The sequence below is a fragment of the Acomys minous genome (assembly GCF_964271855.1).
Source record: "Acomys minous genome assembly, chromosome: 9".
Classification (NCBI taxonomy): domain Eukaryota; kingdom Metazoa; phylum Chordata; class Mammalia; order Rodentia; family Muridae; genus Acomys; species Acomys minous.
The window spans coordinates 7,849,087-7,919,222 of record NC_140490.1 but is presented as its reverse complement, the minus strand read 5'-3'; the positions used below and the strand labels follow the sequence as shown (position 1 = coordinate 7,919,222).

At 47.9% G+C, this 70,136-nt stretch overlaps 2 protein-coding genes across 8 annotated transcripts; one reads left to right on the top strand and one right to left on the bottom strand.

Moving 5' to 3' along the window:
* Nucleotides 1–17,736: 17,736 nt before the first annotated feature.
* RPS24 (ribosomal protein S24) lies at nt 17,737–22,548 on the bottom strand. Of its 6 annotated transcripts, none has more exons than XM_084795398.1 (7): nt 22,414–22,548; nt 21,322–21,387; nt 21,016–21,225; nt 20,020–20,130; nt 19,417–19,437; nt 18,120–18,139; nt 17,737–17,814 (listed from the first exon to the last, which is right to left on the bottom strand). In XM_084795398.1, the coding sequence occupies exons 1-5, from the start codon at nt 22,414–22,416 to the stop codon at nt 19,429–19,431; spliced, it is 399 nt and encodes a 132-aa protein (XP_084651524.1). In that variant the 5' UTR covers nt 22,417–22,548; the 3' UTR covers nt 17,737–17,814; nt 18,120–18,139; nt 19,417–19,428. The 6 variants fall into 6 exon arrangements, with proteins under 6 accessions (XP_084651524.1, XP_084651526.1, XP_084651525.1 ...); XM_084795400.1 differs by having other exon boundaries at nt 19,417–19,434; XM_084795399.1 differs by lacking the exon at nt 18,120–18,139 and having other exon boundaries at nt 19,397–19,437.
* Nucleotides 22,549–22,964: 416 nt separating this feature from the next.
* POLR3A (RNA polymerase III subunit A) lies at nt 22,965–61,164 on the top strand. Of its 2 annotated transcripts, none has more exons than XM_084795396.1 (31): nt 22,965–23,856; nt 25,980–26,115; nt 26,563–26,700; nt 28,359–28,530; nt 28,769–28,923; nt 31,780–32,019; nt 32,127–32,289; nt 32,405–32,541; nt 35,162–35,265; nt 36,349–36,490; nt 38,093–38,233; nt 38,551–38,620; nt 39,380–39,507; nt 39,657–39,795; nt 40,834–40,998; nt 43,195–43,313; nt 45,225–45,237; nt 46,110–46,228; nt 46,796–46,933; nt 49,334–49,504; nt 50,767–50,880; nt 52,832–52,918; nt 53,156–53,238; nt 54,352–54,522; nt 55,496–55,589; nt 55,776–55,868; nt 57,088–57,252; nt 57,783–57,947; nt 58,136–58,267; nt 59,048–59,180; nt 60,687–61,164. In XM_084795396.1, the coding sequence occupies exons 1-31, from the start codon at nt 23,813–23,815 to the stop codon at nt 60,833–60,835; spliced, it is 4,020 nt and encodes a 1,339-aa protein (XP_084651522.1). In that variant the 5' UTR covers nt 22,965–23,812; the 3' UTR covers nt 60,836–61,164. The 2 variants fall into 2 exon arrangements, with proteins under 2 accessions (XP_084651522.1, XP_084651521.1); XM_084795395.1 differs by having other exon boundaries at nt 22,966–23,856; nt 43,195–43,367; nt 45,126–45,237.
* Nucleotides 61,165–70,136: the final 8,972 nt, after the last annotated feature.

Here is a 70,136-nt window from a genome sequence, read left to right as displayed (position 1 = left end):
AAAGGTAAGGAGAGGTCACAAGGTTGGCTATGAGCAGGTTGAAATTTGGTGTGATGTCCAAAGGTAGGTAGAGCCACACAGTGCTCAGGGCTGGTGAGGGGGATGTGAGAGTCTCCTACAGTGGGCTGATAACTGGAAACATGGGAGCAACATGAGCTTTTAGTTAGGAGGTGACTTGGCGATAGAAGGGGATAGAAAAATGCCCTTCATGATGTTCCTAAAATCATTCTAAGCTTAGACGTGACTTAACATGAGGATAAGAGGGTGGCAGTTGGGAAGTTTACTGTTGCCCAGGGGATGGACATAAGGCAAAAGCCAAGGCAAAGAGAAAACAAACAAAAAAGAGAGGCACTAGCAACAGATGTATCCCCATGGGTTTCAAGAAGAACCTGACCCAGACCCTCTAATATAGACCCTACCCCAAACCAATAAACCAACACCCCCCCACACACACACACACAGGGTGGAAGGGAAAGGTGGGGGCTCAAGAGAGTCACACTCTGAAAGAAGGTAGGGGTCGGGCATGGGGGGATGAGAAGGTAGTGTTTTCCTGCCTGGCTGGGTGCCTGCTAAGCTACATTCGGATAGTCTTGGGACAGAAAATGGAAGGGCTAGGAGGGAGAGAGGGAGTGATGGTGTCCCAGCCCTCTGGAGCACCATGCACTGTACTCCCACTCTCCTGGAGATCACCAAAGGTGGACGGCTTGATGGACGAGCTCATACCCCAAGGTAAGGCCTAGGACAAAATGTTCAGGGAGCCTCTGCATTCCTGGTCCCATGGCATTTCCTACATGGCCACCTGAAGGTACAGAAGTCAGGGAATGGAGCAGAACCCCAAAATAGTCCAGGAGAAATACTGGCCCACGCAGAAATGGCGCTAGAGATGTACAATATGGGAGGGGCTGGAGGTCTTCCCAGTGCTGTGTGCCAGCCTGAATTGAATTCAGTGTCTGGCAGCAGCCCCTCAGTCCACATGCAGACTACCACACAAGCTAAGAGAGAAAGCCATTGAGAAATCAGCATCAATAAAGTCTTCCTTGGCCTTCCTGGGGAATTACTTCTCCTGAAACCCCCAGGAAATCCAGTCTCTAACCCCAAAATAGCCCTAAGGCTCTAGATGGAAAGAGGATTAACAACATATAATGTCCCTGAGGCTCCTGCCCTCAGAGCCCAGGTGTGAACCTAAATGCGGCAAGGGGAAAGTTTAACCCTGTTTTGTTTTGGGTGGAGTGTGTATGCACACACGTGCATGCATACATGCATGCGTGTGTGTATGTATTTTTAACACAGGGTTCTATGTAGCCTAGGCTAGCTTGTAACTCACTCCATAACCAAAGATGACCTTCTTGAACATCTGATCCTTGGGCCTCTACCTCCCAAGTAATAGTATTATGGGGCTGTGCCAAACCAGGTTTATTGTGTGCTGGGGATTGAAGGCAGTTCTTTGTGTATGCTAGGCAAGCACTCTACCAGCTGAGCTATATCCCCAGCCTTAAGCCTGTAGTTTTGACCTCCACGGCTGTCAAGCTATGGACTTCACTCTAGCCAGTGTTAAAGGTAATTTGACAAGGTTCAGCAATAAGATGTGGCTGGGGAAAAATGAAACTGTTTCATTTCTCTACACCACCAAGTTGACACTCGTCAATAAGCCTGTTATTCAGAGGCCACTGTGGAGCCCAAAGGAAGGAACACCTCTCAGCTCCCCACCTCTGTTTCTCACACAAACAGAATTCAAGTCAAAAGCCCCTCAGTCTTAATTACCAAACAAAAACGACAACAAAAAACTCGCCAGCCCCTCTCACTGTGTCTTTATACTGTCATCTGCTCTGGCATTTTAATATCCAGCTTCCCGTTGGAAGACAGATGCCAGGATGTTCACACCCGCTCTAATGGCTTAATACCCTGGGTACTGGAGAGGGGAGGGGGCTTCGGAGAAGGGGGGAGGATGAAAGCCGCCACCACATTGAGCACAACTTTGGAGCAAATGGGTTTGAATATTCATTAAACAACATTTAATTTAAACACCCAAACTCTGGAAGCAGCAACATATGGCCTGTTTTATTTTACATAAACTGAATAGGAGGTGGGGCCATTAGTTTCTGCAGACATAATGTTCATTACCAATGAAGAATGCTTTTCTTTGAGGGCATCTCAGCATTGTACTGGGCCCATCGGCCTGCTGCCCCTAAAGGGTCAGACAAGCCTCCATTGAGGGCTCCCTGGTGGCCCACTCTTGGGGAGTGCTATGTCAGATAAACCCCTGTCCTCCTGAGGACAGGGATTAAGGCTTTGTGATCTCCTCAGTTCATGTTTTGGAGAGTAGCTCGAATGGTATTTTGGTCTCCTGGACTGAGCCCCCTTGGTACCTAGCGACAGTGTCTGGGTAGCGTAGGTCTCCACGTCATCTGCCATCCAGGGGCCTGAGACCTGACCCTGTTTACATGTGTACAGAAAGTTCTGGGTTGAGCCAGGTATGTATGTCCCCATGTTGTGTGTGTCAACACATATCCCTGCAGCAGCTCCCTGGGTGGGCATGCATATCAGTTGTGGATTCACTTCAGGGGGTGGTACATGGACCCTTGTGCTAGATACAAATATGTAAATGTATCTTTCAGTGCGCCTGTGACTGTGTGTATGAAAAGCAGATGTAAGAAGAGGATTTTGCAACTGTGTGTGTGTGTGTGTGTGTGTGTGTTGCAAAAAGATTCTGATATGTAGGAATAGAGGTACACACAGATACCTAGTTTCATGGATACCTGTATGTGACTGCTCTTCAACTGCCAGACACTAAGGGATTCTTAACTTGGGGTTCACAGGTAACCACCTCATGGGGTGCATGAATAGGATGTCAGAGTGTCCAGGAATGTGAATATATTAATGAAAAAGCAGTTGGGGCCACATGGGGTGGGGAAGATGGCTCAGGCAGTAAAGTGTCTGCTATACAAGCATGAGGACATGAGTTCAAATCCCCAGCTGCAGGTAGTGGTGCATCTCTACATCCCCAGCCCTCGTGGGAGCGGGCAAGACAGCTGGATCCTTGAAGTGCATGGGGCTGCCAGCATGGCCACGTCAATGAGCTCCGGGCACAGAGCAATGAAGGAAGTCAACTGAGGTAGACCTCATGCTCCAGGTGCATGTATACACAAGTGTGAAGGGGAAGTTTGGGTTTCTTTAACAACTCAGTTATGTTATGTAAATACATTTTTGTTTTAATCCCAAGTGTGGGATATGGGACTTCCTTAGTTTATCCACAGCTGATACAATTATGGGACTCATGGGACTCAGAGAGGGGCGTGGTCTTTGTCAGCTGCAGTTAGTTGACTTCTGAGGACTTGGAGAGGGTATAGATACAAGAGCCAATAATCAAGAGCCCAGAGGAAAAAATGAGGACTTCAAGGAGATGGATGGAGGAGGAAGAAGGCTGCTGGTTCTTCCTGCTTCTGCATTTGCTCTTTGCTGTTGCTGGACGGCTAGATATCCTGACGACTGAGTTTGGGATTTTCCCAAGGAACCCAACCACCCTACCCAGCAGGGAGTAGCTAAGAGACCTACCTTCCCTTTTCTTTCTAACCTTCTTTCTCTTCTACCTAGGGTTGGGGGATTGGAAGAGAGGTAGAGGTATAAGGAACCCCAAATAAACTAGAGTTTACAAAATAGCACCTACACAAGTCCAGGAATATGTACACACACACACACACACACACACACACACACACACACACACACACACACACGTGGGGGGGATTATGCATTTGTCCCAGCTTTGGAGATGTATGCATTCCTGTAATTTCAACTCTTGAGAGGTGGAAACAGGAAGATCAGGATTTCAAAGCCTGAAAAAGTCAAGGCCAGCCTGGGCTACATGAACTCCAACCTCAAAAACCACAAAATGTTTTCAAAAGAAAGAAGCATCTATGGGCTCTCGTCTCGAATGGATAGGCATATTGCTGTATGTCCTTGAGCAAACACGGTTTTCTTTGTAAATACATGTTTCTGTTTCCGTTTTTGTTGTTGTTTTGACACATGATTTTGAAACGTTGCCCCCAATGGCTTCAAATTCATAATCCTCCTGCCCCAGCCTCCCAAATGCTAGGTGTATAGCTGCCTGCCGCCATGCTCACCTTGTTTATACATTTATAAACATGTGAGAAAGGAGTGCACAGGCCACGCCCACTGATAGACGAAGAGAAATGAAGGACCCCACGTGTGGTGGGGCATCAAGGCACATGGCTACCTCAGGTACTGGCTCACTACATCTAAGCATGTGTGTGCAGGGACCTGTGACAGAAGAGGCAGCTGTGGTCCTGGCTAAGGGAGACCCTCCCAGATTGCTCATGCCTACAGTGGAAACAGAAGGCAAAGAAAAACTAGCTCTTCCCTGCTCCAAATGTCACCTTCATCCTGGGGAGGGGGGGGGGCGGCTCCTTTGTAAGATACTGACTACTGTGACAATGTGGGGTGACAGATTTTTCCTATGGCCAAACCTACACTGGTGCCTTTCAGGAAGAAATTGTGTAGAGTGTTTCTTGGCCCCTATCCTCCAGACTAACATGGAGCAAGAGCTTGGACAGAAAGAACCTTGAAGGCTTTTCAAGCCAAAGCTATGTCAGGCTCTGCCCCAGCTCTCATCACTGCTTGGTGTCCAAATACTAATACAGTCTGAGCACTTCCCTTGACAATACTGGGAGTATCCAGGGACAAGGCCCTTCCCTTTGTAGAGATGGGCCATGTGTCTGGACTCTTTCGCCCTGATACCGCAAAACTCTGACTGTTATACTCACTCTTGGTCACAGAAAAGTGATGGCTGTGACACGAAAGCACATCTTTTGGGCCTCATGTACACAAGCTTATCCATGATCTGCCCAAGAAAGTGCTTTGTTATTATTTGTACTCAAGTTGTCTGTGTGTCTGTCTCCAGCTGCTTACCTGTGCTATTTGTACATATGTTTTTCCTCTCCTGCCTTCTGACAATGCACAGGGTTAGACAGATGGCTCAGTGGTTAAAAGCGCTTGCTGGTCTTGCAGAGGACCGAGGTTCCATTCATAGTACCCATCTTGTGGGTTCAAAACCAGCTGTAACTCCAGTTCCAGAGGATCAGGTCTGGTGCCCTCTTCTTGCCTCTGCCCGTACCTGCACACACCTGGTACATATGAGAATCATTCAATGTACACACACACACACACACACACACACACACACACACACACACCACAATATAGTATAATTTGTGTTAAAATTTGTGTACCGGAGGGGTCAGGCCACAGGCCTCAATATGGCTTCTGTGGAGAGAGAGGGGTCTTGCCATCTGGTGCTGAGACTTCTAGTTGGTTTTCCTGATGGCATGCAGGTGACATCGCTTTCACCAGGATGGAGCATGCCTTAGGATTCCATTGAGTGCAAAAGCTAGTGGGGAGGGCGATGACAGCTAGTGGTGTAGTTCAGTTGGCAAAACATTTGCCTACTAGGTCACTGGAGTCAATGTCCAGCACTGTATGGTGGCACTTGCCTATAATCCTAGAACTCAACAGATACAGGCAGGAGGATTTAAGAGTTCAAAGCCACCTGGCATGGTAGAACATATTTTTAATCCCTGTGCTCAGGAGGAAGAGGCAGGGACCAGCAAGCAAATCTCTATGAGTTTAATAGCAGGTTCAGGCCAGCAGGCTACAAAAAACAACAACCATAACAAAAAGTTCAGGGTCATCCTCTGGTGTAAACGAAGTTGAAGTCAGCCTGAGCTACATGGAACCCTGTGTCAGAGAAAAGGTAACTGAAGGGACCAAGGTGTTGGAAGCACCGTAACGCTGCGTGAAAATGACACGGGTAAGAAGATGTGCCAGTGGCTTAGGCCAAAATTGAGTGAAGAAGAGACAAATGGTTTGTCAATGAACAAGCTGTGGAACATAAGAGGAAGGGTTCGGGCTGCAGAGAAGTGAGCCTCCCAATGCAGTCAGGTGAAGGGTCAAGTTGCCTTCCACAGAGCAGGAAGCAGATGAAGACAGAACCCCGGGGGCTCCACATCTGACTAAGGCCTTTATATATGATGCACACATGACAGCTCACACCCCTGCCTCACATGCCCACCCCTCTATGGACAGCCCACCCTGTAAAGACCTGCACAGAGCCTGCAGCCCAGCCTGCCCCGCCCACATCCCCAGGCTCTGGCCCGCACCTTCTCTAGGCCCAGCATATCTTGTGTAGCTCCAGATTTGGACATATGCTTCTCAGTCTTCCTGAAGAGAGCTGTATCACGTCAGCAGCTCCCAAACCCTTCACCTTCAGAGGGACAACGGAAAGAGCTGTGCAGTACCAGGTACTTTTAAAAACATCTTCCTGCTGTCTCTGGTTGCAGTCTGCTGTCCTGGATTTCTGAAGCTCAGCTAAGAGGTTCCCCACTGCCAGCTGCAATGGATGTCCACCCCAGTCTGAATTCCAAATGCCCAGGCTTGAAGTGACAAAGCCTGGGAGGATTGCAGAAGTCAGGTGCCCTGCAAGTCTGAGTGGAGGAAGTACTGACAGCATGATCTGGAGTAGACATGAACCCCAAAGTCACTCTGTTTGTCTAGCAAGGCTGTTGAGATGGCTAATATGGATTGTCAACTTGTCAGTATCTCAAATCACCTAATAATCAAACTTCTGGCCAGGCGTAGTGGCGTACACCTTTAATCCCGGCACTTGGGAGGCAGAGGCAGGTGGATCGCTGTGAGTTGGAAGCTGGCCTGGTCTACGAAGTGCATCTAGGATGGCCAATGCTACACAGAAAGCCCCTGTCTCAAAAAAAAGAAAAGAAAAAAACCCACAAAGAATCAAACTTCTGGGCACGTCTACGAGGATGTTTCTAGATTGACTTCATCAAACTCAGAAGACTCACCCTAATATCTGGGCTGACTATTCCATGGGCTGGGGTCCCAGGATCAATAAAAAGGAGAAAATAGGCTGAGCACCAGCATTCTTCTCTCTCTGCTTCCTGACTGGAGGCAATGTGGCCATTCCTTTCACCCTTGCCACTGTGACGGACTGCATCCCCTCAACCTGTAAGCCAAAATAAACACTTCTTCCCTTATGCGGCTTTTGTCAAATATTTAATCACAGTGAAGAGAAAAGGAACTGATACTTCTAACTCTTTCCTACCTGACCTTCTTTCCTTCCATTTCTGCTTAACTTCCTCAGCTACTTCCTGTAGTTCCTTCTAGAGGAGTCTACCACTGCTTCTGGAAATAATCTGGCTGCCTAGCTCACCGTCCCCCAACATAGCTCTGCATCCAGAAGCCCTCCAGTCATGGGCTGAGAGTCCTAAGGCATGCTCCAGCCTGGTGAACGTGATGTCACCTGCATGCCATCAGGAAAACCAACTAGAAGTCTCAGCACCAGATGGCAAGACCCCTCTCTCTCCACAGAAACCATATTGAGGCCTGTGGCCTGACTCCTCTGGTATGTTTGACCTACAGACTTTGCTGCTCTACCTTGAGGCTCAGGCCTCATCTTACAGTGGTCTCACATTCACCCTCCCCTACCATAATAGCTCATACCTAGGAGCTTGTGCACAGTGGGAAGGTCTTAAAATCTTTTGGGGAACTAAACTACCAACACATTGCCTGAGACATGAGCAGCATCTTGAGAGATGTTCAGTTTACCCTAAGGCAGCCTGTTCCTGTCCCCTAAGGCAGGGGACAATGATGCAGGTCAAGCTGTGGTCCCTAGCTTGCTCCCATGGCAGCCATCTTCTCTCACCTTCAGGATGTGTAGAAGCCAGAGAGAGATCCCTTCCCATCTCTCTGCTCACTCACCTTCCGCCCAGGGACGTTATGAGAATTAATGGGATAACAGATGAAGCGCCTCCAAGGAAACAGGCTACATAAATCCAGAGTGTTATTATTAAATTCCAAATTTAGCCCTCGGGATCAGTGAGACATGACAAATCTGGGCTCGGAGCAATCTCAGCTGCATGGACAGGAAGTCCCTATAAAATCAGAAGCCATGACGTGCAGGCTTTGGGGGCTAAAAGAAACCCTAAGTCCCTCCCCACCTCAACTCTACGCTTCACGGAAGGTTGGGAGAGGCTCAAAGGGACTCCTGCTGCCACTGAAGCAGCCACCTCTGCTTATTCCCCAGCGGGGATAAGAAGTTCACTGTACTCAAGAAGCTCCCATCTTCTCCCATTACCCCTGAGTTTTAGAAACTTGCTCCTGGGTTGGGAGCATGTTTGCCTATGATGCCCCAAACCCCTGGGGGGGGGGCCTGAGGTACGAGGATCAGAAGTTCAAGATTTGGTTGGAGAGATGGCTCAGCAGTTAAGAGCACTGGCTGTTCTTACAGAGGTTCAATTCCCAGCAACCACATGGTAGCTCACAATCATCTATAATGGGATCTGGTGCCCTCTTCTGTCACGCAGGCAAACATGAAAATAGAGCACTCATGTACATAAATAAATAAACCTAAAAGAGTTCAAGATGACCGTCTGCACTAGATAGCAAGTTTTAGGCCAGCCTGGGTCACATAAGACCCCTTCTCAAAAAAGAAAAACAAACAAACAAACAAGCAAGCAAGCAAACAACCCTCTATTGTCCAGCCACACCCATGCCTTCCATGCCCAGAACTAATTTCAGGCTTTTCTCATAGGACAGCCATGACCAGTAGGACAACTGCCTTTTCACTTTTCCAAGAAAACAGCCCCTCGCATCCTAACAGGCCACACACAACCACACAGAAGGCAAGCCCACCTTGACACTCTATTGTGCATAGGTGCTCCACCTCATGGTTTCCAAACCTCACCCAACTCCCAGGAAAACCCTTAAGACGTGGCAAAGTCACAGAGCCCTGCCCCCACTCCAGGAGGCCAGCATTTGGCCATTCAGCTTACACGAAGCCACAGCAGGAACTCTACATCATCTGTGTTTAGATTTGGTGCCTCCCTCCGGCACTGGATGGCTCTAGATAGTCACACCTCTAAACATCCCCAGGATGACATCTAAGTAACTGGGACTTCTCGGAGCAGAGAATCACAGTCCATAGAGGACTCCAGCCATGGGAGGGGGGGGCGGGGGAGACACACCAACAGCCCAAATGAGTGACTCTCAGACAGTGTCTTAAAGCCTCAAATTTAGTGTGATCTTCCCTCAGCTGGAAACACTAATTAAGTTCGGTGTACCACTCTCAGGAGGCTGAGGCAGTGAGATTGAGAATTTGGGGCTAGTCTGGGCTATACAGTAGCCTGAGATCAAGCCAGTCAACTTAGCAAGACAGTTTCAAAACAGACAGACAAACACATGATGGGGGCGGGGGGCAGTGGTTTCCCATCTTGCTAGGATTTTAGCTCACAAAAAAAGGAATGTATAAAGCCAGTGTGGTGGCAGACACCTGTAATCCCAGCACTAGAAAGGTTAAGGCAGGAAGATCTCGAGTCCATGGCCAGTTGAGGCTACTGTAGAGATCTGAATAAGAATGTCTCGATGAGCTCATAGTTTTGGATATTTGGTCCCCAGGTAGTAGAACTGCTTGGGAAGGATTGGGTAGATGTGTCACTGGGAGTAGGCGCTGAGGTTTCCAAAGCCCACAGCAGGCGCATTATCTCTTCCTGCCTGCTACCTCTGGGTCAGGATTTCATGCTCTCTCGGCTGTTGCTCCTGCACCATGACTGTTTCCCGCCATGATAAACATGGACTAACCTCTAAAACTGTCAGCAAACTCTAATTAAATGCTTTTTTAAAAATTTATTTATTTATTTATTTTATCAGTTGCCTTGGTCATGGTTGTCTTTTCATAGTAATAGAACAGTAACTAAGATAGCTACTTGTTTAAGGCCAACTTGAATCATACAATGAGACCTTATTTAAAACAAAACAAAGCAGAGCTGGAGATGTAGCTCACTTGGTAGAGCGCTTGCCTAGCACACATGAAGGCCGGGGTTTGCTCTCCAGCATCACATAAAACTAGGCATGGTGGTAGAGGGTGACAGTCTCAGCACTTGGGAAGCAGAGGCAGGAGGCCTGGAAGTTCAGTTAGAAGGCAGCCTGGGTAACATCATGAGATTCTGCCTCAAGAACACTGAAACCATGATTAGCTTACTCCTCCACACCCTGTTTGGCAGCTAAGATCAATACTATCAAGTGTTGGAGAAGATGTAGAGAAATTGGAGCATAAAGCTTGCTCATGTTCTGGAATGATTTTCTTGCACTAATTCCATCCCAGAGAAGCCTCCCTCATGGCCTACTTTCAGATTCTGCTAAATACCTGCTAGCTTTTCTTTCTTTTACCACCCAGCTCTTTCCTTTCCTTTCTTTTCTTTTTCTTTTCTTTTCTTTTTTTCAAGACAGTGTTTCTCTCCATAGCCTTGGCTATCCTGGACTCAATTTGTAGACCAGTCTGGCCTTGAACTCACAGAGATCCTCTTGCCTCTGCCTCCCCAAGTGCTGGGATTACAGGCATGTACCACTGTGCCTGGGACCAGTCAGTTTTCTACAAAATTCCCCTTGTGCTCCAGAGGCCTCTGGTCAAAGGAACCCTAAAAAGCACCCACTGTTTTCCTCCTGCCGCAGCAAAAACTGGTACTGGTCACCAAGCCATTCTCTACTGATGGTTTAGGCTCCACTGGCCTATGTGAGAAGGTGTGGCCTCTCCCAAACTCGCTAGGGTTGTGGGAGACTGAGCCTTCACTGAGTCAGCCAGAGTGAAGATTTCCTCAGACCTCTTATGCTGAACACTTCTTTGTTTCATTCGTAGCCCACCTATGATTAGAACACCCCACAGAACAGCACCCCACCTGCATAAGATAGAAAAGCTGAGAAACTATCTAGGCCGTTGCTGACACTAGGGGACTGCTGTGTCCACCAAGGCCTGTGCATATGAACGCCAAGTGTCCTGCCCACTCAAGGCTCTTTATGATGAATCGAAGTTACTTGCAGCCAAGGCCTCCTCCCAGTCCACTGATGACATGTCAAGCCTCAGCCTCCCAGGGGTCACGTCTGTGCTAGTGTGTAGCATGACACAGGACAATGAGCCGGACAGCATGGAAAAGCTTCCACAGAGCTTCATGAACTCAAACATGTAAGAGGCTGAGGTGTAGCTCAGGGAAAGCATTCTCCCTCCCTGCTTGCTCCATCCCCAGCACCACAAGCAGGTGTGTGTGTGTGTGTGTGTGTGTGTGTGTGTGTGTGTAGGGGAAGTGTCTATGCCTCTGTGTGTATAAAGGCATCTGAGGAGCTGGAGAGATGGCTCAGAGGTTAAGAGCACTGAGTATTCTTCCAAAGGTCCTGAGTTCAATTCTCAGCACCCACATGGTGGCTCACAACTGTCCACAATGAGATCTGGTGCCCTTCTACCTGCAGGTGTATACACAGGCAGAGCACTGTATAAATAATAAATTAATTAATTTTTTAAAAAGGCACCTGAGCTTCTTCAAACGGCACATGCTGTTAGGAGGGGCATGAACTGTGGGGGAAACACCCGAACCCCAGTTCCCTCCTCACCATTAACAGATTCAAGGACCTCAGCAAGCCTCTGACACTCTCTGCACTTCTGTGGAGGGTTCCAGATCCGCCAAAGAACTTCCTCCTGCTCCTTGGAGGAAGCAGACAGACAGGAAAGCCATCTCTCTTAACTTGTGCCATATACTGTGAAGGCTTGCACTTCAGCCGCCTTGCTGGTGGTATGGGCAAACTCTTTGCATATTGTCAGACATGGTGGGAACCAGTGGAAGGCTGGAATCTCCCTTGGAGCTGGGTACTTCTACAGGCTCAGAAAGGCAATGCCAGAGGCCCACTGCCCAGCTCATAACTCAACTGGGTGAGCGGCTACCCACTGTAAACAGAAGGCACCAATCCCTGTCTGAAGGAGGGAAGCACTGAAGTTACTCTGAGGCAAATGCATTTTCTGAAGAAATAAATACACAGTGCAGCCGAGAGGAGACCATGATGTAAATCTCTCCTTCTTCCAAACAACGCAGAATAGAAATCTATATAGAGGCAAATCCTGAGTGTCTAAGGACCTGAAAAAAAAAAAAATCCAATTTAGTAGGTTCCACCTTACTGCCTTGCAAGTCCCTGGAAAGGCTTACTTAAATGGACACCGGAGATGGATGTCATGTCAGAGCTTCTGCAGCCCCCCTGCGTCACTGTCTTTCAAAGCACAAGCTGGGCTCCTCCTCAGCCACCTGGGGCAGGATTTGTATATATTTATTTACATCTGTGCATTTAGACTTATTTTTGAGAGCAGAGGATCTACATCTCAGAAGCTTCTACTGTAGGAGGGAAGGGCATGTTTGAACGGTGGTTCTTGCGCATGTCGGTGGACTAGGAGACAGAGGAAGGTGTTCTGTTGGCAATCTCCTTTCTCCCCTCGGACAGGATTTTAGACGCTGAGAGAAAGAGCTGCTGAGCGCCACCTAATCAAAGCCATTCCCCGAACCTAGCCAGAAAACAGAGGTGAGGGGAAAATGCCCTGATCACGAAGCAAAGACTTGGAGATAGGTCCAAACAAGACAGCAGTATGGCACTGTAGCATGCTCAATGCTGAGCCATAATCAGCGACTTGGGGCTCTAGTGCTCTGCCCTCCAAAGAAACTAAGCTGCCTGACTGGGCAGCTACAAAGGGGGAATGCTGTTTGCAGACGATCTGCAGAGACCTTGCCCCACGGATGGGTAGACATCGCCATGCACATGTGAACAGCAGCAAGCTCTCCAGGTTCCGTTTCCCTACGAGGCCTGAATCCTGTAAACAAGATTACCACCCCGGCAGACCTTCCCGGAAGAAGAAAGGCTGACCCCTCCGTTAATCTGGCAGCAGGCTTTCTTCAGACTTCCCCGAGAGCAGCAGCCTTGACAAACAAAGCGGGCGGTTCCAAACCTGTGCCCACAGTGCCCCCTCGTGGAAGTCGGCCGGAGGGACCACTTTTACTCCACCGAGAAAGGTTTAGGATTGGGGCTATCAAAAGCATTCTTCGCTGGAACCTACAGCTGTCCTTCCGTACTGTCTAATTCCCCAGTATCCGTAACTTTACTCCGCACCAGACGCTCTTGCCAGGCTTGTTAAAATCCAGGTTACTGTGCCCCGCTCCCTCATTCCGGAAGAGTTGGCTAGGTAGGGCCCTGAAATTTGCAATTCTAACAAGTTCTCAGGTGGTGCTGAGCTTTAGAGTGAATGTGCTCAGACTTTCCATAGCTGCTCCCCAGGCTCATCAGATGGTGCAACCTGTAAACCTCAAGCTCATCTGCAAAATAGGGGAAATAGTGCCTCTCTCCTGGACTCTGCTCACAGTATATTCTCAGTGTGTGTGTGTGTATGTGTGTGTGTGTGTGTGTGTGTGTGTGTGTTGTATGTGAGTGTGTGTGTGTGTGTCACATGCACATGTACACGAGTTCATGTGCTCAACTCTGCATGTACATGTGGAGGCCAGAGGTAGACCTCAGATCTGCTCTTTTAATTTCCACCTTACTTTTTGAGACAGGGTCTCTTGTTAAACCTAGACCTCTTCTTTTAGGCTAGGCTAGCAAAACCCCCAGGAATCTGTCTGTGGCTTCCCTGGCACTAGCCTTACAGGCACCCACTTCAGCCAGCCACCCCCCCCCCTTTTTTTCAAGACAGGGTTTCTCTGTGTAGTCTTGGCTGTCCTGTACTCACTTTGTAGACCAGGCTGGCCTGGAACTCACAGCGATCCACCTGCCTCTGCCTCCCCATGCTTGGCTCTCAGGCCAGCTTTTTATGTAGGTTCTAAGGCTCTGAGCTAGGGCCTCAGGTGTGCACAGCAAGCACTTACCCACTGAGCCGTCCCCCTAGCTCTGCGCTCGTAATTTTTATTAGCAGTAGTCATAGCATTATCATTTATTTGCAAGCTCCTTTTGGACATTGTCTGTCACGTGATAGTCACAACGGACCTTTATGAACTTTCAGCCAAACCTCAAAGCTATTAAATTTTCAGATGAGTGGCCCCGCCCCTCCAAGCTGCAAAGTGAACACTGGGGTGAACAGCTGGGTACTTTTTTCTTTCTTTCTTTTTTTTTTTTTTTCGAGACATGGTTTCTCTGTATAGCCTTGGCTATCCTGGACTCCATTTGTAGACCAAACTGGCTTTGAACTCCCAGAGCTCCACCTGCCTCTGCCTCTCGGATTGTTGGGATTACAGATGTGCACCACTATGCCTGGCCCAGCTGACTACTTTTAGCAAACCCAGGAGACTCAAGCCATCCCTTGTACCTGATACAGAGGGAGGGGGTGGCAGCTCAGATGGTAAGCACCCCTGCCTGGAGGCTGAGAAGCAGGGCCAGTCTGGGTTCCTGACCTGGATCCCTTTCCCACTACTCTGCTCAGACGCTAGCTCGTCTGCCCTCTCCTGCCATCCTAATCTTTCCACCATGCCTGATGAGCAGTCAAATGGTTCAAGTATTTTGTGTGGGAAAACTCAGCATGTGACAAGGACACTTAATCTACTGTTCAACTCTAATTCTCCACATTTTCTTTTACCCAACCAAAATACTGGATGAGAAAAGTCCTCAGCCTGGCACACAAGGGCTTCCTTGGGTTGCTCCCTGCTGACCTCTCCAAGCCCCTTTCACTAGAAGCAGTTAGAGTTGTACCCTAACTCACTTCCAGCCTGAAGACGGCGGAGAGACAGGGCCTCTGTCTGTCTGGCATAGGGGGAAGTCTGAAGGGCAAATGAATAGCTGTGTAGTTTCCAGACTCAGGAGCGCTTGCCCTCATCAACAATGATAACCCAGAGTCAAGCTGTCTTAGCTGCCCTGAGGTCTGTTTGGAATGGAATTTCCCCTCTAAGAACGGCAAGAGTAAAGGGCAACTCTGTCTGGAGCCACCAGTCACTAGGGGACTTCCATCTCACCTCTTTGCCCTGCCCCACTGCAGAATGGCCGCCCCCTGGTGCACCTGCACAGTCCCATTTTCCATGGCCTCGAGTCAGGCTCAGCTCTCGCGCATTCAAACCAGATCATGTCACCTGCTCTGATGTTACCTCCCTAGAAACCTTCTAGGATCCAACTTCTTACAGCAGTTCTGGCTGTGGACCGCCATTATGTTCCATCCAAGCACTGCTAGCCACTCCACAAGACCCTATTGGCTTATCTTTCCTCCCCAGGCCCCAGATCAGGGACTGGTGGTGCATAGCAACTTGGTAAATGGCAAAGTGATCAGCTACTTATGGGGTCACATGACTGCTGGCAAATCCCACCCTCCACACACACATTTGGTAGCCAAGAACTATTAATTGTCTACACCCTCTCCAGCCTGGAAGAGACACCTACCTTTTGAGGTTAATTGCAGATAACTGTCCACATAATGGACGGCTTATGATACCTACCCACCTCAGCTCCATCAGAGTTTGGTGTAGGATGCTCTCTTCAGGGCAAATCAAGTAACTTTCCAAGGAAGGGAAGCAGTGAAGGATGATTGAAAGCTGCCTGGTTGTTACATAGCTACAAAAGCGAGGGTGCTGGAGCAAACCAAAAGCAGCACCCCAACAACGGAGACACACTTGCAGAGCCATCTCCAGCCTTCCTCTGTCCCCATGATGGTTCCTAGGCGGGAAGCTCACGCATCACTCAAGTAGGTACAATGAGTCCTGTCCTCCTTAGTTTTCAGTTAGTGCCAAACTGGAGTGCTGTACTCTCTTGATTTCTGTAGCAAAATCAACTTTACACTCTTATGCAGGCTTACCCGAAGCCTGCAGAGCAGTGTCAATCTAGTTACTATCAGGGCTGTGATATTCCCAAGTTCAACAGCACAAATGCAACCTAGTTTCCTCCAGTCCTCACTTCCTGTCAGTTGCTCAGGCCCTTCTTCAGCCTCCATTTTGTCATCCTGAGCCTCAAAATAATTTATGAATCAGAGTGGCAGAACAGGACCCTTCAAAGTCCTCAGTCTGACATTAATCTTAACACCCAAACATCCAGAGGCATTGAGAGTAGCAAAGGGGACAGACTATAGGGGACAAGCTGATGAGGGTGCTGCCAGAAAACGCTCAACCAAGGTGCCTATAGCCATCAGATAGGAAGGTAGGCCACACTGGCTTCTGCTGTTTCAAATATACCATCCGTATCAAGGAAAGCACATGCAGCCTGTTTAAACTGGTTGTTTCTCTGGAAAACCTGGCCCACCTTTGGGAGGGCATGCAGCATGCCTGTACAGCTGACCCTGCCCACGTTAGCCAAAGGTCCATGCAACATCCTGCAATCCTTGTACCCTTCCCACTTGCTCCAGCTAGCTAGTTATCAGCTTGACACCTGATTTTTAAGAAAACCAGTTTGGCTAGGCAGTGATGCTTTAATCCTAGCACTCAGGCTGAGGTAAGATCTGCATTGTCCATATACATACCTTCCTGCTCCCCAGGCTCTACACTGCCACCTACCTCTGGACCAACCTGCCTAGCATCAGCCAATCCTGTACCTAGAAGTTGTTCCTCCACTTCCATCCTCTAGCTCAGCAATAAACACTGTTCCAGACTTTTTTCTTAAGGCAGGGTTTCTCTGTAGCTCCGGCTGTCCTGGAGTTCACTCTCTAGACCAGAGATCCAGCTACCTCTAGGGTAAAGGGAACATACCACCACTGCTGGGCTCTATTCCAGCCTTTGCTTAGTTACCTGGGGCACTTTCATCCTACGCCACTGATAACCTGCTCAGCCCATGGCCGTTTTATCCCAGCAAGGCTTGGCATGCAAGTCTGCAGCTACTGCAGTCACATCTTTGTTCCCCAAGTTGATGCTCTTCCATGTTTCCCAATGCTGTCCAAATTTGACCAGGCTGACCTACTCACCAGGCTTTTAGATGTTCATTTTTTCAAGGTTTCCCGGCATCCACATGGCACCTCATAGCTATAATCCCCGTTCGAGAAGACCCATCCAATATCACACCAAGGCAAAAACACCCAATGAGCATAGAATGGTCAAATTGATGTGCCTGCAGAGGCCAGCAGAGGGCACCAGGCCCCTGGAACTAGAGCTACAAATGACTGAGCCATAAAGCACTGAAAATTTGAAACTAGGTCCTCTGCAAAGGACAGAACCATCTTTCCAGCCCCAAGATGTCTTTAGTTTTCCATCAAGTGTTCACTGCACAGACCCACACCAATCAATATAAATGTAACTTTTATGGAGAAAAACGTGACCTAGAATCCATGGGCTGGGTGGGCTTCACTAGAAAAGCATTCAACCAGCGCTAGCTGGTTCCACAAAGTAAAACAAATACAGCACCCATAAGCTGTAATGCCTTTCAGGCTGACTCCTACCCAAATTACCCAACTAGACCCACAATTCAAGCCCTTGATTTCGATCCCTCCCAATACCGGGCAAAGGAAAATGTCTGTTGCTGGACTGGTGGCTACTGGCCAGTGCTAGAACCTGTGCTGGCAAGCCTGGAGACCTCGGTTCACACCACCAGCCCCAATTTCCATTAGGCTAGGCAATAGGGCCTAGTTAAGGTTGGTTGCCTTACAGTCTCAAATGAGCATACCAGCAGATGGTCATATAAAGCTAGGCATGAGGGCAGGGAGACATGCCTTTAACCTCAGGACCTCGGAAGGCAGATCTCTGTTCAGGCCAACCTGGCCTACACAAGGAATTTCAGACCAGCCAAGGAAAATACTAATATGGCCCACACCACGCTGGTCCTTTAATTCTTCCCATGTAGTTGTTCTTCACTCCCCACCCTCTGCCAGGAAGGATGTGTAAGAGCCTTTCACCTAAAGCACAGTGGACTCAACCACCTAATACCCAAGAAATAGCAGGCCCCACACACACATAAGCTTTTTAGTTTATTTATCCTCTTAGAAATGTGCACATTACAGCTGATCAAGTCACCGCAGATCTAGTCCTTTGGCTGGGAAATAAGAAAAAGAAATTCAGTCAGTAACAACTTTCAAAAGGTTTTTTTTAAAAGTTCAAAGACAACTCTAAAAATAACTCATGCAGAACACATATTAATAACCTAAAACAAAGAAAATGATGCAAACATCCAGAAATTAAAATTCACGTTAGAAACGAAACAAAAACAAGTCAATGTCTCTGAATTTTAGACAGTCGCTGTTAGTACTGTTACAAACTTGCAAATAAATGTTCACACACTTGCTCAAACTATGACAGTAACAAGGAATCTACTCATCTACATAATAGCTTGAATTATACCTGTGTCCAATCTCCACTCACTGAATCAGTGGCAGGAATGGGGGAATGGGAAGGAGGAAAACAGACAGTCCATTAGTAGTCCTTTTCAAACACCAAATTATCTGCACTGAAGTACATGCAATCAGACACCTCAGGTGACTGTTCTCTGTGGTTGTACATGGGACACTCTTTGCACACCACCCAATCCTGAAAGTACCCTGCCTGATCACCACAGCTCCAATGTTAATGAGGTGGCACAGAACCACATCAATGCCAGAGTGGTACAGAGCCCACATTGCCACTACTAACTACTAGCAATGGTTGGAGGACAGATCCCGAGGCTAGGCCCTTTGGCTCTGGCTAGCCTACTGCCAAGCAGAGGACCCAGACTTGGGAATCTTTAGACTCCAATGGGAGGGAGAGCCAAATGATTAGGCAAGCCTTTTGAAAAATGTTCCATTTAGTATTTTAAATATACTAATCATGGATATAAGATATACAAATTAATAACAAAAATTCAGCTGACAATTACTTTGTAAATACGTGACTACCGATGCCTCGGTGTAAGCTCCACTAAATAAATACAAAGAAACACCGGGTTCCAAAAGCAAGCAAAAACAGTTGGGAGGACATTACTATTTTAAACCCACTTTTAAGTTGGCTTTTCAAGATGGTGCTAGTAAGACCACAAGTGAAACCAAAACAGGATGGGACAGAACAGGCCCACAGAAACCTCCCAGAGGGACTGAAGCTGGCAAAGAAGCTGTGTCAAAAGCCTTCAGGTCTGACTCAAAGGACAAATTTCCAACACCTATGCAGTGTCTATGGGCAGTGCTCTTTGGTTCCCCTGTGTTGACAGTCACTTTGTATGGTCTCACATGGTGCACAGGGGGTAGCAAACACCTTTCTCAATCTACTGCACATCCACTGTGATTAAAATGCATGTGATTAGGAACAGGGGACCAGTTAAGAATGAAAACGCTAAGAGCAAGCAGATGCGCCTCCCAAGACAATGTTGGTCTTGTAGCACCTGAGAAGATGGGTCACTGAAGCCATTTCCTGGTCATTCTCAAACTACAAGTTAAAGGACACAAGGCACCTACCTTCCTTTAGTGAGCCTCCCCCGCCCCCACATGTAACATGCATTTGAGTCTCTAAAGCGTAGGCCTTTCCTTCTGGTAGTTAAAAAAAACTACTTAAAACAAGGCACTGGCATTTTAATAGCCATATGAAAACTGTTGTCCAAAAGCCAACATGCAAAGCATTAGAGCCAGCTCAGTGAAGGTGGCACACCCCACACCGTGCCCAATCTCAGTACCTGCTAGAGATTTCATTTCTGCTGAACAAGAAATCCAAGACAGTGGAAGAGGGGAAAAAATTCACAGAACACTTGATTATTCAGCAACCCAACACCGCAATTCTCTTCTACTATTCACGGTTAGCGAGCAAAGCTGGTACAGAGCTACCACTCAAATCACTGTGACCTCAGCTAACTGGAGAGGAAAGCAGCTCAACATTGGGAAAGCACAGGCCACACTGATCCAGCTGCTTCAAAAACCAGCATCCATGTTAAAAATGTAAACTAAATCCTAGGGAACAGGATCTACTTCCCCTTGCGGGGTCTGTGCCAATTAGCGCGAGAAGGTAATTCCTAGAACAATCTGGGCTCGACAGCGCCCTCTAGATGCGGAATCAATGTGGCCCTGTGTTGGAGTGTGCTAGTCTATGAGCAGAAGAGGTGAGCCAGTCTACTCTACAACAGACTACACTACTGCGCTGCTCAAAACGTTACCTTCTGCAATCCAGAAGAGGGAAAAGAAAAAACACCAACAAAGATTATTTAGGAAAGAAATCCTCTCTTCAGACAATAAATATTAAGCTCATAATCAGTAATGTTTCTTTCGGTACCCCCGAGCCGTACCTTTTTGCCAGCACCAACATTGGCCTTTGCAGTCCCCCTGACCTTCTTCATTCTGTTCTTCCGTTCCTTTCGCTGTTTCCGGGAGGTCTTTTTCTTCTCATAAAGGCCGTGCTACAAGAGAAGAGGATCCCCAGTGAGCCCATTCCTCACCACCCTGATGGGGAAGCTGAGGTCAGCAGAAACAAACCAACACAACTCAGCTGCCACGATACTATCTTGCCTCCCAATTCCTTCTCTTTTTTTTTTCTTGGTTTTGTGAGACAGGGTTTATCTGTGTAGCCTTGACTGAACTCAAGAGACACACCTGCCTCTGCCTCCCGAGTGCTGGGATTACAGGTGTGTCTTCTCTAGTGAGCTAAGAGGCCTGCCCCTCCCACTCTGGAGATCCCAATCCACTAACCTCCTCAAGGGTCTCAGCCAATGCTTCAGCAACCCAGAGCATCACTTAAGTCTATCCAGCCAGGAGTAGCGGCACATACCTCTAACAGAGAAACCAGCCAGGACCACCCTGCTCAGCAACGAAGTATCAAGTTACCGGCTTTTGGACTAAATGGAATTCAGTCCTCAGTTTTATAAAGGTACAATCTGTGCACCGCCGCTTGCCCATTAAATAACCACCAACTTTTTCTAAGCCTATAGGGCAGCATGCCTCAAACAGAAAAAGCCAGCTCAGGGCAGGTAACTACAGGGAGATGGGCTAGTGGGCAGGAGCTAAGCACAGGACTGGAAAAGCATCCAGACACTAGACCAAATCCCAAAAATAACCAGGAACTCCTCGCATTCATCCAGCAACCCTCAACTAACCCTTTTAAAATTCCCACTGCATTTGCTGGTCCTTCGCAAACTGCATGGTTGCTCATCCTATCTGCTCGTAACACTGATACTGTAAACAACGGTCTCCTAACTTGCCTTCCCGCCTCAGCCCAGGTTGGAATTACAGGCAAGCACCCAGACAACACATCTTCAACAGCTGCTGCCCACACACAAGACACCTACCCTCGCGAGTCTGTGCTTAGGCTCATTCTTCTTTGCGTAATCTAGAGAATCATAGATCATGCCAAAGCCCGTCGTCTTCCCACCGCCAAAGTGGGTTCGGAATCCAAACACAAAGATGACATCTGGTGTGGTTTTGTACATTTTGGCCAGCTTTTCCCGAATTTCTGTCTTTGGTACTGTTGCCTTCCCAGGGTGAAGGACATCAATGACCTAGAAAAGAGGTGTAAAGTTTAATATTCTGTCAATTAACTACACATCAAAGGAAGACATGCAACAGACCAAACTTTGGGGTGCCCACCCTTTTACCATCTGTTTCCTCTGAAGCAGACGGTTTGTCATGAATTTCCTGGTCCGGATCGTCACTGTGTCGTTCTGTGGATTAACACACAAGATAGTAAGATGACATTGGCTAACCTTTCCTCGCCTTTACTATACTAATTCAGCAATTACTAGTAATTCGGCCTACTACGAGACACAGGAGTTGGGGACGAGCTGTTTAAAAAAAAAAAAAAAAGTCCAAAATGCAGGGGGCAACATCAGCCACCCCATAAACTAACCATAAGGCCGCACTCATGGTCTCCCATCTGTCATCAGAACCTCACTTTTAAATTGTCACTTGGCTTTAACCTCAGAACTACTGGCCTCTTAGCATCGCCCCCCCTCAGACCACCCCCTAGTTGCTGCAACTCAGGAGCCTCCAGCGGTGGCGGCGAACTCAGCGGTCCCCACAACAGCATCTTCGAATCCCGGTGACAACCCAGGCATGACTTTGCCAACTTTTTCCCTCTGTAGGGTATGAACTGCCACGCTAGCTGGCATTCAGTGAGCGTATAACCAGCCCACAGTGCTACCACAGACCAAGCTCAATCAGAAGCTAAGCTAGCAAATACTAGCTTTTCGATCTCGGCTTGAGCCTGGGTCAGGTCGCCTCGATACTACCAAACCCCTGAGTTAAAAAAGAAAATCAGCCTGCAAGTGGCGCTGAGCACAGTACAATGCTGCTGAGGAGAAGGGGCAAAGGCACCTTTGGGTGATTGGTCTTCCTTACATGCATTTTAATGTTCCCAGACACACCCAAATTCAACTCGGCCGTTCAGTTTGCTGGCTTACTCGAAGGTTCCATTGGCCCAGGAGCCCAGGAGCCGGAGGCGCCTTCCTCACCTCGGCCGGCCAGCCTCACCCCTGCCCCGCACGCCCAGCAGGGGCTTCCATGGCCCCGGGCCCCTGCAGCCCGACGCCCGGCGTGTTGGGCACCCCCAGCCTGACAGCCGTGACCCGGCTCTACGGGCCACTGGCCTCCGTGAAGCAGGCCGGAGCTGCGGCTCCAGTGGCAGGCCTCAGCGAGCAGGGATGGCGCCGATTCCCGACGGATAGCGCCGAGAGACCGGGGAGACTCACCATGATGGCTACGGTGCCTGAGCTGCCGAGGCGGAAAAGAGGACCGAGCTCTGCCGACCAATCATATCAACACGCACAGAAGGACCCCGACGCGGAGGCGTGGCCAAAGTCTCGGGGCAGACCACGTCAATGCCTGACTGAAAGTGCCTAAAGCCACGCCTCGCTGGCACTTAGCCACACCCCCAGGAGGCGTGGACTAGTCAACTAGAAGGTGGATTAGCTCAAACTGATGTGTGGTTACACAGCCTCTGTTCCTCTCCGAGTTACTGGTTTTCCCTGGGGAGAATTGTTGTTTTCTGAGACAGGATCTCACGATGTAACTGGCTGTTCTGGAACTATCGCAGGCTAACCTCTAACTCAAGAGTGCTGGGATTAAGTGGGGCCAGGAGACTGAGGCAGACGGATCTGTGCGTTCAAGGGCAGCCTGATCTACAGAGCGAGTTCCAGGACAGCCAGAGGGCAGACGGATCTCTGCGTTCAAGGGCAGCCTGATCTACAGAGCAAGTTCGAGGACATCATCCATGGCTACAGAGAGACACCTTCCCCCACTCCACCTCCCACAACACACACACAGAGACTCCATAGAGAGCAGCAGGGTTCGCTGATTTCTTGCTGCATCTGCTTATAAAACACACAGTTAAAAATTAGTCCTATATATGCCAGACATGGTGGAATGTAAGCTAAGCGCTGAGAATATGGAGGCAGAGGATGACAAGTTCGAGACCAGCAGGCACTATATAGTGAGCTCCTTTCTCAGGAAACTCACACACACACACACACACACACACACACACACACACACACACACATACCCTGCGCTTGTCTTTATTACATTTTCTCCTCAAATAACTTTATAGACTGGAGTGCAATTATTGTCTTCAGATACTTATTTCTTCTTTTGATTACCCACAAGGTCCTCTTCTGTTCCTTTGACAGGTGGATTTAAGCTTTTAATGTCTCTTAAACAATTAGATGCTCTTTGTCCACAAAGTATTGATTTTAATTTTGCCCCCACTTGATGTAACTTTGGCCTTGGAAAGTGCAGTACTTCGCTGCTTTTTCTTTCTTCTTCTTTTTTTTTTTAACTTGATTTTTGTTTTGTTTTGTTTTCTGAGAAACCCAACGGCAAAGACATTTTTTGATCAGCGCGGCCTAGAGGAATTTTCATGCAGGAGGCGCTAGGTGGCGGTGCAGAGGTAGGGCTCAAAGCAGCGTACGCGAAGCCTCTCTTGATAAACTCCCGTGGCGGAAGAGGAAATGGCGCGTGCGGTGCTCTACGGTGGCCGAGGAGGCTGCTGCTTCTCCCTTAACACTTACTCGTGAAGGACCCCCTGGAAGGGGCAGCGACAGTGCTTTCTGTAGTTGGAGCCCCGAGAAGGGCACCAGGGCAGTCGGCACCATGGTGAAGGAACAGTTCCGCGAGACGGATGTGGCTAAGAAAATGTAAGATGCGGCCAAGAGTGGGAGGCTAGGGGCGGAGGTCCCGGGTCCCAGAAGGTCCCAAGTGAGGGACAGTTGTTAAGAGAGCGAAGAAAGAAAATCCAGGATGGGTTTTCAGATCCTGGGGGAGTGGGGTCGGGGGAGGTGTTCCTGGACTACGGCGGAGAAAGTGGGATGGATTGAACAGTGTCGGGACCGGTATCCTGGGCCAAGATGCCCCCTCCCGAGGCCATGAGCTGACTCCTCGGCGAACCTTTTTCCCTGGCACGAGGAGACAGTGTATGCTGACCCAAGGTTGCCAGCTACAAAATGATTTCACAGGCAGCAAGGTGGCAGCCCCTCCGCTTCAAAACGTCATTATTAAGCCGTTTTCCTTTTTTTTTTTTAAAAAAAGACGTATCTTTCCCCCCCCCCCCCCCAACGTACATTACTCAGGCCGGTGCTGTGCACTGACGCTTCCGCATGAACGCATCCTTTGCTGCTTTGTCTTGCAAGTAGTGTCAGACTTTTGAAGTGTTTGACCAGGACAACATTTGAGTCAGATTGATTACTCCTTCTGGGAGATCGTGACAGGGATGCAGACTGGGAAGTAAGACTACATGAACTGAGGGGTATCTGAGGGTGGCAGTGGGGACATTGGAGAGAAGCGAATTCAAGGAGGCTCAGGTTATAAAGCGGAGAAGAGAACTGGCATTGACGTAATTGTGTGCCTGGTTACCATTCACTGCAACAAGACTTACCTGGGTGACCGCCCCCCCCCCCAGCTGTTCTCAGTCTCCACCCATCCCAGTCCTGCACACCTACCTTACTCACATAAAATACTTTCTCTCACAGCAGTCCACAGAGGCTGTAAGAATTGCAGACGGGGGCCAAGTGAGATGGCACAGCCTATAATCACAACCCTCAGGCCAAGGCAGGAGGAGGGCGGGAGGTTGGGGCTCTCCCAAGCTGCGTAGCTGTGCCTTTCATTTCAAAACAAAACTAGACCCGGGTACTTGGCTCTTCCAGCAGCTCTCCATTACAGGGACACTCGATTCCCTCCCGATTCCCAAGCCTTGGCCCCACGGGCCTTCCTAGACTCATTGTGTGTGTGCTCCACTGTGTCACTTGCGTGTCATTCTTTGATGGTGCCCAGTACGTGTGGGCAGGGGAAGCCTTCCATTTCAAGTGTTTATTCTCCTTAATTGCGTTATGAGTGGGTTCCTTCTTGCTTGGAATTCAGCTGGAAAGTCAGCTTTGCAGAGAGGCTTTCTGATTTCTGACCAGACAAACATCATCACTCCGTGGGACATTGGTTCCAACCCCCACTACCACCCCCACCACTCCAAACAGATAGTAAACTATGAAGATGCTAAGTCCTTTATACAGAGTGGCACTGTATGTCTAGATAGACTATTTGGCCATGTAAGTTGTTATTTTACTGTGTGTGTCTGTGTGTTTTAAAGAAAACAAAAGGGAGAGAGCCTGTACATGTCAATATAGACATAATTTCTCAGATACAGTGAGCTGGAAATGCCTATGCCCAGTTAACTAGAAGCAGCTAACCTAAAGAGATTTGGGAGACATCATCTACACAAAGGACATACTTGGGAGAATTGTGTGATAAAAAGAAAGTGAGGAGGGTTGTAACCTAGGGTGGGGGTGGGGATGGGCTCTGATATTTAAATGATAGCAGCGGGAGAAGAAACTTCAAAAGACCCTAAAGGAATAAGTAAGTAAATAAATGACAGTAAAGAAAGAATATGCCAAGAGAAGAGGAAACCCAGTGTGCCGGGCACCCTGAGAGCACAGAGAAGGAAGCAGTTCCAGGTTGGACAGGAATTGGGGTGAGCCTCCAGTGCCTACAGAACAGTAGAACAAGAAAGTGATGTTCATCCCTAGGCTACTCACCAAGTTCATGACCTTGGAGAGCAGTACGTGTCATGAGGAAAATAGAAACTTTCCCATAGGATAAAAGGATGTTTTGAAGGAAGACTTTGAGATGTTAAAATACATTTGGGTGGACTGAGCTTGTCCAGAGAATCAGAAGGGCAGGTTGGTTGTGATGGGTTTTGATGGTTTTGTATGTGTGTGCCTGGCCCCGTGGGCTTTGATAATTCTTCTTTCCCTGTTTGTTTCTGTTGCAGAAGCCATATCTGTTTTGGAATGAAGTCCCCCGAGGAGATGCGCCAGCAGGCACACATCCAGGTTGTCAGTAAGAACCTGTACAGCCAAGACAACAACCATGCCCCCTTGTTGTATGGAGTGCTTGATCATCGGATGGTAAGGCCGGGTCCCTCCCAGTGTCTGAAGTTGATATACTAAGTCAGGTGGTTTGGCATATAGGAAGGAGCCAGGGTTTCTCCCTCTCTCCCTCACCAACATGACTGATAAGGAGTTTTCCATATCAGTCTGATGCTGTAGCTTCCCAGCTAGTTGTGAGGTAGGAAAATTGGGCCCTATTTCTCTTTTCTTTTCTTCTTCTTCTTCTTTTTTTTTAAGATTTATTTATTATGTATACAACATTCTGCCTGCATGCGTGCCTGCACACCAGAAGAGGGCACCAGGTCCCATTATAGATGGTTGTGAGCCACCAAGTGGTTGCTGGGAATTGAACTCAGGACCTCTAGAGGAGCAGCCAGTACTCTTAACCTGTGAGCCGTCTCTCCAGCCCAGTTGAGCCCCTTTCTTGTGCTCTCCACTTAGGGTTGGGTGTACTTTCCTCCACAGGGCACGAGTGAAAAGGACCGTCCTTGTGAAACCTGTGGGAAGAACTTGGCGGACTGTCTAGGCCACTATGGGTACATTGATCTGGAGTTGCCATGCTTTCACGTGGGGTACTTCAGAGCTGTCATTGGCATCTTACAGGTAAGCCAGGGAGATACTCAACGGGGCTTGGGGACGTTGGAGTGAACTCAGGGACTGAGCGAGGAGGGCTATATCCACGAGAAGTTCTTATACTAAATCCATAGCATTATAATCTCACATTATGTTAAATTCCTTACAGATTCTATAATGTTTTCCTTCCCTTGAGAAAGTAATAGCTGGCAGAGGAGGTGGGTCAGTGGGTAAAGGCGCCAGATGCCAAGTCTGACCACCTGAGTTCAGTTACCAGGTCCCAAGTTGTCGAAGGAGAGAACTTCTGTCCTCTGGTCTTCTCACGAAAATAAATACATGTTGGGGGCTGGAGAGATGGCTCAGAGGTTAAGAATACGGGCTACTCTTGCAAAGGTCCTGAGTTCAATTCCCAGCAACCACATGGTGGCTCACAACCATCTATAATGAGATCTGGTGGTGCCCTCTTCTGGCCTGCAGGTGTACGTGCATGCAGAACACTGTCAACATAATAAATAAATAAATAAATACATGTTAAAAAAATCCTCCAACAAATTAAAGTGGTATTATTTATTGCAAACAGTGCTAAGCCAGGCTTAACACACACTGTATTCTTAGCATCAAGAAGCAGAAAAGGAGACTCCCAGACCCAAGGCCAGCCTGGCTGTCCAGTGAAACCTTGTCATAAGGCCTTAAAAATCCAGATTCCAGCCAGGCGTGGTGGTGCACACCTTTAATCCCAGCACTCTGAGGCAGAGGCAGGCGGATCACTGTGAGTTCGAGTCCAGCCTGGTCTGCAAAGAAGTTCTATTACAGCCAGGCCTACACAGAGAAACCCTGTCTGGAAAAATAAAAACAAACAAATCCAGATTCCACCTGTTAAAAGCTCTGTAGGAGTGGCGACGTGCATCTGTAATCACAGGGCTGGAGAGGCAGAGGGGGGGAAGATTGCACGTTTGAAGCTGGCCTGAGACATGTAGTGAGTTCAAGGTCAGCCTGAATTAGATAAGAAGACCCTGTCGCAAAAAGGAAGGGCAAGCCGGGCGTGGTGGCACACGCCTTTAATCCCAGCACTCAGGAGGCAGAGACAGGCAGATCTCTGTGAATTCAAGGCCAGCCTGGTCTACAAAGTGAGTCCAGGACAGCCAAGGCTATACACAGAAACCCTGTCTCAAAAAACAAAAACAAAACACAACACAACAACAACAAAAGGGCTATACGTATAGTTCATTGATAAGCACTTGCATAGCATGCATAAGGCCCTAGGTTCAATTCCGAGCACTGCACAAAAGTAATAACAGTTCAAACAATACAGAGAGCACAAAGAAAAACACAGCAACAAAATCTTGCTGTCTGGTCCTGAGTGCTGCCAACGTTTTGGGAACACTATGGCTGCCTCTGTGCAGATCTTGGTTCATGATAGTGCTCTCCGTGTACACAGCAAAGCCGTGGCATTTAGTAGTTTTATTACATTTATTTATTTTGTTTGTAGGGGGCCTCTCAGTAGGGGTCAAAGGAGTCAGTTTTCTCCCTCCACCTTGAGGTTCCCTGGGGTAGGAGTCAGGTCAGCAGGCTTGGCAGCAGGCCTTTCCCAGTGATCTGCCTCAGTAGCTCCAGAAGTGCCATTTTGAAGGGGAGGCATTTTTTTCAGCCTCTTATCTTTTGTCTCCATTCTGCTTAACCTTTAAAAGATGATCTGCAAAACCTGCTGCCACATTATGCTGTCCCAGGAAGAGAAGCAGCAGTTTCTAGATTTCCTGAAGAGGCCTGGCCTGACCTACCTGCAGAAGCGAGGCCTGAAGAAGAAAATCTCAGATAAGTGCCGGAAAAAAAGCACTTGTCACTACTGCGGTGCCTTCAACGGTGAGGGGAATGCCCAGAGCCTCGGGGGTGGCCCCTCTGCCTACTCCTTTGTTTCATGAGTTGGTGCTGTGTGATGTTTTCCTGTGAATTAGGCTTCGGGGTCCAGCCACAAGCTGGTGTGCTACTAGGAAACGTTCCTCTCCCCCCTTGATTGAGGTACAGTTTCATTAGACTGTTACCTATAGCCAGCAGAGCTGAGAACCTTTTTTATCCTTGGTAAATGAGTTCACTCTTGTAGGTACCGTGAAGAAATGTGGCTTACTGAAGATAATTCATGAAAAATACAAGAGCAACAAAAAAGTTGTGGACCCCATTGTATCAAACTTCCTGCAGTCCTTTGAGACAGCCATTGAGCATAACAAAGAGGTTGAGCCGCTGCTGGGAAGGGCACAGGTGAGCTCTCAAACATCATATGGGGCACACATCAGCACACACGTACGTTTGTGCACTTTCCTTCCGTCCTGCACTCTCCATCCCCCCGTACATCCACGTTCTTTCTGTTGTTGTTCTGTTTTTCGAGACAGGGTTTCTCATTAACAGCCCTGGTGCTTTGCAGACCAGGCTGGCCTTGAACTCACAGAGATCCTCTTGAGTGCTGGGATTAAAGGCATGTGCTGCCATGCCCGGCTCTACATTCTTTTCTCTATGATTTTTTGAGACAGCGTTTCTCTGTGTAGCCTTGGCTGTTCTAGGCTCACTTTGTAGACCAGGCTGGCCTCAAACTCACAGCGATCTGTCTGCCTCTGCCTCCCAAGTGCTGGGATTAAAGGCGTGCGCCACCACGCCCGGCTCAGCTCTACATTCTTAAAAAAGAAACGATCCAGTAGTGTTGTCAGCTCTCCACAGTACCTCATGGGACTGTGATCAGTGTGTATCTGGCACTGAGTTTATTTGAATTGACTTTGTAACTCCATTGGTTGGTTTGTGATTTCTCATTAGTGTCTTCCTTTCCTCATTGGGGGGGTGAGGTGGACAGGTTCTCAGAGTGTAGCCCAGGATCCTCCCTCCATTCCCATAATTCCTCAGTCTCCTAAGTGCTGGCATTACAGGCTTGTGCCACCACGCCCAGGCCATGGGTAGATCTGGTTAGTCCAACCCAGTCTATACTTTTGTGGGCAGCACCACATGGTTGTGTAGAAAAGGACCTGCAGCAGTGATTCTCAAGCAGTCAGGTCCTTCAGGAATTGGACAGAAATTATAGTCTGTCCCCAAAAGACTCATGAGTCCTCACAGTCACATCACACAGTACAGGCCCCGAGGCTGGTGAGACCCTCCATGGCGGGCAGCAGTCATGTGTCTCCCTCATCCTCTGCCCCTGCTGCTGTGTTTTCTCACCTGTCGTTCCTGGTCTTTGTGTCCTTGTGTAGGGCACAGTTGCCAGAAACCTCTGCCCAGTGACCCCAGGCAGGCCTGGGTGTCACTCTTGGAGAACTGTTCTTCCTAGTAAGTGGTTTCTAGACACTCCAGTGTCCTGTCTAGCTCTGACTAGTTCATAGCTGAGGTCTGGCCTTTGTCCTGTTCCTACCAGTTCTCAGCGGACTTCACGATTTCCCACCTTCTTTTCTCAGATGCTAGGGAGGTGTGCATAGCTGGAAGAGGGGAGCTAATGAAGGGCATTTCATGAGGGCCTCTGCTGATCTCCCTACTTATTGGTGTCATCCTGCTGCACCACAGCTGCCTTCCTTCCGTGCTTTGGGGTCCTAGTGGCAGTAGCTATTCAGATGTTTCTTTCTACCTTTGTTGCTCTCCTAGATCCCCAGAGAAAATGTTTGTTAATGTCAACTTAAGTATAGCATTTCATTATTGAAATGTAAGGTTCAATATCTTATTGAGGTTAATAAAATCTCCAGAAAATGTAACAAGTCGAAAACAAGACACATAATGACCTTTTTGTTTGTTTGTTTGTTTTTGTTTTTGTTTTTTCAAGACAGGGTTTCTCTGTGTAGCCTTGGCTGTCCTGGACTCACTTTGTAGACCAGGCTGGTCTCGAACTCACAGCAATCCACCTGCCTCTGCCTATAATGACCATTTATTGTTTCTTTTCTGTTTCAGTGGTTCTCAGGTTGTGGGTCTTGACCCCCAAGGGTTGAACAATCCTTTCACAGGTTGTTTATATAATGATTCAAAACAATAACAAGATTACAGTCATGAAGTAGCAATGAAAATAACTTTAGGATTGGGGGTCACTACAACATGAGGAACTGTGTTAAAGGATTGCAGCGTTAGGCAGGTTAAGAACCACTGCTCTATGTAGCCCTGGCTATCCTGGAGCCCACTATGTATAGCAGGTTGCCCTGCATCTGCCTTCCAAAGGTGGGGTTAAAGGGGTGTGACACCACACCTAGCTCCATTCTTCGGATTTTTTTTTTTTTAATCTCTGGTAAGTTTCCTAGTTCTTAATAAGTTAGTGAATCACAGTTTAACTTTTTTATTTTGCTTTCTTTTGTTTTGTTTTTCGAGACAGGGTTTCTCTGTGTAGCCTTAGCTGTCCTGGACTCACTTTGTAGACCAGGCTGGCCTTGAACTCACAGAGATCTTTGCCTCTGCCTCCCCAAGTGCTGGCATTACAGGCGTGCGCCACCACACCCAGCTATCACATCTTAACATTTTAAATGAAATATTTTGTTAATCATTAAGAATTTCATATACGCATATAATATATTTTCATCACATTCTCTCCCTACTCTTCCTCCTAAGTCCCCCACTTCCACTGCTTGTCCCTCCCCAGCTTCCTCTTCTCTCTCTTTTAAATAATCCACCAGGTCACGTTTTTTGCTACCCATATATGAAGGTGTGGGGTCATCCACTGGAACATGAGTGACCCACCAGGGGCTGTACTGTCAAAGATAATTGCCCTCCTTCCCCTAAAAGCCATCAGCTAGCAGTGGCCTCCCAGCTAAGGGCTGTCTTGTGAGCCCGTCCCCTCCTTCACAACATAGCAATTAGTGAACTTAATTCAAAGGTAATACAAGCTTATTAAGAAAAACTCGATTATAATAAAAAGACAAAAGATTCGGCCAGTGAGATGCTTGCAGAAGGAATTGAGTTGACCGTTCAGAGCCCTCAGGTGGGGAAGGACTGTGTGGTGGCACATGCTTGTAATCCCAGCTCTGGGGAACGGAGACAGGTGGAGCCCTGGGGCCAGCCTAGGCAGGTCCGCACCACATAGCAAACACAGGGAAGGGTGACCCTGCCAACCTGTAGGAAACTAACCTACTCTCCCCATCCCTTCCTCCCTGCTTCCCGTAGGAGAACTTGAATCCCTTGGTGGTTCTGAACTTGTTTAAGCGCATCCCAGCTGAAGATGTCCCTTTACTCCTGATGAACCCAGAAGCCGGAAAGCCCTCTGATTTGATTCTCACCCGACTTTTGGTGCCCCCCTTGTGTATCAGACCGTCTGTCGTGAGTGACTTGAAGTCTGGAACCAATGAAGATGATCTGACAATGAAACTGACAGAGATTATTTTTCTAAATGATGTTATTAAAAAGGTCAGTGTTTCCCATTAACGTTGTGTGCATTCTGTACAAAGTGTGTCTAGAGGTGGTTGCTCAGGAAAGTGCCAGAGCAGGTCAGTTTCTGATCTCTGTGCTTGTAGCACCGGATCTCGGGAGCCAAGACCCAGATGATCATGGAGGACTGGGACTTCCTGCAGCTCCAGTGTGCCCTCTACATCAACAGCGAGCTCTCCGGCATCCCCCTCAACATGGCGCCCAAGAAGTGGACACGAGGCTTTGTCCAGCGCCTGAAAGGGAAGCAGGGTAGGTTCTTGGTGAGATCTGCCATGGTTACCTATCGAGAGAGTATGTCTGTTCAGATAACCCCAAACAGCACAGGGTATATCATGGGACCCACGGTGTGTTTTGATTTATTCAGGTCGATTTAGAGGTAATCTGTCAGGGAAGAGGGTGGATTTCTCTGGTCGAACAGTCATCTCACCTGACCCCAACCTCCGGATCGATGAAGTAGCCGTGCCAGTTCATGTGGCCAAAATTCTAACTTTTCCTGAGAAGGTCAGTACTGCTCACTTCTCTTCTTTCAATCCAATGTTTTCATTTTGATAGTTCATGCTACACATAGAGGCAAATCTCCAGAAACCCTCACAGCTTTGTGGGGGGAAAAAAAATCTCATTTCACTCTGTTTATGGGTTTGTTTTTGTTTGTTTTTAAGTGTATGAGAGCTCTGTCTGTGTATACATCTAGACCAGAAAGTAGCATCAGATCCCACTATAAATGGTTGGGAGCCACCATGTGATTGTGGGAATCGAACTCAGGACCTCTGGCAGAGCAGCCAGTGCTCTTAACCCCTGAGCCATCTCTCCAGCCCACTCCACTTTATTGAACATACATAACCTTTGTGACCTCTACGCTGGTTCAGTTGTAGTTGTAGCTGCTGGTTGGTGGGCCTTTGTTTTTGTATGTTTGTTTGTTGCAGAGGTAGCTATCCAACCTGGGACCACCTGTGTCAGGCATGTGACCCTTCAACCATTGTCCAACCACAGAGCAAGAATGGAATCCTGCTGACTCTAATAAAATAGCTATATTCAATCATTGTTTTTAAGTGTTTTGTTTTGTTGTTGTTTTGTTTTTGGTTTGGTGTAGTATGTTTTTGTTTTTCTTTTTTTAAGACAGGGTCTCACTATGTAGCTCTGGCTGCCCTGGAACTCACTAGGTAAACCAGGCTGGCCTTGATTTCACCAGTCTCTGCCTCCTGAGTGCCAGGATTAAAAGTGTGCGCCACCACCACCTGGCTCAGCTTTTTAAGTTTTTTTGTTCGTTTGATTGGTTGGTTGTTCTAGTTTGTTTTTTGTTTTCGAGACAGGGTATCTCTGTGTAGCCTTGGCTGTGTCCTGCACTTGCTCGGTAGACCAGGCTGGCCTTAAACTCACAGTGATCCGCCTGTCTCTGCCTCCTCTGTGCTGTGATTACAGGTATGTGCCACCATCCCTGGCTAGCTTTTTAAGTTTTTAAAGAGATGTTCCATAAACCACTTAAGTTACTTTCTTTGTACTCTGATTTTACTTTTATCGAGTATATATGCATGAGTGTGAGTGCACATGCCCTATAGTGTGCATATGGAAGTCAAAGGTCAAATTTCAGGGGTAAGGTCTTTCCACAGTGAGTTCCAAGTGGTTGAGTTCAGGTCCTCAGATCTACTGGCAAGTGCCTTTACCAAACCACTGAGCCCTCTCACCAGCTCCCACCTAATTGCTGTCAGGTAGAGACACCTGCAAATGAAAAAGGAAAGCTTTTTTATAGCTGCAAAGCAAAAGAATCAGCCTTTCATTTTTATGCATTTTTCCCCCAGTGCTGATGTGGGAACTGGTGCCTCACAGGTGAGAGGCCAAGTGACCTGATCCGAAGCCCATTCAGTAGTTTTTTTAGGGGGATTGGTGGTTGAGACAGGGTTTCTCTGTGTAGCCTTGGCTGCCCTGGACTGGCTTTGTAGACCAGGCTGGTGTCGAACTCATGACAATCCACCTGCCTCTGCCTCCCAGAGTGCTGGGATTATAGGCCTGTGCCACCGCACCTGGCCATTCAGGAGTGTTGTAAAACGGAAGCCATACCCTCTATTTCAGGCGTCCTCCCCACACCAAACCCACTCAGTTCACTATCAGCTTGGTCTGTGCCACCTCACCATTCTGGTTTGCACATTTGGTGATGTGGGCATTTTGAGATGTATAACGGTTTTGGGAGTGTTGTCTTTAGAGTGACTTGTGTCATGCTTCGTGTTTATGAATGCATGCGTTCTACCTTCTGTGCTGCAACTTGGTTTTCCTACTGACAACTTTCAATACCTTTGTTGGTTGAATTCTCAAATTTTAAACTAGTTCACTGAAAACGTGTTTTTGTTTTTGTTTTAACAGTGCTATTAAAAAAATAGGCAGTGCTTTCTGTTTGCTTGTACATTTTTGTAGTCTAGCCATCCAAAGACTTCTGGTCACAAAATTGTCAAAATAATCAAACTAATCAGTTCTTCCTAGTTAGTTTTCTTGGGATGGGTTGTTAGTTTTTAAACTATAGAGTCACTGAGTCAAAGTGTCTGATCATTTGAAAGCTGTTGCTGCTCACCCATAAAGCCTACAGCAGTCTGCGTTCAGTTCTCTTTCCGAGTGCATGGAGACTGAGACCACTGTAGGGCCTGGTAACAAAAGCTTGCTGACCAGCTGCATGCCTGATGTTTATGGACAACCTGGACCACTGATACTTATGGCAAACCTGTTCCAGGCGCCCTCATTTGGGTGAAGAATGAGCCATGCTGCCCTATGAAAGCACTGACAAGGTCCTGAGCATGCCTGGAGCAGGCCGCTGCCCATGTTGCCGCCACCGCCATCATATCTTCTAAGTCTTAGAGCCTGGAAGACATTGGCAGATGAAGCTGCCACAGATTGGAGTCCAGTCCACTGTGGTACAGTGCAGTTCAGATGGGGACACTAGAGTCCAAGGACTTAGCCATGACTCCTGTCTGCCAGCTTGTTGTTCTTAAGACTTCAGTCAAGACTGGGCCACAGCTGCCCCACGGTAGCTCTCTTCCTCATAAAACCTATACAAGGAAGAGCTGAGTCCTGCTGGCTAGCTTCTAGAAAGGAAAAGCTGTCTTACTGTGTTTTTTTTTTTATCATGGTTCTATAGGTAAACAAAGCAAACATCAATTTTTTGAGGAAACTCGTTCGAAATGGTCCTGATGTTCACCCAGGAGCCAACTTCATCCAGCAGCGGCACATGCAGATGAAAAGGTAACGCTTTCCCAGTTGTGTGGAATGAACTTACCTTACAGTACACTCCCCAGCACCGTGGAGTGCGTTGCAGATACAGCGAGTGGCAGTTCAGAGTGTAAAACGTCCACGTTTGAGCTGAGTGAACCTGTGTCTGTCACTGTCTCCATTTGGCCACTGCATGTGCATGAAGCGTTGTTCTTTCACGTGCAGTATTATTAGACCGAGATGCACAGAGCACCTTGAGATAGAAACGGCTCATGTTTTATGTCCTGGGCTCTCGAGGAGCTCTTGTTGGTGCGTATTCCACCAGGTTAGGCTTGGAGTGCCAAGTGAGGTGGCCACAAGTGGCTTATATCTTGAGGGTTTTAAGAATCCTATTGAAAAAGGAATATTGCTGTATTTCTATGATTCTAAAGCAAAATACTTTCATATTTTAACATCCGTCTTGTTAGATCTGGGGTTGAAGCCAGAGCTTTGAGGATGCCAAGCAAACACCCTATGTACTGCTGAGCTCCACTTCCAGCTCCCAGCACCCTCTCTAAAACCAGGGTCCTGCAGGGCGAGGCAGGCCGACTCTTCAGTTCAGGGCTAGCCTGGTCTACAAAGCAAGTTTCAGGACATCCAAGGCTACACAGAGAAACCCTGTCTCAAAAAACAAAACAACAAAAAAAGGAGGGGCTCTCTCTGTATAGTCCATATTGGGGTGTAATCTCAGCTAGGATTTGAACCAAGGGCTTCATCCATGGTAGGTTAATGCCCTACCACTGAGCCATATTCTTGGCTGCTTTCCCATTTGTAAAATTAGGATATGTCTTGCAATCAACTTGGCATAGATGAGCAACTTTTTTTCTTGGTGACACATAGACTAGTGTTATGACTTGAAAATGGAGCCATGTATGGTGGCATAGTCTGTGGTCCCAGCTCGTGGAAGGTTAAGGTAGGAGGCTTACAAGTTCCAGGTCAGCCTGGGCTACATGGGAAAGATCTTGTCTCAAATACATCAGCTTCAGTGTTGTATGCAGACTTTGGTTCCTGCTCTGAAGTGGGAGAACTGTGGTGAGAGACCTTGGTTCAGAGGTCATGTATATTCTGCACGCTCAGGTTCCTTAAGTACGGAAACCGGGAAAAGATGGCTCAGGAGCTCAAGTTTGGTGACATTGTAGAGAGACACCTGATAGACGGAGACGTGGTGCTGTTCAACCGGCAACCATCACTGCACAAGCTGAGCATCATGGCGCATCTGGTGAGTGTGCGTTACTACTATTTCCTGCTGAGTGGGAGCTTACAGGATATACTCAGAGCTAAGTTCTGAAAGGTAAAGTTAAAATTGCTGGAAATTGTAAAGTTTTATAACTTTCAACTTTCCCTTTCAAGTTGAAAGAAAACTTGTTTTAACCTTTAAAATTGTGTGTGTCTGTCTGTCTGTCTGTCTGTCTGTCAGTGTTCATGCTATGATGCATGAGTTTAGAAATTTAGTCTTTTCTTCTGTGTGCTTTCTAGAAATCGAACTCAGGTTGTCAAGAATAAAACCTTTAATTTTGACTTCATTTTACTTTATTTTTTAGATTTTAATTTATGTATGTGTATGTGTGGGTGGGTGGGTGTGTCTGTGTGTATGTCACATGTGTGTAGGTACCCATAGAGACCCAAAGAGGACCTGGGATCCCCTGGACTGGTCTGAGAGGACCAGAATGGGTGCTGAGAAGTGGACTTGAGTGTGCTGGAGTAGCAAGCGCTTGTAACCTCAGAGCCATCTGCAGCCCGCTTCCCTTCAGAGTTCTTAAGATGGGAGGCATCAGAGTCACACCCAGCACCCTGTGGCCCAGATCTAATTGAGTGCTGGTGTGAAATGGCTGGAATGGTTTCATTTGGCAAAGGAAAATATGTATGTTGTGCACATAGCTTTGTATAGAATAGGCAGAAAATGATTTGGTTTTGCTTCTGCTTTGTTAACTTAGCAGCTAAAATGCCTAAAAGGCTTGCATCAGTGGGTCTCTTGAAGTGCTGAGTGCTTAGGCTCACCATAGAGGCAGGCATGGCTTTGAAGAGCTGTGTGCTACGGACTTCGCTGCTGCCACTGCCCTCCATCCCTGTAAGCTCGAAACAGGCCTGAAGGTCTCACCAGATTCAGATTCAGCTTTTTGGCAGAACTTGTGTATAGATGGTGTTAGTTATTGCACTTGGCTTCTTTGGGGAGGTTCGTGTGATCTGGCCACCCAATTCTTACTGACGCTAAGAAAAAGATTTAAAAACTCGAGGCTGCAAAGGGAACCCAAATTCAAATTCCTTCTGTTCTCAATGCCTTATCCAGACTTTTTCATGAAAGTATTTCCTTTGCTGTTAGAGCAGTGGCTCACCCTGAGTACAGTTCACAAAGGAGGCAGCATGCATGGCTAGTTCGCTCCCTTTATTCTTAGTTTGGGGAGTTGAGACTCAGTTCTTCCAAGTTATTTACTTGATAGGCTTAGGTTTCTTGGTTTTTTGCTTCTACCTGCTATAAACTTAGTATAAAACTTTATGAATATTTGGGGAGTGTGGACTGTACATATTCTCTTCTGTGTTGGTATTACCCAATAATATGTTAAATTTGGCTTGGTCTACTAGAGCTTGTTGACTAAATCTGCAAGTGATTTATGTTTACCTCAACAGAATAAATAGATGTTTATTCCTTAAAATGCCCAGTTTTCTAAGCAGCATTGTCAGTCCTTTTCCCCTACCCCCCAACCTCCCACCCCCCACCCCTAGCCCCTCACCCCCTCACCCCATGGCTTGAAGCAGGGAAGCTGTTGGGTGCATGCCTAAGTCCTTTTCACATTTTCACACTGTTTTGTACGGTTTTCTACAGGCCAGGGTCAAGCCCCACCGGACCTTCCGATTCAATGAGTGCGTCTGCACTCCCTACAATGCCGACTTCGATGGGGATGAAATGAACCTGCATCTTCCCCAGACAGAGGAAGCCAAAGCAGAAGCCCTTGTTCTCATGGGGGTAGGTGGTGGGGCACTGCCCGTGAGCAGGGCCCCACATGAAACAGCACTGCAGATCAGTGCCCGGCTCAGTGCTGTGCACCTTTAATCCCAGCACTGGAGAGGTAGAGGCAGGCCAGTGCCTAGGTTATGTAGTGAGTTCCAGGCCAGCCTGGGCTACAGAGTGAGCCCCTACTAGATAGTTTCCTTTTCCCTTGGTAGACAAGGGAGCTCCGAGGTAGTAAGAATGCTGGGGTGGAGCCCTCTCTGTTCAGCAGTCACGGGATGTGGGCTGCAGTGTCCACCCAAGTGGCTGACTTGTGCTTCTTCCTCCTTCAGACCAAAGCAAACCTTGTAACCCCAAGAAATGGGGAGCCACTCATTGCTGCCATTCAGGACTTTTTAACAGGTAAGTTTGTGACGTCACCTTGAAAGGAGACCTAGTTTTCAGCCACGGTGATTCGGACATGGCCTGAACTAAGCGCTGTTCATTGTCTGTCCTTGGAGTGTTGTGCTTTTGGTTTGAGGCAGGGTCCCTGTGTGGCTCAGGCTGGCCTGCTGCTCAGAATCCTGTCCCGCACTCCCAGGTGCCAGGGTTATAGGTGTGCTCCACTGTGCTTTGCCCTGTATTTAGGCTTGTTACTTGCCCTTGAGCTTGCTGGAGGTTTTTGTTTTTGTTGTTTTGTTTTTACTGAGAGTTGAATCTGTGTGCTCACCGAGCTCCACAGACTTGACATTTATTTCTCTGTTGTTTCTTTTGTGGTGGAGGCTGAGGGCGGGAGTGCTTCATGTAGGCTGAGTCCAGAGGATTCTATGGCGCTTCATATAGGCTGAGTTGGGAGAGCAGTTTGGAGTGGCTTCATGTCACGTTGTGTTGGGGAGTGTTCAGTAGGGCTTCATTTGGTCTCACCCTGAGCTTAGGATGCAGCCAAGGCTGGTGTTCCTGAAACTGGGGGTTTTCTAGGCCTAGTGTCTGGCCTAGACGCTGCCACAGCTCTGAAATGAAGCAGTGGCCGAAACAAAGCCACTTTACTAACTTTGGAGTGGAGTTGGGGGTCACAGTCTGTTTTATTCTTTTCTGGGGAACAGTGTGACATGATTTGAAGGTTAAAGTGCATGCAGTGCTCAGCGTGGTTCCTTTTCTTTGTATGCTGCTTCTTTACCTTAGGCGCCTACCTCCTCACACTCAAGGACACTTTCTTTGATCGAGCCAAGGCTTGCCAAATCATCGCTTCAATACTGGTTGGCAAAGATGAAAAGATTAAAGTGCGCCTCCCACCCCCTACAATACTAAAGGTGTGCTGGGGTCCGTGTGGGCTGCTGGTGGAGTGGAGGGGACCGTGCTGGTGCTGGGCTTGCCTGTAGTCACTGTACCTTCTTGCCTTCCTGACGTGGGCTGTGTTGAGAGCAGACTTAGCCCTCATCTGCTGCCTCTTTTCCTCCAGCCTGTGACTTTGTGGACAGGAAAACAGATCTTCAGTGTCATCCTCAGACCTAGTGATGACAATCCAGTGAGGGCCAACCTTCGAACCAAGGGCAAGCAGTACTGTGGCAAAGGGGAAGACCTCTGCATTAACGATTCCTGTGAGTGGAAGGGAAGGGGCGGGATGGGAAGAGCAAGCAGGTGGTGAAGAGCAACTCCATTGTTTCTGCAAAGGCTCAGGAGGAGATGGGTTTCTTTAGGAAAGTCTCCGTCTCTGGTTCTCTGATGGCGGAGATCATTCCGGCAGAGTGGTCCTTTCCAACGGTCTTGTCAGTTAATGCAGCTTGTCTTTTTTTCTGGGGAGTGGGAAGCAGGCGGACGTCAAGGGTTGCGTAAGGTTCATAATTTATCATCATCATCATCATCATCATCATCATCATCATCATCATCATTATTATTATTATATGTGCCTTTTAGACAGTGTGTTCATTGTCTAACAGCACAACTAAAGCTAAGTTTTTACAGAGGTAAGTTCTCAGACTAGCCCAGGCTGGTATGGCGCTAACAGCAGCTCTTCTGCCTCACCTTCAGGGTGCCAGGACTTGAGTGGTGGACAGGCCCACCTGGCTCTCGGTGGTGAGGGTTGAACTCAGGGCCTCATACTCGATGCTGTCATAGAGCCATAAGCCTCCCCAAGACTGAGTTTATTTTATTTTTAAACTGATTTTACTTGGTCAGAAAGAAGTCTTGCTAACGTGAAGATTCAGTATAATATAACAGAAAGAGGATTTAAGGACAATTCATCTGAGTCTCTTTAATAAAAACAGTGACCCTGAGTGAGGTTCATGACCAGCACCCAGTGGTTACTGTCTAGCACAAACTCATTAGCTCTCCCCCGGTCACTGGCAAGCAGCCACTGGCATAGCGAGGGTCAGAATGAACGTCACTAGCCAGGGCCTTGGGACTGGCTGCGGCGAGTCTGCAGGGTGCCCTACTACGTTCTCAGAAGGTCTGAACTTCTGCTGTATTCTAGTGTTAGGAAGGACACTGGTTCTTCTCGTATTTGTTGCCTTAACAGAAAACATTTTTTTTTAAAGGAGAAATTCTTTGGCTGTACTTTGAATTTTCAGTAAATGTAAAACATTTTTCTCAGCTAGATAATTGTTCGTTTCAATGCATTGTCAGTATCACCCTTCCAGATGTTACTATCCAGAACAGCGAGTTGATGAGCGGCAGCATGGACAAAGGAACCCTGGGGTCAGGGTCCAAGAACAACATCTTCTACATCTTGCTGCGAGACTGGGGGCAGAATGAGGCTGCCGATGCCATGTCGCGGCTTGCTAGGTTGGCTCCTGTCTACCTCTGTGAGTGTCCTAGCAGCTTCCTGCCTCATTAACACTGCACTGGGGGGAAGTCTTAGTGTTTCCTGACAGTGTGTTCTTCCACAGTTTCACCCCGACACCACCCAGGACAAAATGCCGAGTCATTTGTGCATTTGTCAGTGACGTCGACTCAGTGCTGACAAATTGGCAGATTTGAATTTGATTTTTTTTTTCTTAATCAGAACCTGCAGTAGCCTGCTATTGTCTATAATGGGGTGCATTGCATAAAAGGCCTTTTGTGCACTACCTCCCAGGTACCTGGGGAAAGTCTGCAGCCTCTGGGCTTCCCTTGCACCCCAAATCCCAACAGGATGATTCACTATCAGACCTCCTGTGCTTACTCGCTCTTTCCTTTGCTTATTCGTGTATCAAGTGATTTTTGTTTTGTTTTGTTTTTCGAAATACGGTTTCTCTATGTAGCCCTAGCTGACCTAGAACTCACACTATAGGTGAGGCTGGCCCCAAACTCACAGAGATACACCAGCCTCTCTCTGCCTCCTGAAGGCTGGGTTTATCAAGTGGTTTTTACATGTCTCCAAAATTAAGTTTTATTGCTGTTGTGTGTGGTGTGTTTGAATGTGTGTGACTGGTGCCACAGTGTGGAGGTTAGAGGCTAACTAGCAGGAGTCTCTCCTTCCAGCATGTGGGTCTTGGGGCTCAGACTCTGGTAGTCAGGCCTGGTGGCAAGTACCCTTGTTCACTGAGCTGTCCTGCCAACCAGAGAATTGACTCACACGTGACTGACTTCCTGATGGGAAAATCCTAGACTGGATATTTCCCCCCCAAATTCCTTCAGTGTTGATCTGTAGCTTCTAGCGGTGCAGTGAAAAGGGTGTCGCCCTTTTATTCCCTCAGCATTTTGAATCTTTTGCATGTGTGTGTGTTTTATCTTGTGTTTATTCTTGTTGGAAAAGTTTACAGTGGTAAGCCTTGAAGTAGGTTTTTTTCATTTCATCTCCATCAGATCCTATAAATTTGTGACAGTGTCCTTGATTTCTGGAAATTTCCTCATTATTTTTTGATAATTTTATCCCTATTTCTTTCTGTTTTGAACTTGTGTTAATTGCATTTATATTTACTGAATCAATTCTGTCTTTCTTACCTTTTTCTATTTTCTATGCCTTTATTCTTTATTCCTTTCATCTTTTATAATTTCTGCTGATTTTAAATGTTTCTTTGGTATGTCTTAGATTTCTGACAAAATTTTCCATGTTATTATTGTCAGAGAAGGTAGGGCTTTGTTATCTACAGTGGGATTTTTCCAGCTTCCTCTTTTTGTTTGTGTTTGTTTTCAAGGCAGGTTTTCACCCTGTAGCCCTCGCTACTCGCTGGCCTGGAGTTGGTGATGTAGAACAGGCTGGCTGCAAGCTCATGGTGAGCCTCCTGCCTCTGCCTCCCATGAACTGGGATTAAAAGGTGTGCGCCTCCACACCAGGCTGGAGCTGCCATACTTTGATCTCTAGATTTGGCTTTGAGTGCTCTGAAGAAATATTACTTAGTATTTTTATATTTGTTTCTTGAATTTTCCATTTAGGGAGGTTTGATTTCCTCAGAAACATCAGAAGACATCTAATCTAATTTCCCACCCAGGGGATAGTGACTTGGAGCTGGACAAGGAGGGGGCTCAGGGCTCCCCATCATACATTGTACAAGCGGTTTTCCAATCTCTTGTCATCTTGTTGGCTGTGACTAGTATTCCCAAATCCAGAGTGCTTGGCTCCTTTCCTGAGTATGTGAACTGCTGTCTCAGAGCAAAGCCCAGAGCCTGTTGCTTACACAGCCTTCCCACCCATTCTCCTTGTCTTCGCTACATCCATTTCTGTCTGCAGAAACTAGTGATCTCACTTCTAAGCCTCTCCAGACTTGATGGTTCTCCACCCGAGGGGCTGGAGGTCCTCTCCTTTCACAGGCAGCTAAGACTGATTGCTTAGCCACGCATTTCACATTTGAAGCTTAGGCCTAGTCTACTGGAGATACATTTATATTTGCCTCTTTTTTTTCCCTGTTGGGGACTGAACCTAGATTCACATAGCGCTCTCTCCACTGAGATACACCCCCAGCCTGACACTTCCTCGTTTCTCTTTTTGAGGGTGATTACAGGGGGGAGGGTAGGCTTTGGGCTCTACTGACAGCTTGACTGATAGTGGTCACTTTTTTACTCTGCCCATTCTTCCTCAGCTAACCGTGGCTTCTCAATTGGGATTGGTGATGTCACCCCTGGCCAGGGACTGCTGAAGGCCAAGTATGAGCTACTGAATGCTGGCTACAAGAAATGTGATGAGTACATCGAAGCCCTGAACACAGGCAAGCTGCAGCAGCAACCAGGCTGCACTGCGGAGGAGACGTTAGAGGTGAGACTGCCCTCCAGGTCGGCACGGTCAGTTGACCTGCTCACAGTGTGTTTGGGATGGGCCAAAAGCCATGAAGAGAAGAAAGCGGCAGAGGAGCAAGAAGGGAAGCCCCATCTTGTCCCAGTCCTGGCGTGTTTTCTTACGTGTTTAACAAGGCGGGCCTTTATTCCTTGCAGCTCCACATTCTGTGATGTGAAAACATGGGCATCTGCTCATTGGACCACATGGGGCTGCTCTGACTGTTCCTCAGTGCCTCTGCCCTTCCTGTTTGCAGCATCCCTCCATAGAAACCTCACTATAGTTCCAAGTGGGTTGACATTATCATGACTTGAGTATAGGACAGAGAATGCCCATGTTGGATGGTCCTACTCACCCAGCCCGCCGCCTCCTCACGTTTGAAACCATTTGGCTGAGTGCTGAACTGGCCAGATCAAAATCTGTTAGCTCTCCTCTAGGAGCCTGAAGTTCCAAAGTAACTAGAGCAGCAGTTTTGTTTTGTTCTGTTCGTGACAGCCTCACTCTGTAGCTCAGGCTGGCCTCTAATTCGAGGTCTTCTGACCTCAGCCTCATGTCCGGGGATTTGACAGTAAGTGTTACCATAGCTGGCTCTCTTCTGCCTTCTCCAGGGCCTGCCCTTGCACCCTTACCTCACTGTAGGTGGAAGACAGGCTCATGAAGCATTAAGTCTCTAAGCTGCATGTGGTGGCACTGTAATCCTAGCCACCTGGAGGCTGAGGTAGAAAGATGAAGAGTTCAAACCCAGTGTTTTGTTTTCTCTTCAGATCACATAAATATTTTGCTAAAGAGAGTTCAAAACCAGGTTGGGCATCTTTAGCAATACTATGACTAAAAGAGAACTGGAGAGATGAAGAAGTCTTTCTTTTTGAGACAAGGTTTCTCTGTGTAGCTGAGTCTCTAATTCACAATCTTGCCATAGCCTCCTGAGTGCTGGGCTTGAAGGAGTTATTAATCCCCTGAAAGTCTGCTCGCTTTCCCTCAGTCTTCCTGAGTCTTCAGACAGAGAGAGAAGAGGATGCTTCTCACTGTGCCTGTTAGAAAATACTTGAGGTAGGGCTGGAGAGATGGCTCAGTGGTTAAGAGCACTGGCTGCTCTTCAAGAGGTCCCGAGTTCAATTCCCAGCAACCACATGGTGGCTCACAACCATCTGTAATGTGATCTGATGCCCTCTTCTAGCCTGCAGGTGTACATGCAGGCAGAGCACTATATACATAATAGTAAATAAATCTTTAAAAAAAAAAAAAAAAAAAGAAAATACTTGAGGCTTCAGTAGGACCACAGCTTCTAGAGGGCGCAGCGCCTTAAATTGTGACTTGTGGCTGTGCTCTCAGGTCAGGGTGCTGTAGCCATTCATTCTTTGTTTCTGCAGACTGAAGCATGCTTGGTGAGAACAGGTAGAAGGACACATTGTCCAAGCAGAGCAAGCACTGCTCCTTCACGTGCAAACAGAGACAACAGCACACAAAGCCATATACAATCTGCTTCATGAGCAATTTGAAATTGTTTTCAGGATTTTGTTTTAAATTGCTGTTCACACTCTTCCAGAAGAAAGGCCTTTATGCAGCTTGGGCTTTTTGATTGTCCGAGCTCAGTAAACTTTATTGATTGGAATTCTGACATCCTATTTAAATGTTTTTGAATTTTCTATAAATGTCAGATTGAAGGGTTGTGATCTGCAGCACCAGAGTATGCCTCCTCAGGGACTGCGTTTTCTTCCCTCCTGTACCCCGACTCCCCAGGCCCTGATCCTGAAGGAGTTGTCTGTGATCCGGGACCATGCTGGCAGTGCCTGCCTCCGAGAGCTGGACAAGAGCAACAGCCCCCTCACCATGGCCCTGTGTGGCTCCAAAGGTGAGCTAAGCCCTCAGGGTTGTTGTGCGCTCTGTAACGTCATAAATGCCCTTCACTTCTTTAAGTTCCTGTCTTTAAATCTTGGAAGACTGAGCCTTTGTTTGCATCTGGGGCAATTTAAGTCTTTGGAGAAACTGGTTGTAGTATAGCTGGGTTTTTGAGTTTGACTAAATTTGATGTTAAAAAAGAACGCTGAAAATTTTTAGTTACAAATTTAGTAATGTAGCACTTCCCCTTCCTCTTCATCTCCTCCTCCCCGCTCCTCCTTTTTCAACGTGCGTGCGTGCGTGTTGCTGAATATCAAATCCAGAGCCTCATATCTTAGGCAAATGCCCTTCTACTGACTCTAGCCCTAGCTTAGATGTGTCAAATTTTCACTTCATCTTTACTCAGTCCCTTAAAGCATTAGGTTTCATATACCGTGCTCACACTCAGAACCTCAGGCTTCCATTGCTGTGGTTTTGTTTACTGTGAGGTGGGATCCCAGCTAACTTGGCTGCCTTTCACTGTTGTTCTGCTTCCTTCTCGTGGTGCACACTTAGGATCTCCCTCCTTTGTCTTTGCTTCTCACTCGTCCACACACATTCAGACGCCTTCTCCCTGTCCTCTTCTGTGTGCAAACTGCATGTCCACAAAGACAATCTGGTGTCCATCTGAAAGTGGCCCTTGGCTCCACCCTACACATTCCCATGCCCCTGGGCCTTTTCTTTGGTTTCACCTCTATTCCTGTAGCTTCCTCTTGGACTCCTAGGCTGACAATAAGGGTTGCACTGTGTCACACTTTTTTATCCCTCTGTTCTGCCTGGCTTCTGTTACTGTTTTACATTTTTACCTTTTCCAGTACAATTTTACATTTCTGTCCCGTTCCCTAGGTTCCTTCATCAACATATCACAGATGATTGCCTGTGTCGGGCAGCAAGCTATCAGTGGCTCCCGGGTTCCAGATGGCTTTGAAAACAGATCTTTGCCTCACTTTGAGAAGCATTCAAAGGTAAATGGCAGTGAAGGGTTGGAGATGTGTTTGTCTGGATCGTCCCATGAGGAACACAGATCTAAAGCCAACAGTTGTTTAGTGTGGTGTTTACTGTAATGTGTTGCTGTGGCCATCGAGGGCCACTTCATGTCAGTCTTCAGCCATTTGAAGGGCCTGTTCGGTGACTATTGGTGACATCGGTATGTCAGAGTTGCACCACCGTCAATACAGTCTATTTTTATATTTTCAGTAGCTCTAGCTACTTAGGGTTCTGGCTTGGAGGTAGGCGGAAGTGGCCCATAGCTTCCCAGGGAATGGGTCAGGCACCATCTGAGGTCCTTGACATTTCTAGGATAGCAGCTCCAACTCCCATTTTCCTCTTCTGAGCCACTCACCTGCACTGGCACTCTAGCGAGGACAGGCTGTCCAGATTATTTCTCTTATAGGCTAGGACATATAGCACCTGTTAGTTCTAAGTCACTGGCTGGATGTGTAGACCCCAGGGGACATCTTTTTATGTAGATGGGTTTTAGAATTTTGAACCTTGAATCTTGTTTAATTTTCTTTTCTCCTATTTTTCTTTAGCTCCCTGCTGCCAAAGGCTTTGTGGCCAATAGCTTTTACTCTGGCTTAACACCTACTGAGTTTTTCTTCCACACAATGGCCGGTCGGGAGGGTCTGGTCGACACAGCTGTAAAGACCGCTGAAACAGGATACATGCAGGTAACCTGAGGAGGTGTCATTTGCCACAGAACAACAGCGCCCCTGAGTGGGGGGGGGGGAGAGGGGGTGTGTGTGTGCGGGCGCGCGCGCGCATGTGTTTTGTCTGTGAGCTATGATTTACTCCCATCTTGGTATTGAAGGGGAACATTTAGACATGTTGCTGCTCTGGACCTGAAAAAACGAACAAAATACCCAGCTGAGATTATCTTGTGCGCCGGGAATGGTAGAGACCAGGCCAGACTGGGATGTGGGGGTGATAACTGCCTGCTAGTCACCTGTAGTTTTAATTGAGAATTCCTGATCATTCTGCTTTACCAATAAAGACTCAGGAGCCAGATGTGATGAAAAACTTGCTAGCTCAGAGGCAGAGAAAGCACCCAGCTGGCTGTTCTACTCAGCTCATGTTGCAATGGAGAAGGCCAAAGGCTCACTAGATCAGCTGACAGCCCAGGAGGAAAAAAGCAAAAAACTCAAGGCTAAAGGCTTGCTAGCTCAAGGCCCAAAAAAGCCAAAGGCCAAGAAGCTGAGGAGCTAGAGAGCTAAGAGCCAAAGAGCTAAAATCCCAAGAGTATAAAGCCCAAGAGCTAAATGCGCCAAACACTACAGACCCCTTCTACTTCTCAGCTGTCTTAAACACCCCTCAACTCAAAGCCCCTCCTACTCTTTAATCCCTGTCAGCTGGTTCTTTGCTACACCTCTTGACCTGGGGTTCACTTTATTAAGTCCTGTGTACTGATAGTCCTTGGATGCTAGGTGTGTGTAAGGCTGGCTGAACCATACCTTAATCACCTGTTTACAATAAACAGAAAGTTCCTGGATTAAAGGTGTGTTAGGGTTCAACCGTAAGAAACAGGGGTTTACAGTGCAGTCTCTGGGATCAACAACAGATTTTTATAGTTCTCAGTCTCGTGGGTCACACTGAGATCAAATATCTTGCAACAGTCACCTAGAAGGTTCTGCCGCCAACAGTGCCACTGTTTAGTTCCCATGATTCAGCCTTTTCATAGCTGCCAGGAATCACAGCTGCAGGGTGACAGGCCTGAGACAGAGGGTTCTTTGCTGTAGAACTTGCGCCTCTGTGCCTCCTGTCCTGTAAGAGTGCAGCAGGGTTTATTTGCAGACCCCACGGTCATTTCCACTCCCCATACATCAGGAGGGTGTGTGTGTGTGTGTGTGTGTGTGTGTGTGTGTGTGTGTGTGTGTGTGTGTGTGTGTGTATTTGATATGTGTGTGTATTTGTGCTTGTGTATATGTGTGTGTATTTGTGCTTGTGTATATGTGTGTGTATGTGTTTGTATGTGCTGCAGAGGATTGAGCACAGGGCCTTCCAAATGCTAGGTCAGTGCTTTAACTGCAGAGCACAGTCCCAGCCCCCAAAACTGTTCATATAGTTGACTGTTTATGGCACCAGTTAAAGTCAACAGGCCACATTTTGAGCCTCAGACCTGATTCAGGCTTGTTTCCTGTCTGTCCCCTCTGTGGAAGCATGGTCCTTGTAGACTGAAACCAGGATTGATGAACCAGTGAGCCAGACAGAGGTGATGAGGGTAAAATAGTGACAGGAGACACTCGTTTTAGACAGAGCTCTCGGTACCTTGTTTTCTGTCACCTGATGCGGTAGATGGCTGCTGGGAGTCACCCTTTGGTTTTGAGGTGTGCCACTTTTGTCAGAAACCCAATCACCTGTGAATGCTTTTCCCACACTTGCATGAGGAGCTGTAAGGTAGGTGTCTACATGTATAGTATGAGTTTCCCGGAGCAGCGTGTTGACCTAGAGGTAGTGGGTTCTGGCAAGGGACACGGCTGTTTTTCTACAGTACACTGTTGGCCCATGGTGGAAGGTTCTCCCAACCAGAGTTGGAAAATGGTTGCTGCTCTATATTCAGACCCTCACTTGCTTCCTGCTCCTCTGTCCTAAAAGAGGGTTTGTATCTGGTTCTCTGGACTAAAGTCTACAGCTGTGCTCGCCAGGGTGTGTATAAAAACTCTAGTTTGTACCCTAGGGAGCTGGCCAGAAGGCAAAGCAGCCTGGAATGCAGTGTGCAGAGTTCTTGGGGCGGGTGAGGTTTCTGTTGCAGGGAGACTTGAGTGCAGTGAGGACTGAATATAAGCTGCTTCTCGGTGCACAGGCTCCTGAGGCGCAAGTGGCCCTTGCTGTTTTCGGTCAAGGAAGGAACTCTTAAGGGATGGCTAATAAAGTATTGCTGATGTAATTAAGTGCTTGCAACCCAGGGCTGGGGTCTGGCTTGGTGACAGAGTGCTTACTTAGCACATACAGGGCCCTGGGTCAATCTCCAGTAAAAACAAACAAATAAATAAATGACTTACAACCAGGAAATTTTGATTGTGTGCTGTGAAGCAGTCTTTAAGGGGCAGCTGAGCTTCCCTCTCTTCCTGTAGAGAAGACTGGTCAAATCCCTGGAAGACCTCTGCTCCCAGTATGACCTGACAGTGCGGAGCTCCACCGGTGACATCATCCAGTTCATCTATGGAGGCGATGGCTTAGATCCTGCTGCCATGGAGGGCAAAGACGAGCCGCTGGAGTTTAAGAGGGTTCTGGACAATATCAGGGTGAGATACTGCACTGTTGAGGGCTATAGATGTCGTGGGACTTTGTCCTGGTGTTGGTACTGTTCCTGGTTCCACACTTGCCTTTTAGCCATCTCTGCCTCAGGACTAGATTAATACCTTTCTCCAAGTTACTCTGCTTTTATTTCTGAACCTATCAGTCCAAATCAGATGCCAGTGGAAGAGGCTCTGGCTCCTCTCGTTTACTGGAGTTGTCTAGAGATGAGCTTCAAAAAGAGTGGGTGTTAGACAGCAGGCTCATTTCATACACTGTGGCCAGGAATATGAGTTGGAACCGTTCCTTTTGAAGAGTAATTGGGCAGCTCTGGATTTCAATTCAGTGCCTTTTGACCAAGCCCTTCTAGCAACAGAAGGTTGTTCCACTTAGGTGTTTTCCAGTTGTTTCTAGTAGTTACAAGCCACCAGTTAAGAATGGGTTTAAAAAAAAAAAAACCCAGCCAATTTCCCCATAAGCTTGAGGAGTGTTGAAGTGTTTCCCTCTTGAGATGTTTAGTTGGCTGGTTTTGTAGCACTGAAGTTGAGGCCAAGTACTCAACCAGGAGCAACATTTTTGACCCTTTGTTACTTTTTTACTTTTTATTTTCAGACAAAGCTATAGGATTTGTTTTGTAGCTAGGCAAGCCTTGAACTTGGGATCCACCTCCCTGAGCCAACTAAGCTGAGATTACAGGGTAGGACTCTAGACCTGGCTACAGCAATGTGTATTTTTTACAAATATAAAATATGCCTGGCATTGGTGGCCCACACTTTTAATTCCAGGACTTGGGGAGGCAGAGGCAGGCGGATCTTTGAGGCCAGCATGGTCTACAGAGAAGTGTCAAGACAGCCAGGGCTACACAGAGAAACCCTGTCTCCAAAAAAAATACAGATGTGGGCTGGAGTCAAGTTTGGGAGCAGTAGGTCCATACTCAGCAATTAAGAGTGGAACTGTTTAAATAAGGTGGCGTTCCTGACTGGGCATGACAGCATGTGCCTGTAATCCTGTCACCTGGGAGAGAAAGAGCAGGAGTCAAAGGCCAGTGTCACTACATAGTGAGCTGGAGGCCAGCCTCAGCTATGGGATACTGTCTCAGACAAACAAAACAAAAGGCAGGGTTTATCTGGGTTTCATTTTCACATGAAAAATGGGAATCTGGAGTTTGTTAGCAAAGAAAGCCACAGTTTTATGTCTGGTAAATCCTCTGCCTAGTACTTTTCCTCCCTGTCACCAGGCACTTGTAACACCATGTCCTTTTGGTACTCAGGCAGTGTTTCCGTGTCAGACTGAACCTGCTCTCAGTAAGAATGAGCTCACCTTGACCACTGAGGCCATCATGAAGAAGAGCGAGTTCCTCTGCTGCCAAGACAGCTTCCTGCAGGTAGGCTATGCCTAGTGGTGCTGAGAGCGAGGTCTCTCAAGCACCGCCCACTTTGTTTATTTTATTTACTTACTCATTTATTTATTTGCATTGGTGCATGTACGTCTGTGTTACAGACAGTTGTGAGCTGTCATGTAGGTGCTGGGAATTGAACCCGGGTCCTTTGGAAAAACAATCAGTGCTCTTACCAGCTGAGCCATCTCTCCAGCTGCTCCCACTGTGTTTTATAAGCCAGGATTTTAGTGTGGGATTTGTTGTGTGCTGGGCAGTATCATTAGCCGGTATGAAAACTAAATGTCTTGTCTTTCCCACACGTGACTCCTTGTTAGGAGAAAGAACCTAGAGCTCTGCTCTGTGTGACCCCTGCCACCCGTGTTCACTTTCTTGCTCTTCCTGCAGCCGTTCTGAGCTGCTGTCTTTAGCTATCACAGTTCAGAAACCCACCCCAGCGTCGGTCTGGGGCTGCCGCTGCCACAGTGTGCCTTGAAGGGTTTATTGGTTTCGTTTGGCTCTGACTGGTGGGGATCTGTACCCCCTCCGCATCTGTAAGCGACTAGACTCAAACGCAGGGGTTGAGACCCCAACCAGAGCTCACCTCTAGCTTTACCCCTGCGTGTCTTGTAGGCAGAGTAAAGAAGTTTTCGTGAGTGGGTTGGTGTTCCCCTCCCCACTAGGGGTCCTGTCTAGTTGTGTAGTATTCTCTTCAGTCTCCATGACCCCTAATATGAGGAGTCTCAGCTAGAGTCACCCCCATATCCTCCCAGAAGCCTACACTGTCATAGCCTCCAGCTTGTTACAGAGGTGCCCCGCCCACAGTTTCTCATCTCTGCAGGCCCTCTGTCATGTCGCTCCGCCCACCCCCTAGGTCTGATCTCTCCCCCACTCCCTCAGCACTCCGTCTTCTACCTAGTTCCCTCTCCTCATCCACTGCTGCTGTCTATTCTGTCTCCCCTTCTGAGTGAGACTTAAGCATCCTCCCTTGGGTCCTTGTTACTCATCTTCTTTGGAGCTGTGCACTGCAGTATGTTTATCTCACACTATTTGGCTAAAACACGCTTATGAGTGAGTACATACCATGTGTGTCTTTCTGGGTCTGGATTACTTCACTCAGGATGATCTTTTCTAGTTCCATCCATTTGCCTGCAAATTTCAAGATTCCCCTGTTTTTAATAGCTGAGTAGTATTCTATTGTGTAATGTCCCAGAGTTTCTTTATCCATTCCCTACTTGAGGGCCATCTAGGTTGTTTCCACTTTCTATTACTAATAAAGCTGCTATGAATATACTTGACCATATGCACAGGAGTGGTGTAGCTGGCTCCAATAAAGCACTTTCTTTTTTTTTTTTTTTTCTAGTTTTACAAGACAAGGTTTCTCTGTGTAGCCTTGGCTGTCCTGGACTCACTTTGTAGACTGGGCTGGCCTCAAACTCAGAGATCCACCTGCCTATGCCTCCCATGTGCTGGAATGAAGTCATTTTGATCTAGAAAGAGTTGACTATAATACATAAATAAAGAGCTGACTAACCCCAGCAGCTGTGAAAAGCAGTAGGAGAGAGACAGTGATGTTTAGGGTGGTTGTCAGTGCCTCCACAGAGGCCTTCATGGTGAAGGTCTGGGGGTTCTGAGTGTGGGAACCTATTCCTCATAGCATCCCCAACATCTATGCCAACCTCTTCTCCACAACCATGTGACTGAGATAAGGGCCCAGGGTACGTGAGGCCTAAAGAACATCTTCAGCAGAGGGTCACTTTTCTCTCAGTGTAAAGAAAGACAGTGTGTTCCTTACAGACACTGGGTAAGAGAACCAGTACCCACATTGCATCCTCGATGCTGTGTATTTAGCAGTTGCTAAGATATGGTGCACTGTACATTGTTGGAAATTACGGAATGATTGTGTTATCTAAATCATTGAAAATCATACAAATTGATATGTGTTCTATAATCTTTTCAGGAAATAAAAACATTCATTAAAGGGGTGTCTGAGAAGATCAAGAAAACCAGAGATAAATATGGCATCAACGATAATGGCACAACAGAGGTACTGCCTTCCCAGATGTGTCAGGGCACAGTGTGTCACAGATGTGTCTAGCCTTGACTGGTAATGGCACAACAGAGGTACTGCCTTCCCAGATGTGTCAGGACACAGTGTGTCACAGATGTGTCTAGCCTTGACTGGTAATGGCACAACAGAGGTACTGTCTTCCCAGATGTGTCACAACACAGTGTGTCACAGATGTGTCTAGCCTTGACTGTGCACTTGCCTTTGTCCTTCCAGCCTCGTGTACTGTACCAGTTGGACCGGATCACCCCCACCCAAATAGAGAAGTTTCTGGAGACCTGTAGGGATAAGTACATGAGGTAGGCATACTAACTGTCCTAGACTGCTAGGCACCCATGCAGGACTCCCATGTCCTGGATAATCTCTGTGAGCTCAGTATCCTGGCTGGCCAAGTTTCATCTCCGTTAATGTGATAAAATACTGTGACCAAAAGTAACTTAGGAGGAGGAAGAATTGATTTTTAGCTCAAAGTTCCAGGTTATGCTCTATTTGTGGGAAGGCAAGGCAAGAACTCACCCAGTCACATGGCGTCACAGTCAGGAACACAGAGGACGGGATGCACCCATGCCGCTTGCCTGCCTCTGCTTGTGCTCACGCTGTCTTCTCTTGCACTGTTGGGGACCCGCCAGTGAAATGATTCTGCCCACGTTTAGGGTGGGTCTTCCCAACTCAATTAACAACCTATAAAATCCCCACAGACAGGCATGATGATTCCTCACTGCGTGTCTGTCTTTCCCCACGAATCTAGGTCAGACTAGGCTGAAGATAAAACTAACAAGCTCACTGCCCCAGCATCGATGTCAGGCTCTGAGCAGAGTTTTGCCTTGCTTCTATGGTCTCCAGTGGGACCCTATGCTTGTAACCATGAAAGATCTTACAAAGGAATATCCTAAATATCTTTTGCCCATAAAGAAACTCTTATTTTATCCCTCTGACCAATTTCATTGCTCAGTAAGAGCAGACCACTTCAAATTGTGGTGTGAGGTGAACATCACCCCAGGACACACATGCTGACCACACAGAATCTAGTCACACCCAATCTGAGCACCTCACTCCCCTCTTGTCACCTGTTCCTAGCCAGTGCCAGCCTTTCCTCTGGCACAAACACTGCCTTTATTTATTTATTTTTATGTATATGAGTGCTCTATCTGGATGTACACCTGAATACCAGAAGAGGGCATCAGATGACTTTTATAGATGGTTGTGAGCCACCCTGTGGTTGCTGGGAATTGAACACAGGACCTCTGGAAGAGCAGACCCCTCTTAACCCTTGAGCCATCTCTCCAGCCTCCCTTTGCTGTTTTCATCCTGAACCTAATCCTTTAAGGGGCAGTAAGCAGAAGCCTGTCCTTAGCACTTTTTCTGGCCTTTTCTTTGTGGTGTCATATCCTCTACTGTGCCTTTTCTTCTAGGGCACAGATGGAACCAGGCTCTGCAGTGGGTGCACTCTGTGCACAGAGCATTGGTGAGCCAGGTACCCAGATGACCCTGAAGACTTTCCACTTTGCAGGGGTTGCCTCCATGAACATCACGCTGGGTGTGCCTCGGATCAAAGAGATCATCAACGCTTCCAAGGCCATCAGGTAGCTGCTCCCTGGCATGTTCCATGTGGACCAGTGGTCCTTGTGCTCATGTTCCTGCGATTTGGTAACTGGGCAGTGTCTGGGGTCCAGAGGGCAGGTGTGCTGTGTAGACCACTGTCTGGAGTTTTAGAAAGTTGCTCAAGTCAAAACTGGATATGCTGAAAAGGGAATCTGAGGACTTGTTTTGTTTTGTTTTGCTTTGTTTTGTTTATGGCTACGACTTACATGATATAGAAAATATTACATGAACTAGCAATATTGATCACTAGGTCAGTAAATATTTCACTGCCTTGGTGCCATTGCTCCATTGCCTGAATAGCCCTGATTGGTTCTTCCCCTGCTTGGCTTGTGGCCATTCTGTGTGAGCCCCTAGGAGACCCGAAACTAGAAGAGTTAGAGATGCATTCTGTTTTCAGTGGTAAAAATCATTTTGCATATTCTCTGAGTTTTGCAGAATAAGTAGCATCAAGAAGGTGTTATTTCTGTGTGAAAATAGCTGTTCCTAGTTGTAGACCAGCAACTGGGGGTATGCAGGGTGGTTGGAGACACACTTGCCTCCTGCAGGCTGGTCCAGTCTGTCCCAAGGGCCTGTGCTGATGGGCTACTGTCCCCCGTGAGAACAGAAGATGAGAATGGTGGTTAGAGGAGCGGGGATGTTGCTGGAGAGGGCCACACAGAGGGGAAATGCACTAGGACATTGTTCTCTGGGGGTCAAAGGTCAAGATTAAGTGGTAGGTCTTCTTCCACAAGGAAGTTTTCTTAAAGTCTTCTCACAGATGGAATGCATGCCTGCGATCTCCCAAAATTAGTTAGCCTCAGTGAGAGCTCTGCAAAGTCCTTTACCACAGGCCTCCCCAAGTTGTGCCCTAGTCAAGTAGTCGTGCCTGTGAGTAGCTCTGAGACTCAATAAAGCTGTGTACTGCACACAGTCCTGGCCCCTTCCTTGTGCGCTGACGCTGTCTCCTTCTCGCAGCACTCCAATTATCACAGCACAGCTGGACAAGGACGATGATGCTGATTACGCACGCCTGGTGAAGGGCAGAATTGAGAAAACACTCCTGGGGGAGGTACTGAGTCCGTTTTGAAAATGTTATCAGACTTCCTCTCAGCAGTGTTGAGGAAGTGGCAGAGCAGCCGCTGTGGGTGTAGCCCGCAGTGGAGGCCATGCGCCTTGGTGGAGAGTGTGCCTGTGGCCTGGGGTGGAGAGGGGCCGTGCGGGTGGAAGTTAACGCTTTGCTCATTTGCCATGGCAGATCTCAGAGTACATTGAGGAAGTGTTTCTTCCTGATGACTGCTTTATTCTTGTCAAGCTTTCTCTGGAACGGATCCGGCTTCTGAGATTGGAGGTGAGTCAGAGAGTGACTGTGTGAGAACGTGTTCCTGTAGGTCCTGAGATGGTGCTGACGAACCAGGAGGGATGTTCTGTAGCTAAAGAAGAGTGTACCGATTCTGGCTGGTGTTGTTGGCCACACCATTAGCTGTCATGTCCTTCTGAGTTGACCATGATGCAGACAAGTCATGGCTACATAAGAAACTATTTGACTCGGTGTCAGTGTCATCTACATTTGTCAGCTTGTTAACACATAATGTTAGGATATTTGGTCTCTTTGTCCATCTTTACACGCTATGGAGGGAGCCTGGGCCAGTTCTGCCTTAGTAACCTCAGCACAGCAGTGGCTGGTTTGTCAAGTTTTCAATTGGGAAAACCAGACCCTCCTTACTGGTATTTGTGGAGAGATAGAGCAGTTAGCTGATAACAACCTTTTTGGGAATCAACTGAGATCAACTGCTAGGTAAGCCTTTCTTAGCCTTTTAAAAATTCTGACAGCCATTGTCAAGAGCCATGGTCCTGTGGTTGCCACATAACAGTCAAGTCTGTCTCCTGTGCCTTGTTACTCTGTTAACAGTTCTTTATAGGACTTGATGTAGTTGGTAGTAGAGTAATTACCTCCTATGTACAAACAAGGTCTTAGGTTTTATCTAGGACCAGAAGAAAATAAAAATTGAAGATCCAGTTACATCTGGGAGTGTAGCACACAACAATAAACTTTTTGACCCTCCTGGCCTCTTCTCTAGACAATCCAGAACTTTCTCCATGGGCTCTATTTGTTGCCATTAAACATGAATATTCAGTGAGGAAGCTGTTCATTCTTTCAGTGAAAAAGCACCTGCTATTTATGGATAAAGTGCAGGTATTGAGCATAACTATGTAGTATATCAAATTGTGAGGTCTTAGAGAGATGGTTGAGCAGGTAAGAGCACTTACTGCTCTTCCAGGAGGCAAAAGTTCTGGTTAAGCACCAATACAGATGACCTCAAAACCTTCTGTGGCTCCAGCTTCAGGGGATCTGACCTCATCTTCTTGCCTTCATGTGACCTTCCCAGAGGTGACAGACATTTTCACAGACAAACACACCACACATGAATATAAGGCAATTTTGTGGTAGAGGAGGTGACAAAAAATGACTATCGAGACTCCTTAAATAGCCCTCATGCCATCAAGGACAAAGCCATTGTCACAGAAGTCTACACATGTCTGCTGCTAATGTCCCTGGCACCCTGCAGGTGAATGCTGAGACAGTGCGGTACTCCATCTGCACATCCAAGCTCCGAGTGAAGCCTGGCGATGTGGCTGTTCACGGAGAGGCTGTGGTGTGTGTCACCCCCAGGGAAAACAGCAAGAGCTCCATGTATTATGTGCTGCAGTTTCTGAAAGAGGATCTACCGAAGGTGAGGCAAAGCCTCCTCTCATGCAGGAGTCATGCAGGAGTGGGGCTGGGGACCAGGTCACTACAAAGACCAAGGATGGACCCAGTACTTCATTCTATATCCCCAAGGGCTCAGTCTGGTTCTTATTTATTTGGGAATATGGGAGTGTGTGGTGTGCCTGTGGGAGTTGGCACTCTTTCTCCACCTAGTGGTTTCCCAAGGATCACACTTGGGTTGTCAGGCTTGGTGGCAGGCTCCTTTATCCACTGGACCCTGAGGCAGGTTCTGTATGCAGTTTGGAGCCTACAGCTCTGTCCAGTAGTGTCCTTTCTGCTCTCTTCACCATGATTGTAGCTTGGAGCACAGTCCCCTGGCCCATGCTTCTCCTGCCCCCATGCAGTACACAGTTACTCCCGGATTACATACATTGCAGGGGATGATGGCTGAGAATGGCATGAACGAGGTTCCCAGCCCATTCTTCAGCCATGTTTCTGAGGCTCTCAGGTGGGACCAAGGGTACCTGCATCTTGAACATTCCGTGTTGGATGTAGGTGGTGGTACAGGGCATCCCAGAGGTGTCCAGAGCCGTCATCCATATCGACGAGCAGAGTGGGAAGGAAAAGTTCAAGCTTCTAGTAGAAGGTGACAACCTGCGGGCAGTCATGGCCACCCACGGTGTGAAAGGCACCCGGACCACTTCCAATAATACCTATGAGGTAACGTCCCCTTTGCACCCTCAGCCAGTACCCAGCTCAGTTGCCTGACCCTGACATTTGCTCTCTTCCCCCAGCAACTACAGAAAAGTCTGTTTGGGGGAACAGAGCAGGAGTTTGCTTGTCAGAAAAGGGAAGTAGGAATGGGGTAGGTCCCAGAAGGGGCCCTGCTCACTCCTAGCTCTTCCTAGGTGGAGAAAACTCTGGGCATTGAGGCTGCCCGGACAACTATCATCAACGAGATCCAGTACACGATGGTCAACCATGGCATGAGCATCGACAGGAGGCACGTGATGCTGCTCTCTGACCTGATGACCTACAAGGTGTGAGAGGGGACGCTCCAGGTGGTCTTGGGTACCTGAAATCCACTGTAGGACAGAAAGAGAGAGCATGTATGGTGTGTAAAGCACACTACTGTGAGGACTGACCTTGACAGGAAGTAAGGCACCACCACCAAAATAGTGAGTGTGGTGGTGGGGCCAGGTGTTCTGGTAAATTCCCAGTGTGAAAATTTCAACAAAGCCAGTATTTGCAAGAGAAAAGCTGGAACATGGCCTCTTCCATGTCCTGAGTTTTTTTTTTTCTACAGTAAACTAAACTGATCATTATCAAAACATGATGCCCACCCAGGCATAGTGGCGCACTCCTTTAATCCCAGCACTCGGAAGGCAGAGGCAGGCGGATCTCTGTGAGTTTGAGGCCAGCCTAGTCCAGCACAGCCAAGATAACATTGAGAAACCCTGTCTTGAAAAACCAAAACGAAACAAACAAAAAAACCCATGATGCCCATGGTGTCTTGGGGTGTTGGTGCACTAACCCATTTCTTGTGCTGTTTCTGTAGCGGTTTCCAGAGAGTAGAGCTGGGGACGTAGCTCAGTGGGAGACTGCCTGTCTAGCCTGCATGGATTTGGATTTTCCATTAACACACACACACACACACACACACACACACACACACACACACACACATCCTCAGGTTCCTAATTCTATTCCGTGAATAGCTGCTTAGCTGATTTTGGTGTTTGGTGTTCGGATGTCTGCTGCTTTGCTTTGGAACTTCTGGGAGTGGCTTTCACCCCATCTGACCATCTCTGCTGACACAGGGTGAAGTCCTCGGTATTACCAGGTTTGGCCTGGCCAAGATGAAGGAGAGTGTGTTGATGCTGGCGTCCTTTGAGAAGACAGCTGACCATCTCTTTGATGCTGCCTACTTTGGCCAGAAAGACTCTGTATGCGGTAAGTTTTGAATGGATTTATGTCTCTAGAGCCCAATGAAGGACCCTGCCCTCCCTCTGCTAAATCTGTGAGCTACTTTCAGTGCAGACATTATTTGAGTTCCAAAAAGAATATGTGGGGCCTGAACTGTTGTTAGCCCTTGAAGCTATAACTGGCCAGGTTGACTAGCACTCTGTGTTGTCTAAGCTTGATAAGAGGTGGGCAATAGAACAGCCACTAAGTGTAGCAGAGGGCGGTCTATGGTCATGCCTCCTGGTGAGGCAGTGAAGTTCATTTTGAGAGCTAAGTACCCCAGTAAATAGGGACACATGGGGTAAAGGTGGAGGTGTCTATGTGTGGTGGCATTAGACAGAGAGGGACAGACAGACACACAGACGCCAGCAAGCCAGGCCAGATGATGCACAATTTTAATTCCAAGAAACAGGAGTCAGGGGCAAGCAGATATCTGAGTTCCATTCCAGACTGTTGTAACAGTGAGTTCAGGCCAGGCAAGGCTACACGGTGAGAGCCTGTCTTAAAAACACCAAGGTGAAGTGCAGGAAAAGTGAGCAGAACCTAGGGTGAGGAGGCTTGGCATGGGGGAAGCCCCGGCACAGGCCAGAGTATAACTGTAAGACTCCAGGACTGGGACCCAGTATTCACTCCTGACACGTTTACAGCCTTGGCACAGCCTCTGTCCCCCATCGGACTTAGAAGTGGCCCCTGTCTCCAGGCCTGCACTCTAGTCCAGCGTTAGCTCTCACTGTATATTGGGCTGAGTTTGGCTCTTTGCCTCTCTGGTTCTGTTGTCTTTGGTATCAACTTAGAATGCATCTGCCTCTTGCTTACGCATGGAGAATCAGAGTCCTAGCGTAGAGCCTATACTTAGACATTTTAAGAATCTGGGTGGCGGAGCACACCTTTAATCCCAGCACTGGGGAGGCAGAGGCAGGCAGCTTGGTCTACAGAGTGAGTTCCAGAGCTGACAGGGCTACACAGAGAAACCCTGCCTTGAAAAACCAAAAAATAAAAGAAAGAAAAGAAACTTGAAGAAAGCCAGGAGAGAGAATCTGCACCCATCCCTTCTGGAAGTCAGTGGATGCCTTCCACGTGTTTGAATAAGGACACTGGCCCTGCACTTCCAGCCCTGTTGCTATCTTTTTTTCTAGGCTCTAAGCCAAGGAAGCAGGTGGCAAACTCAGCATCTTCTGATCATGTGCAGGGTTCCTGCTGCCTAAGCAGTTTCTCAAAGACTGTCTATCTCCTGCTTTATGACTCGCATTGCAGAGGAATGGCTGAGCTCAATTGGCCTCCAGTGACCTGCTGAGCTGTGACAGGCACTGTCTTTCCAGAAACAGGGCTTCTTGGCCATCCCCCTGCTGCACATGGGAAGGAAAATGAAGAGCAGAATTCAGCTGGGTGGTATTGGTAGAGCTGGGCCTCAGATCCCACGCGGGCAACCCTAAGTCAGTAGTGTCCCCTTCGCTCTGAATCCAGGTCTCTGACCTTAATTCTCTTTGGTTCTAGGTGTGTCTGAGTGCATCATCATGGGAATCCCCATGAACATTGGAACTGGGCTCTTCAAGCTGTTGCATAAAGCCAACAGGGACCCAAAGCCACCCAGGAGGCCCCTGATCTTCGACACGCATGAGTTCCACATCCCTCTTGTTTCATAGTTTATGGCGGGATGTCAGCATTCCTGATGTACTTGTCCCGTCTGCTGCTGAATGGAAGAACTTTGTGTCACTAGGACAGATGCTGCATGACTGTGCCATGGTCAGGCAAGGCCCATGGCCTCAACAGGAGCTCCTTGAATAGGAAACTAGGAGTCTGTTTGTTACCTGAACTGAGGGACTCAGGATCCTAAGATGTACCCACCCCTGCCTGTAAACTAGGTCTAGGCAAACACAGGCCAGGACACAGTCCTGGTTTCCCGCTCCTCAGTTGTGCTGTATTTTTCAATGATGTACTCGTGTAAATACATTACTGTTATTTATTCATTCTATTTGAGAGATGGTCAGTGTTTGCTATTTTATTTTGAAACCAGAGGTTGTAGAATCAAGAAAACTAGCTTGAAGCCATTATTGGGACAGCATCTAGGAATGTGAAATCCAGTGTGGGGTAGCTACGCCATGGCCAGGCTTTGTCTGAGTTTAAATGCTTCAAAAGAAAATGAAAGGGAAACTTGAGTTTCCTAGTAAAGTGAGTCACACTGGAAGGGCTCTGTAGCCCGTGGGTCCCAGGAGAAGACTGACAAGATGATTAGCAGTCCTGAGGAAGAACAGGGGGGGTTCCCCTAAAGTCTTTATAGCCAGAGGTCTTGGCAAGGTCACCTCAAAAAGCAACAGTTGTTTGTCTACACCCAGTTCTACAGCATTTCTGGGCCCTGGGGAAGCATCGCAAGGTTCTCATCAGGGACGTAGGTGCCTGGACTCCACCCTGCACTGAATCTGGAAGGGTAGGGGGAGGGTGTCATGTGCAGCTAAGTAACCCAGGAGGTTTATAGTGGGTCAGCTGGATTTATTCTCTGGCCAAGAAGTGGAATGTCTCTGATGGCTTCTGTCTAGCATCTGGAGGGGATCAGTGGGGTTTGCTCAGCACCTGACACTTGCAGCTGGGACAGCATCACTCAGGGAAAAACTCAGTTTGTCATAGGCGCAGTGTTATGCTAGCAACAGTGGAGCTTACTCAGTAGTTCAGATGGTGATACTCATTGTCATCAGGTCCCCGAGTGAACCTAAGGAAAGACACTTAGACTAGAAAGGTCACTTCCACGTCCTCTCCATTGTCCCAAATGAAAGAGTGGAAGGAGAATGGTGAGTTCTTGTCAATAGGAAAGGACGGTAGGCGGGGCCGTGAAGTTGGGCGTGCTGCAGTTACGCTTTTGACACAGGGTCTCGTGTATCCCACGCTGTCCTCATGCTGGCCGGGAGCTTAACCTTGAGTTTGGATCATCCTGCTTCACTTGACAAGGGCTAGGAGAGCAAGTGGAGCCACAAGGCCAGTGAGGACAGCACTGGTCGCTGAGCCCTGAGACTACTGCATGCTGGGCAGTCGCTCATGTCTATCCTGTTGTCCTAGCCACCCCCTATGACTTCTTTTCTTTCTTCAACAGAATCTCAGTATGTAAGTCGCAGACGAGAGTGCCACCCTCAGCCTGAGGGCTTTTTCTCTTGGTGGCTCCACTATTTCAGGTTCCTCTGCCAACAGTTCAGCACACTGTTGCCAGCACCCTGACGGCTGTATGGTCCATCTGCTGAGGCGTGTTGGGGCAACTTTATAGGTAAGCACGTGGATTCTATGAGTGACCCCTAACAAACATCCCACATTGCAACCAGCCCTGCAGGCTCTTCCTGGATGAGCTTTTAAAAAAATATTATAATTTATTCACATTACACATGGATTGTACTCCCCCTCCCCCTCTAACCCGTTCCCCTCCCCTAGACCTCTGATAAGTGGGGTCCTCCTCCCCTACCTTCTGACCACAGCCTAGCAAGTTCCATCCCATAAGAGACAGAGATCCAAGGTACAGGGGACCCAGATGGCTTCACCCTCTCCTCCCAGCCTAGGCTCCTACCTCATCTGGAGGACCTGGCACTGATGCTGCAGGTTTAGGACTGAGTCTTTGCTGGATGGCCGGCTGCTTCTGCTTCCGCGTGCACTGCAGCCTTTCCTCCAGTCTTTCTAGCTCCTGTTCATTACAAGATGGTGTTTAGTGGAGGGCTGCACACAGGCGTGCACGGACTTCCATACAGGAGCAAGCACATGTGAAGGATCCCAAGAGCTTGCTGGTCAACAGCCCAGTCCAGAGACGTCCCCATCAGGCTAACTTGGGAAGAAATTCTGCTACAAGGTAGAGACTGACAAGAAGGAAGGCCAGTGGTCTCCTCCAGCCAATGCGCACACTAACGGTGCAGCACACTGCCCGCAGGCTTCGTGCTGGATGAGCACGGGAGCTTAGACTCAGCACACCAGCTCTCTCAGATGCTCTCACAACTCTGATGCTCATCGCTTGGGAACTAAAATGGCTGTGGCGAGTGCGCTCTGCTTGTCAAGAGTAGGTTGAGGTGGTTAGAGGATTTTTCTCCCGAATCCCTAAGGCTGTGACACCGTCTCCAAGTGCGTTGTAAGCCCCTCCACATCCCTTGTCTCCAGTCAGCTGCAGACCGCAGGCTCCAGGAAGGGAGAGCACTCCAGTAGCATCCACAGAAATAAGGCTGACAAGCTCTACCTCAGGCTCCTGTCCGTGTGACCCAAGAGCTGGGCAGGGTGAAGAATAGAGGCCACACGCCGCCCAAATCGATGACAATGAGGAGCACGCGTCTGGCGTTTGCACTTGGTTCTTTTTCCAAGCTACTTCCTAGCACATCTCATTGTCTGGGAATCCCACATGTTTCTGAGACCAAAATGGACTCTGAACACATGAGAACCTTTCTTCCTCTGAAAGGCAAATGAGTCTTTCAATTCTGGAGAACCCCAAAAAGTCAGCTTACTCATTCCTTTGGAAACACTCCTGGAAGGTACAGTGAGGAAGGAAAGAGGGAGACGTGGCCTAGGAAATTTTGTAGCGTGTGTGTGTGTGTGTGTGTGTGTTTGAATTTGGCTTCATATTTTTTCCAGTCCTGAATGCTGAACCCTGAACCTTGAGTGTGCCAGGCAGCACTCTACCATGGGCATGAATTTAATCCCTCTTTTCTTTGGAGAAGCCTACCAGCAAAAGGAAGCGCAGCTCCTGTGAGCCCAGCCTCTTGATTGCAGTAAAAAGGGAAGGAAGCAGACCGCAGGTATGCTCACGGGAAGAGGAAGTGGGTTGTACGGCAGCTGACCAGAGGATGGAGGGTTTCAGCATCAGGTGGCTCCCTAACAATCAGGGTGTTTTCCTTCCAAAAGATGCAGGCTCAGGACTATTATCCAGTTCATAGATAGACAACTGAGGCAGCCAGGGGGAGGGATGAGAATAAATTTGACCAGTCTCAGTCAGAGGAATTGAACACAGGTACTTGATCCCAGCTTGCTCCAGCAGAGGGCAGCACTCACTGTTCCTGGCCTTGGGTTTAAGGAAGGCTAGCTAGTGGGAAAGACGGGGAGGCTCAGGTGTGCCCTGTTCCTGATCAAGGGGGCCCTGGGTGTGGGCTGAATAGACACAGAGAGTCCTGTGTGGCTTTTCCCTCTTGTCCTTCCCGGGGCCCTGGTTCACTGGAGTCTTTCTGCTAAGGTTCTGCATGGGGTAAGTGCAGAGGGCCTGGCCTGAGGGCCTGGGCAAAAATCTGGGAAGCTAGCAGGTGTTTATCAAGTCTTGGTCATTTGGAGACAGTTTTTAATAGAAGGGCAGCTTGGCTTCCTTGACTTAGTGCTTAGACGGTGGGTTGGCTTTTAAACTGGCTACTGGCTCATTTCTTTAAAAGTATTTTAAAGGTTTTGTTTGGGTGTGTGTGTAGAAGACAGATGTGGCAGTGCAAGTCTTTAATCCCGGTACATGGAAAGCAGAGACAGGTGAACTTCTGTGACTTGACAACCAACCTTCTGCATATAGAAGGTACCAGGCCAGCCACAGCGGCAAAGTAAGGGAGACAATGTCTTGAAACAAAAACAAAAAATATTTACTTATTTGAGTTCATGTGGATGTGCCTGTGCCTACATTAGTTATGTGCACCTCAAACGTGTCTGGAGGCCTGAGGGCATTGGATCCCTAGAACTGGAGTCATATCTGCTGAATATAGGCCAGAAACTGAACCCAGTGTAGGGTTGCAAAGAGACCTGGGGCAAAGGCTAACTGTGGTGCCTATTAGCATACCAAGGCTCATCCTGGCAGCCAAGCTCACTCGGTCCCTTTGGCTCCTCTCACTCCCCTTCAACCCTAAACCTCAGCAGGCCGGGGCTGAGCTTCCCTTCCCCAGCTTCTCATGTCCATACACCCAGCCTTCCTGGCCAAAGGCTAAGTTGGTTCTTTTCGCTCTTTGTTCTCTGGGTCCTCTGCTCTGAGGTCTTGGTCTATTCTTGCCTGACTCCCCTGATTCAGTCTGCTGGCCACATTCAGTGTACTACATTTTCTCCCTGCTCTGGACTCCTACAGATGCCTCTGGCTGTCCTCTCCCTTATATCTATAATAAAACCTTCTCCACAACCAAACTTTGGAGTGCGCGTGTCCTCACTGTATCCACCCAGGTCCTCTGGAAGAGCACTAAGTGCTCTCAACCACTGAGCCATGGTTCCAGCCCCTGGGTCATTTCTTTTGCAGATACAGCCTGACTGTTTTTCTGTGTCTATTTGGTCTCTCAGAAGACTTCACCCTGCACACAGGAAGCAGACAGGTGGCCCCTGCTGTAGGGATCAGAACCTTGAGTTTTTGCTTGCCTTCCCTCTAGGGAACACCCCATAAGATCTGCCTTGTCTGTGTGGTCTTGGTGCTCAGGGAAAGGGCAGTGTTCTGCCAGAGCTCTGTTCTCTCATGGAGTCACTGGGTCTCAGACCTCAATCCCTGGTCTGCACAAGAGAAATGGAGATAAGCTCACTGGAGTTCTTGGCTCTTTCTGAGCAGTTAACAGGGGTCATTTCTTCTTCCCCTGTTCATCCTTCCAACCAGAAGCTCAGAGCCCTGCTATGCCTGAGGCTAGAAGCTGACATGCTAGTGTTAACAATAATAATAATAATAATAATAATAATAATAATAATAATAATAATAATAATAATACCAAAAAGTAGTCAATTCTACACATGGTATATACACATTTCACTTATAAGTGGATCTTAGCCATATAGTACAGGATAAACATACTACAATTCACAGACTTAAAAAAGATAAGTAACAAGGAGAAACCATGGGAGAACAATCTCTCAAAGGGAAAATAGAATAGACAGCAGAAATGGTTAAAGAGAGGGGAAAAGGTAGGAAAGAGAGCACAGAGAGAAATGCGGGTGGAGATTAGACCTTTGGAGAGAAGGGGACAGGAGGACAGAGGGCCTGCGAGAGAAGAAAAACCATAGGCAAGGGCATCTCTGTGATAAGATGGAGACCTAAGACAGGCTAGGCCTCTGGGAGGATATGAGGGTAACACCAACTGAGACTCCTAGTAGCAGGGGCCATGGAGAGTGAAGAGGACACCCTCTAACTAGACAGCCCAACTAGTGGAGGGAGGGGAACAGCAACACACGCACAAAAACTTTGACCCAAAATGTACCCTGCATATAAGATGTGAAGGGATAAAGATAGAGCAGAAATGGAGGGAATGTCCAACCCATGCCTGACCCAACCTGAGACCCACACCATGGGAGCGAGCCAACCCCTGACACTATTGCCAATACTCTGCTATGCTTGCAGACTCGAGCCTAGCATTGCAGTCCTCTGAAAGGCTACAACCAACAGCAGATCCAAATAGTTATGGAGACTCATAGCCAAACACTGGGTGAAGCATAGGGAGTCTTGTGGGAAAGTCTGGGATGAACAGAACGACCTGGAGGTGACAGGAGCTCCACAAGAACCCAACAGAGCTGAGTGTGGTGGCGCACGCCTTTAACCCCAGCACTCGGGAGGCAGAGGCAGGCAGATCGCTGTGAGTTCGAGGCCAGCCTGTTCTACAAAGTGAGTCTAGGACAGCCAAGGCCACACAGAGAAGCCCTGTCTCCAAAAACCAAAAAAAAAAAAAAAAAAAAAAAAGGAACCCAACAGAGCCAACTAACCAGGGCCCAGAGGGGCTTGCAGAGAGTGAAGCACCAAGCAGGGACCATGCACCCTACACAAATGTAGTAGATGGGCAGCTCAGGGTTCATGAGGGTGCCCTAGTAAGGGGAGCTGAGGCTGTCTCTGACATAGAGTCGGTTGTCTCCTTTTGAACAGTCTGCCCCGGTGGGGCTTCCTCAGCAGGCTACATGGGAAGAGGATGTGCTCATCCCTGAGAGACTTCATGAACTGGGGTGGGTGATGGGAGGGTGGGTGACGGGAGGGTGTGGCTCCCCTTTTGGGAGGAATAGGTGAGTGGGTGATGAGGGAAGAGGGTGGGAGGGTGGGACCAGGAGAACAGGAGGTAGGGGCTACAATCAGGTTGTAAAGTGAATTAATGAATTTAAAAAAACAAGTGGTCAGTACAAAAAGGAAGCTGATACAATTCCCTCCACTGAAGCTTATAACAAGGCTATTATTTCAAGGCTAGCCTGGTTACATATAAAGCCAAAAGGGGGGAAAAAAGCCAACAGAGCCTACCACACACCTGAGGAGCTGTTCCTGGGGAAGCCAGAGGCATGTGGGCAGAGCTCTGTCTCAGGGGCAGAAGTACAAAAGGACAAGGAGCCAAGGTCAAGAATAGTTCACTGAACTGTTTGGTCAGGAGGACATGACAAGAGGCTCCTGGGTAGTTTTGAGTGTCTGCAAGACCTGGGAACACCATGTCTTTGATTCTGATGCCAGCAGTGAACACTAGAAATGCCCTAAACTGTGAAGCGTGTGCTGTCTGCATCATGGAGAAAGGCGCCTCAGGGAACTGTAGCCATTCACAGTCAAGTTGATGAAAGCACAGAAAGAAACCTCATGGGCTGAGTTGGGTTCTGAGAGCTGAGGAAAAACCTGGCTGATCATCTGTGTGGCCATGAAGGGGTACTGTTCTTGCTCTCCATAGTGACCCCTAGAGGACAGTTTAGCCTGTGAAAGGCTGATATGAAGCTATTGTCTGCATGCACAAGTGCCAGTAGAAAAAGCCTGGTTAATCTACACATCTGGTAGCATTTAGGAAGCATCCAAAGGCATAGTCAGGCCCAGGCTCTTCCCAGCTACTAAGATGAACAGGAAGACCCGCTCAGACGCATAGTAACGTGGGAGCATGGCCTACGCTAGTCTCACCTAGTGTCCCGAGTGTCCACACATGCCCTTCCCGTGTTACTGCGAGCTCAGAAAGAGAAGGTTCCCTGTGGCAGAGGGGAACCAAAGGTTCTCTCCAGCTTCTTTGGCTGCAGAGCTTTTAAAGGCCACAGGAGTACTTCTTCCACACTGTCACTCTCTGACTCACCTCCAGTCTAAGAAGTCAGATTCATCCCACAAATCAGAGAAGTGTCACCTGGAAGAGACACTTGCTCAATATACTCTGAGATCTCTCCTGGCAAAGGGGCAGCTTCAGTGTCCCTCACATGCATCTTCTGCACCAGAAACATGCAGCCTGTGCTGCAGGCTCCAAGCACCGTGGCTGCCTTGGAGATTCTTCCCCGCACTGCTTAGATGAAGATCTTTTTCTTATTATTAAAAGGGATTGGTTCCCCATCGCTAGCCGGCACGAGGAGCATCTCAAGTCTCTATGTTACCACATGTGACTTCTCTACGTTCTTATCCTCGGAGAGGTGAGAGATCCGCCCCAAAACAGAGAAGAAGTGATGCTGGGGCAGGATCCTGAATCCACGGAGAACAACGAGGCACAAGAGCCCCGCGGGGATGCCTGGCAGCCTAAGATGATTAGCCACGCACCTGTCCCCACACAGCGCAGACACACATCCACTTGACTGGGCGTGGTCCACTCCAACTACTGCAGCGCATGTGCTGGAAGGACAACAGCCAAGTGCAGGAGCGGGAGTGATGGCTCCTAGGTTAAGAGCATTTGCTGCTCCCAGAGAAGCCACACGGTGCCTAACAATCATGTGTCACAGAGGACCTGACTCCCTCTTCTGAGGGAACTGCAAGAATGTGGAGCAAAGACTTAGACTAGACAAAACACCTCTTCACCTAAAATAAACACAAGTGACTCCAAACAACAAACCGCACACCAAATGGCTTGGCAAAGGCCAAGAGCTAACAGAAAAATCTATTTCCCAACATGACTTGGAATGTAGTTATCTCTTGTGCAGTTATCAGTAACACTGTATTGCAAGAAAAATGAGGCACACAGCCCAGGGGTTCCCGATTTCTTTTACACCCCCTTAGTGGAGATTTTTATTTCCTGAGAAGCTATAGAGCAGTACATGTGTGTTTCTCAGTGATTTCCTCTGCAGGGCCAATAAGCATGGTTTGTTATAGAGAACTATACTTAGGTGTAGCAAAATACATGGCATCATGGATACCATATGGCACTGATTGCATCATAAAGTGTGTATCTATGGAATAAGCCACACTATCAACACACAAGACACCATGCCCTGTGTGTCCATGGTGCCTGGAACATACAGAGATCCATCTCTCTTGTGAGTCTTTGGGTTACAAGAGTGAAACAGCACACCTGAAGAAAAAAGATGGACTTAAGAGTGAGGAGTTGGAAATTGTACTTTTAATCATGAAAAATACATTTTTCAAAAAGGGCTTTAAAGGGGCAGTCAGCATTAAGAGTGAATAGCCTTAGACATTTTTGAAAAACAATAATAATAATATATAACATCCAATAACCAAAATAGCCAAAAGCAAAAACCCAAACCACAACACGAACAGAAAATTATGCTCAGCAGTGTTTATTCTCTCCCTGCGGACTTAGCAGTACAGACCCACAGCCTGTGGCAGTTACTTCAGTCCTTTCAAGGGTGTTGTCAGAGAGCAGAGAGAGTCAGACCCAGAAGCAGCCTGGCTGGCTCACTGGCTAGATAAACTTAGGGCCTATTCACAGAAGGAAACCATATTTGAGGAAGAAAATCAATCGCAATAATTCTGTGGTTGCTGGGCACAGGGCTGAGCAGGTGTCCTGATCCAGCCCCTCCCTCTGCAGGACTTTTATCATGTCAGACTTTTATCTAGGTTCTATCTGTTCTCTGTTCTACTAGAAAGGCTAGGACTTTCCCTACAGCCCCCTGGTACTTCATTTTGTAAAAGTAGCCTACCATAGTCAAAAGCACACGAGGGATACACACGTTAGCCATGATGAGCTACTGACGGACCACATCATTTTATAGATAGACATAGAGCCTGGGCACCTCAACAAGACCATGAGACAAGCTCAGTCCTCCTGCCTAGGAGGCACCTTGCACCCAGGAGACAGGTAATGTAGAGCCTGTCATGCTGCAGTAGCGTTTCCTGAG

Bases quoted from the DNA above. Each gene is read 5' to 3' on its own strand.
- POLR3A (XM_084795395.1), top strand. From the start codon at position 23,813: ATGGTGAAGGAACAGTTCCGCGAGACGGATGTGGCTAAGAAAAT. The intron at 50,881-52,831 runs GTAGGCTATGCC...TAATCTTTTCAG, and splicing joins GCCAAGACAGCTTCCTGCAG to GAAATAAAAACATTCATTAA. The intron at 52,919-53,155 runs GTACTGCCTTCC...TTGTCCTTCCAG, and splicing joins ACGATAATGGCACAACAGAG to CCTCGTGTACTGTACCAGTT.
- RPS24 (XM_084795397.1), bottom strand. The intron at 21,226-21,321 runs GTAAAAGGGTGG...CCTCTTTTCTAG, and splicing joins TGCTTCAGAGGAAACAGATG to GTCATTGATGTCCTTCACCC. The intron at 20,131-21,015 runs GTAGGTGTCTTG...CTTCTCTTGTAG, and splicing joins CTAAGCACAGACTCGCGAGG to CACGGCCTTTATGAGAAGAA.